This window comes from Adiantum capillus-veneris, chromosome 8, assembly GCF_014529385.1.
Source record: "Adiantum capillus-veneris isolate H3 chromosome 8, ASM1452938v2, whole genome shotgun sequence".
Classification (NCBI taxonomy): Eukaryota; Viridiplantae; Streptophyta; class Polypodiopsida; order Polypodiales; family Pteridaceae; genus Adiantum; species Adiantum capillus-veneris.
In genome coordinates, this window is record NC_140938.1 from 141889348 (window position 1) to 141961436 (window position 72089).

Genomic DNA, 72089 nt, shown 5'->3' on the forward strand with positions numbered 1-72089 from the left:
ATGACTTTTAGGGTCTCGGATACATGGAAACACTCTGGTTTTGTGAGGCCCCTAGACAGTCTTGCCTTCTCTAGATCGGACAGCAGAGTGGGAGGAGTGAATCTATCGCGGATAGATCGCTTCTACACTAGTGACCACTTCAGTGACCTCCTGGGCATCCTGGCAGGGATCTCCTTCTCGGACCATGCACCAGTGATCCTCACAGTGGCAGACAGGCAGAGGAGTGGGAGCATGATGCTTCGCATCCCAGAGAGGGTCTTGTTGGACTCAGCACTCAAAGAGAGGGTAGAGGCTCTCTGGACATAGAGTATGGACAGCCAGGATTCACCTGCAGACAGAGTGGCCTCAGGCCTAGCTCAGCTTAGCCACTTCTTTCTTCAGGAGTCCCTGGCTCGCCGGGCTGCAGCGAGAGAGGAGAAGCAACGTCTCGGACGAGGCATTGATTCACTACAGAGGATGCAGGAGCAACATCCAGACAGTCCATGGTTGGAGGAGCAGTTACATCAGGCTCGACAGGAGCTTGCTAGCACAGAGGAGAGGCGTCATGAGTTTTCCTTCCACCGACAGGCATCTCAATGGACTCAGGTGGGTGACAGAGTGACTGGTGCCTTTTTTGAGACAGTGGGACCTTGGCACTCGCATGCCAAGGTCAGTCAGTTGAGGAGGCCCGATGGGTCAGTTGCTTGTGGGCCCGAGGATATGCGTGCAGTTGCTACTAACCTTTATCGTGAGTTACTGTCGGGCTGAGCCCCAGTCAAAGCGGCAAGATGCATGCAGAGAGCAGGTTTGGGCATAGATGCCATGTCTTGGACTAAGGAGATGCACCAGAGGCTAGAGATGCCATTCCAGCTGGAGGAGCTGCACACGGCTCTTAGGGACCTCCCCCATGGTAGTTTTGCAGGTGAGGATGGGTTGACTCCTAGTTTTCTCTTAGAGTACCGGGACCTGCTTGGCCCAGATCTCTGTAGTGATTTTCAGTACATTTTACACACAGGAGTGATGCCTGACAGCATGAGTGAGGGCCTGATCTACCTCATTCCCAAGGAGGGTGGCTCCTTGGATGAGATTCAACAGTGGCGCCCCATCACCATCCTCAACTCAGCCTACAAAATTATTGCCAAGGCTCTGAGTTGAGGATTCAGCCACTTTTAGAGTGCTTTATACATGGGACTCAGACAGGTTTTGTGGGAGGCTTCTGCCCCGGCACGGCTCCATGGTGAGGACCTTGTGATTCTTCTTCTCGATTCTGAGAAGGCATATGACAGAGTTGACTGGGACTTTCTATACGGCATTTTGCGTAGGATGGGCTTCTCAGATGCTTGGATTAGAGGGGTGTCAGCCCTGTACAGACAGGCTCATAGTCAGGTGCTTTTGGCAAGAGGTAGAGGTGACCGCTTCATGCTTACTCGCTCAGTCAGACAGGGCTGTCCTCTTGCCCCCTTTCTCTTTCTGTTCTATGCGGAGGCGATGAGCAGATTTTTGGTGTCACAACAGGTTGGTCTACGGGGCTTAGCACTTCCTATTCGGGGAGATGAGCTACTGGACGCTGAGTTTGCCGATGACTCAGCCTTGTACTTGGATGGCCAGAAGGCCAATCTTCACGGTTGTGAGTAGGCTTTGGAGACTTTCTGTTGTGCATCGGGAGCACTGATCAACTAGAGAAAGACAGTGTCTTTCTCGGTTGGTAGATCTCTTGTGCCAGATTGGATGCCAGGAGAGGGTTTCAAGTGGATTCCCCCAAGGACTGCAGTACGGTACTTGGGTGGTCAGTTTAGTCTCGACTTGTCTCCCGAGCAGCAGATTGATCCTCTTCTCCTGTCCATCAGGAGAAAGTTGTTACACTGGATCTCAACACGACTTTCTTTGGCTGGTAGAGTAGTAGTTGCCAACCAGGTGTTGTTGGCGACTATGTGGTACATCACTTCCTGCTATATCTTCTCGAGTTCTTGTATCAGCCACGTAGAGAGGCTGATCAGGAACTTCCTTTGGTCAGGACATGACACTCAGATAGCCCGAGCCAAGGTAGCTTGGCAGGTCATCACGTTTCCTTGTTCTCAGGGAGGGATTGGGATCATTGATCCAGCACAGCAGAGCAGAGCCCTTCTTGGGAAGTTCATAGTTCAAGGACTTCTTCCAGGTGAGGAGCCCTTGAAGGAGTTCTTACTGCAGAGGGTTCGTGCTAGGGTGCCTCAGTCAGGAGGCCCTTGGCAACCTTCGACCAAATGGATCTTTACAGAGATGCGCAGAGTTGGTTTGAGCAGGAGACTGGAGGACCGCTTCGCTGTGAGTTTGCTTCGATCTTGGGAGCTCTTACGGCGAGGCCTGGGAGAGGCAGCCGACGTGCACGAAGGAGCGCCTACGGAAGCCCCTCGTCTGGAACCCCATGGTTAGCACTCAGAGAGGCCACTTGGTTGGTAGTTGGCCTCATGTTTCCTGGGGTCCCATGGCGACAGGTCCAGCGCGCTCTCTAGGTGACTGGCTAGAGTTCACAGAGTGGCTTACGCCTCTCGAGCAAGTAGCACCCTGGTGGATGGGACCTTCACACGAATGGAGGTTCTCATTTCAGTCAGGGCCTGATCAAAGACTGTCCCAGCCCTTTTCTTCGAGCTTCAGGGTGGGGGACGACTACAACGAGCTGCAGTAGAGGCCCCGCAGGTGGTAGAGTACTGTTTCAAGAGGATCCGAGTTGTGGGCATCTGTGGGGGGACTTGCGTCATAGACCCTGACCCAGTAGCTCTTGAGACTGGACATTGGAGACTTTGGGCTTGGGAGTGTTGTCTACTGGCACGAGTGTAGTGGGATCCTGGTGAGTGGCTATGGAGGGACCCCTTCGCTTCTACAGACCACCCAGGTGTCCCTTTCTTTCAGTACATTGTTCGGCTTGAACGTCATATACTTACATCACAGAGAGAGGCCTGCCTTGCTTTGCAGTATGTCATTGGCAGGAGGAGGGCCTCATAGTCGAGTTCTTGGCAGCCTTTTGGGAGAGGCTTTGGGACTCCAGACAGCCGAGGCACGTCATCTTGTTTCAGTGGCTGGTCGCACACAGAGCTACAACAGTAGGGAGCTGGCTAGTGCATAGTGGTCTCTTGCCCGCATATGCAGCCTGTGACCTCTTGGTGGAGAGTCAGCGTCACTGTCTTTGGGACTGTCCTTCGGCCCAGCAGGTGTGGCTACGAGTTCTTCGGCTGATGCATACTCTCTCCACGGCTAGACAATACACTTGGGAGGCAACAGCTTGGTCCACTCTCATGGGCTCGGCACTTCAGTTTGAGCTATCTGACACCATCAGGATGATAGTGATACAGGGGGGGCGACCTACACTCCAGCCTGCTACTACAGAGATTACTCCACAGGAGTGGTGCAGTGAGAGAGAGGAGTGTTGGGAGCTCATTAGTGGCTTGACACTCTGGTTCATCTGGCGGCCTTGTTGTTTCCGCATCTTTGAGGCTCGGCCTATGTGCCCGCCAGCAGAGACTCTTCGTGACTTTTGGCTAGAGCTGATCCATACTCTCAGGGGACAGCTTGAGGGACTACAGGGAAGCTCCGACCGCATGCGGGAGTGCCGCGAGGCCTTCCTTAGACTCTGGTTCCCTGGGCCTTTCTACACCATTGTCCAGGGTGTGCTCAGATGGCACTACCGTCCATCTGTGTGGCTCTTCCCTGCTCCCATCTCTTGATTTAGCCTCATTGTATATATGTTGTTCTTTCATTGGGATAGTCTCCCCATCATGTTTGTTGTAGCCCTCTCTTGTAGAGGTGGTTGTAGCCCTATGGGCAGTTTTCATTAACTAATAGAAGGATCTTTTTCTCGGGAAAAAAAAAAGTAATAATGATGCCAGAGAGGTTACTCGACATGCAAGCTAATTATAGAATAGGAGTGGATTACGTAGCATGAATACAGAATTAATTAGGGTAGGTGGTTTTAGGTGACAAAGCTACTCAACTAGAAGGTATTTAAAAAATACCCAATTTGGGCAGACCACTTGGGTAATATGGGGAGAGGGAAGCTTTGGTGCATGCATCAAGTGGACTCATAGTGGAATTGAGGGAAGGAAAGCTGCTAAGCACTGCTTACAACGTTTAGGTAGGACCTCAATATTAATATCCGAGTAAGTGTGCGTACATGCACATATCCATGTGGGGTTACTCGTCTAAATCACAAGACATTGTCCAAGGTCTTCATACACCTCGAATGATTTATGTTTGCTGAGGGAACGCAGCGACTTTTTATTGAGACAAGAAGAAGCTCGGTTTAGATACTACAAGATTAAATTAAGGCCCGTGTAGATGCGTGTGTAAGTTATGTGCTCATGAGAAATAGTACATTTCCTTGCTATACTAGAGTGTGTGTGTGTGTGCGTGTGTGCGCACGTGCACGTGCTTTGCCTGCTGCACGCTCAATTCTTTATTTGCCTTGCTAGTAGAAATCAACTCTCCCCCTTTGCTTTCCTTTTGCAAGATCCCCCAAGCAGTCCAATTTCTCACTACCTCATGACTTGCTCAACCTGCTAATTCTGGTTGGCTCGCTACCTATAGCTCACTACACATTGTGTGTGTGTGTGTGTGTGTGTGTTATACACCACACCAAAAAAACCAAGGCTCCAATTGCTCAAGACCTTCAGTTTTGCATTGGTTGGACCTACTTCCCGATTGACGTGCTCACGGCCCTTTGCTTTCCCTTTCTTTGCACTGTCTTCAAGCCTTCAAGGCTTTGGACTCTCCGATTCAAGCTCAACTTTGCACTGTCTTCAAGCCTTCAAGGCTTTCAACTTCCGATTCAAGCTCGACTATCCTTTTGACTTTCCCTCCTTGCTTGAGTTCATGTTGCCCGACTATGTGGCTATCTTTGATTGCTTGCACCTCCAAGCCTTTGCGCATGAGCTTGCTCTTGATTCTCAGCTTCAAGCTCGAATCTACTACACTATCAAGCTCTGTAGATCCTCTTTTCTTGTTTCTACAAAGATTCCCCTTGAGATTCCAAATGCCCAAGAGGGGCTACACATGCGAGAGAAGCCGAGATCCGTGATCTCATCCAGGTGCTCACCGAGGAGCTCCGATTCAACGCCACTGAGCCGGATCTGTTGCCACCAAGCTCAAGCCGCCATGACCAAAACTCCGTCTCTCCCATGGATGTTGTGGACCATTCAGATGGTAGTCTCTAGTAAAGTGGCCAAACCCATTGTACATAAAACATGCTCCAAAAAGCATACCAAATCTAAGAGGGATCACTTTCAACCATGCACCTACATTAATCACCATGCTCTCTAGAGGGGGTTTGTTAGGAAATATGTCATAGCTAAGTAGATAATTGAGTAGGTTACTTAATGGAGAGAGATAATTTTCATACGCAAGAGATTACAGAGTAGAGAGAGAGAGAGAATACACACGATATACGTGGTTCACTCAATGTGGGCTACGTCCATGGGAAAGCAGCCACTCAATGGCTTTAGTACTTCAAAACAAGAAGTAGGTTACAAAGGGATTATACCCTTTTGGAGCTCCCGCCTTGCTTCACTCTCACCACCTCACACCCACCTTGTTGCATCAACTTCACACTATAAAATGTGCGTAGAAATGGCCTCCTTTTATAGGGCAAAAGGGCTTCCCTCTCTCATGAGAGGGAGCCACGTGTAGCCGCCCTTGTGTAGATAAGTCCAAATCGGACCCTCCAATCTGCCCATGTGTAGTTGTCCTTGAGAAGAAAAGTCCGCTTTTGAACTCGGCCAACTGGCCATTGACTTCCGACCACCGGCCCAACCGGCCAACCAACCGGTCGTTTTCCAACCACTTTTCGGTTGCCGTCCGACCATAATCTTCCGACATATTGACCACCTTGTTGACCACCTTCGTCCGGCCATAATATATTCACCTTTGACCACCTTGTTGACCACCTTCGTCCTGTCCCTTGATATCTTCATACCAAGTATCCTCTTTGCAGCACCTACATCTTTCATTGAAAAAGTTTTAGACCGCTCCTCTTTTAGGTCTTTGATGTCGTGCATGTTAGCACTTGCAATCAGCATGTCATCAACATACAACATTAGGATGATGAACTTCCCATCTCCCAAATTCTTTGTGACGTAGTGATCCGAGTTGCATTTGTGAATCCATGATACAACATCCATCGATCAAAATTCAAGTACCATTGTCTTGATACTTGATTTAAACCATACAATCTCTTCTTTAATATGCAAACCATTTTCTCCTTACCTTTTACTTCATACCCCTTTGGTTGAAGCATGTACATTTCCTCCTCTAAGTCACCATGAGGGAATGTTGTATCCATTTGGTCAAGATTTAGATCATGAGAAGCCACAAGGCTTAAGACAAGCCTAATTGAGTTCATCTTTACAACATGAGAAAATATTTCATTGAAGTCAATACCTTTCTTTTGAGAAAACCCTTTTACCACAAGCCTAGACTTGTACCTTTTCTTCCCACCTTCTTCTTCCTTCAGCTTATACACATATTTGTTTTGAAGTGCTCGCTTACCTTTAGGAAACTCAACCAACTCCCATGTTTGGTTGTGATGTAATGAGTCTATCTCCACTTGCATGTTCTTCATCCATTCTTCTTTGGATTCATGTTGCATAGCTTCTTCATATGATTCCGACTCTCTAGAATCTGACATCAAGAGATGGTTGAAGGAAGGAACAAACCTTTCTGGAGGTCTACTTGCTCTTGTAGATCTTTGTGAAATAGGTTGAGGCTCCTCATTTGGTTGACGTTGTTGCACATCCTCACTGTTTGCAGTCCTTGAGTCTTCACCGTCCTCAAGCTCCATGTACTCATCACCTGTTTCTTTTGTTTGTTTTCTTTCCAAGTAGCCTTTGTACATATTTTGTTTGTTAAAAATTACATCCCTAATCCTTAATATTTTACCATCTTCAGGATTCCATAGGCGATACCCAAAGTCACTTTCTCTATAGCCAATGAAGAAACACTTTTTGGACTTTGCATCTAGCTTTGATCTCAGGCTTCTATCTATGTGTATGAAAGCCTCACACCCAAACACTTTGAGAAATGCATAATTCACCGGTTTACCTATCCATGCCTCATCTGGAACTCCCCCATCCAATGCCGTTGAGGGTGACCTTTTGATTAAGTACACAGACGTACTTACAGCTTCCTCCCAAAGCTCAAGCGGTAGACCTGTATGTAGCCGCATGCTTCGTGCTCGCTCCATGATTGTTATGTTCATCATTTCAAAAATGCCATTTTGTTGAGGTGTCATTGGGGTTGTTCTTTGCTTCGGAATGCCATTGTTAGCACAAAAGCTTTCAAAAGCTTGGCTGCAATATTCACCTCCATTGTCGGATCTGAGGCATTTAGCCTTGGTACCTGTTTCATTCTCCACAAAGGCTTTCCACCTTTGAAATATGGAAAACATATCGGATTTATTCTTCATTACATAAACCCATGTTTTCCTGGTCGCATCGTCCTGTGAATGTTATATACCTTAATGAGCCACCAAGTGATGGTGTACTTGCAGGACCCCAAACGTCAGAATGAACCAACTCAAGTTTTTTATTTTTTCTTTCATTCCCAGATTTTTGAAATTTTACCCTCTTTTGTTTACCATAAACACAATCTTCACAGAACTCTAAGTCCACTTCTTTCAAACCTGGTAGAAGCTTCTTTGTTTGAAGGATCTGCATTCCTTTGGCACTCATATGCCCAAGCCGATAGTGCCACACCACACTGTCGACTTCTGTAGTTGTTGCACAAGCTGAAGGTTGCGAGCTAACAATACACAAGTAAAGTGTACCAACCTTTTCTCCCTTGGCAACCACCAAAGATCCCTTTGAGATCTTCCACAGTTTGCTTCCGAATGCAATGTTGTGACTGTCATCGTCCAATTGTCCTCTAGAGATCAATTTTTTGCGAAGAGAAGGAACATGCCTAACATCTTTAAGCTTCCATTCATTTCCGTTAGCAGCTTTGACACAAATTTTACCTTTGCCGACAATTTCACAAGCTTCATAATCTCCCAAGTATACACACCCAAAATTACCTTTGGTGTAATCTTGGAAATGTTGCTTGTGTGGTGTCGCATGGAATGAAGCCCCGAAATCTACTATCCAGGAATTAGACACATTGTCTAGTAAGAGAATTAGAGTATCTTGCTCTACTTTACATGCCACATTGGCCTCCAATGTTGGCTTGTTGTCTTAAGACTCCGACTCCTTCTTCTTCTTGAACCAGCAATCCTTCTTGATGTGCCATTCTTGCCGCAGTTCCAACAGTCAAGAATTGAATTTGTGCGTGACTTTTCTCCATCTTGAGCGATCATGAACCTTTTGGTTTTTGAACCTCTCCTTAGGCCTTCCTCTTGTTTCCACTGACAGCACATCACTTGATGATTCTCATGTGCTTCTCCTTGGCATTTACTTGCTTAGGAGAACACCCACAACATCATCAAACTTAAGAGTATTTGTGCCAAAAATAGAATTACTTACAACCATCACAATGCTGTCCCAACTATCCGGTAGAGATGATAGTATAAGAAGAGCTCCCACTTCATCATCGAAATTGATTTTCATCGATCGAAGTTGACTTATGTTTGTGTTAAAGTCATTTAGGTGTTCTGCAACTGAACCATTTTCTACCATCTTTAGATTGAACAAACGCTTCATGAGAAATACCTTATTGGATGCCGATGGTTTCTCGTAGAAGTCGTCAAGTGACTTCATCAAGTCCTCTATGGTCTTCATCTCTAAATTGTTGAAGGCCACCGTTGACGCCAAACTTAGCCGGATTGTTCCCAGTGCCTTTCGATCAAGGACAATCCATGCTTCATCTGTCATTGTTGCAGGGGCTTCTTTACAAGACCACCTAGTGGCAAATAGAGGTCCTTTTGGTAGAGATAGTCTTCAATCTACATCTTCCAATGTTGGTAGTTTTTGCCGTTGAGCCTTTCGATCTTGAGCTTTCCTTCCTCCACCATTAATCCCACTCAATTCAAGGAATCCTTTCCTTGAGATAATTTAGCTACGAGCAAACCTTGCTTTCATACCAGTTGTTAGGAAATATGTCGTAGGTAAGTACATAATTGAGTAGGTTACTTAATGGAGAGATATAATTTTCACACACAAGAGATTATAGAGTAGAGAGAGAAAGAGAGTACACACGATATACGTGGTTTACCCAATGTGGGCTACCTCCATGGGAATGCAGCCACTCAATGGCTTTAGTACTTCAAAACAAGAACTAGGTTACAAAGGGATTATACCCTTTTGGAGCTCCTGTCTTGCTTCACTCTCACCACCTCATACCCACCTTGTTGCATCAACTTCACACTATGAAATGTGTGTAAAAATGTCCTCCTTTTATAGGCCAAAAGGGCTGCCCTCTCTCATGAGGGGCAGCCATGTGTAGCCGCCCTTGTGTAGATAAGTCCAAATTGGACCCTCCAATCCGCCCATGTGTGGCCGCCCTTGAGAAGAAAAGTTTGATTTTGAAGTCGGCCACCGGCCACACTAGACATTAACTTCCAACCACCGGCCACCGGCCATTCACTACCGGCCACCGGCCAACCGACTGATCATTATCCGACCACTTTCCGGCTGTCGTCCAGCCATAATATTTCGACAAAAAGGAATATCATGGGTGGAAAAATTTTGGTTTCCGGCGAGTGATTTTTCTTCACGCACGATGGCTTCTCCTCATAATGGGGGCCTTACAAACAGGGTTTACGTACATCCCAACAAACGCACACTCTGTTCGCCACGATCTCCACCTTCTTGTGCAATGGAACAAGCAATAAAATACCCAGGGTGCTTGAAAGGTCTCTGATGTTATCCCACAACCACATTGGTAAGTTGACGAAATCAACCCACACGCGGCACAACTCCTTGAAGGCCTCGGGGGATTCACGTCAGGTACATCGGGCTTTTTGTTAAGATCTTGCTAGTTAAAGCGGGCTCGTTGACCCTAAAGCCTAATGTAAGTCAAAGTGTTGAGTTGAGTAATGAACAAAGGTTAGGATGGCCTGGGGCTGCGAGGTAGTGTAGGCTATGAACTTGTTTGGTGGTGTGGTCGCATGCAACTCTGAGCAGCGGGAGTGGCGTGCATAGTTTGCTAGCTCCGAGGCTGTTTTTTGTTTAACAGCTTTTGGTCTACATCCGTGAGCCTTGGTGTGGGGTCGTCTACGTTGAGGTGGAGCTCGATCAGGGGTGAGCAGGCGAAGCGTCAAGTTCTCTCTCTCCCGCACGCGACCTGGGTCACATATTATGTTCGCCTATTATAGTATTTCCAACGCGTTAGCTATCTTCAGCGTCATTTTAATACACATCTTTAGAGTGACACATCTTCAGCGTTTTTGCTACTACTTCTGTTGGTAATTGATTTTGAGAACTTGGGTATCGTTCGCACATAGGGAATCCGCTATAAGGGCTAAACGACCATGCAATATCGGTTGAGTCGAATGATGAACTCACCTAAGACCTCGTATGCAGAGGCAGTGGCCGGGTGCATGGAACGTCCAAGGACCATCAACTGGAGGCCTAGTCGTCCAATCCCAAGGAAGGTGAGTAGGAAAGCGGCAAGACTCAGGAGGATGGCCACCTTAAGAGAACTGCTGAAGGGGCTAGGCGAGGCGAGTCACACCACGTCTAGTCGATTGGGGAGACGGATTTCTAGGCCTGGAAGAAAATTCTACCACAGGTGGTCGAAATGGAGAATGCGTGCTCGATGTCGGTCCCACCAACGCTGATTAAAAAGCAATTGGCTACAGTGGCCAATTCGTTGTTGGCATTTGGCTTTATGGGCAGAATCTTTTGACAATCTTAAAGGGACTCTTATCTCTCAACCAGTGTTAATATTATTGGACCTCTCAAAACCTTTTGAAGTCCAATGTGATGATTGTGGGCATTGCCTTGGGGTTGTGTTGCTTCAAAAAGGGAATGCCATAGCATTAAAAAGTAGGAGATTGAATGACCAAGAAAAGAATCTATGCATATATGAAATGGAGTTGCTAGCTATTTTATTTCACATGACATAGATGCATGGAATCATTATCTCCTAGCCACTCCATTTACTTTTCACACAGATCACCAAATTCTTAAGTAGTTTTTTTTTTTACACAAACTAAATTAAGTGATAAGCAAACGAGGTGGGCAAACACTCTTTCACAATTTAATTTTCATATTGCTCACATAGTTGGTAAGAACAACCAAGTGGCCGATGCTCTTTCACGACCAAAGGTAAATGTTGTATCATTATCTACTCACAATGATCTATCTTCTATGATAGATGAGTATGATATGGATCTAGATTTCAAAGATATAATGTCAGCTATTGCACTAGGGAAGAAAGAGAAACCATACAATGTGCACGATGGTTATCATCTCTATGGCAATAGATTATAATTACACATAGCTTACATGAAAATGTGAATCTTTTGTAGTGCAAATTTCTACAGAATAGGCACATTGTAGCCTTTTATGGGTTGTGCTATATAGCACACTTGACTCTGCATGTGTGTGTGTGTGTGTGTGCGCGCGCGCGCGTGCACACACACACATACCATCAATGTAGGTGGGGGAATGTGAGCGGACACCTACACTCATAGGAATTTGGGCACATATTTTTTACTCAAACAAAGACTTTCATGTGAGATTAGAGTTATTTGTACAAGCTCTTTGGTCATTTGAAAGCCACCAAGAACAAGGTTTGATGCCAAAACATCAAGTAAGGCATGTTCTGTAACTACGCTACATAAGCAAACTCCTCTCTCATCAAAAGAGTTGCCTATGATGTATCAAGGCAATGTTTTCTTATGGCTGAAATGTATCTAGGTGGGCATCCTTCATTGTGATCTAGGGGTGGAGTGTATGTTTGAAGGATTTAGTGCATTTATGGAGAGTGGTGGGATAAAATATTAATCTTCTTTGCCTCATCAAAATGGTGTTTATGAGAGGAAAATAAATCATTTTGTGAAGATGGCACGAAGGCATAGTGGTTAAGGTGAGGGGCTTCAAGCGCAACCACTAGTTCAACCCTTGAGACATGTGGGTGTGGGTGAGTGGGCGTAATCTTGGAAGCGAAGCTTTGAACGGCAAAAAAAAGAAACAAAAAAAAACATGGCACGAAGTATGGTCAAAAGCCAAGTATCATACAAAGTTCTTATTGTCGTTGCAATGAAGGCAAGGGCAACTTTATGAATAAAACAGCATATCTGTCTCGACCCAATTGTTGTTAACGACAAGTTGCTATTGGGTCGCATGAGAAATTAGCATTCTTATCGTGGTTGGTGTTACAACATGCTACTAGCGTAGATGGTCTTCTACACACTCACCAAGGCCTTGTGAAGCCGTGCAGTATGTACCTGCGTGCCATCATGGAGGCGAAACCCACCTTGACAGGATTTGTAATGGGCCATTGGTGGCCATCTAGCGGGGATAGCTCAGTTGGGAGAGCGTCAGACTGAAGATCTGAAGGCCGCGTGTTCGATCCACGCTCACCGCACTCTACTGGAAGTGAAGATTGAGTCTCAGCGGCTCTAGTGCGAGTTTTGAGTCCTTGGTGCGAAGGAGTTTTATTTTATTTTGCAAAAGTCACAATTCGTGTATTAAGCAACGAAGGAATTTTTTTTTAAACATTGAGAGAGAGAGAGAGCCGTACACTACGTAGCCTGCGCACTGGCGCAAGAGATACGCGCCTCCCACGTTGTAAGAGAGACAGAGCGTCCGTTGGCCCCCCACAACACTCAGTAACACGGTTGCGCACGTGGGGGTGGGTAAGGGGATCGACGGTGGAGGAGGGTGGCGGGCATCCCGAGGTGGGTGAGCCCCCTCAAAAAATGGTGTTATAAACACTAAACCTGGATTCCCCTAGAACTAAACCCGGACCGGCCCTGTGTCCGTGTTTAGTTCTTGGCTGGGTTTAGTTTTAATAGGAGATCTACGACGGACATCGCCTCGACAGCTGCGTGCGGACTTCCCGTTCATTCATCCCTTCACCTCCCCCTCTTAAATGCTCCGTGTCATTTAGTCCCGAGGGTTGGCCCCTCTTGCGATTGGCTTTCAACTCCATCAACAAACAAAAATACGGAGAGCGGGGAGGATCAACTTTATTCATACCGACCTCCAATTATACTAGAGATCTCTATTGGTAAGGCAATCATTCTGGCAGCCTCCTGTATGGTAGCAATGCTTTCAAGAGAAGAAGGGTTATCAAGTAAATAAAAAACGTCAACCGCCTTTCCCCTTTATCCACACCTCGAGATGGGGATGGTCTAGCCCCTTGAGAGCTCAAATTCATTTGTCTTCAAGGCTATTGCTTCTTACTGAGTTTGGAAATTGAGGATCTTGAAGTGAGGGCATAGGGGATGGACCGGCAAGTTTGGTTCATATTTTGAGTCTTCCGCGACTATGGTTTTAGTTGTATGTTCCCTGCCTATCGGGAGCTATCCCTTTCTTGTTTGTGTTTAACCCACCTCGGCAACGAATCTCTCACGATTCTCTCTAATGAAATTGAATCCAAAATCGTGCCACCCTACTAGCCATCTGAGATAAAGCATTACCCTTAGCCCATCAATGTCCACAGGCTTTATTTATATTGGGTTTATTAGTGTTGGCTTGCACAAGCCATGAGAGATGGAAAGGAGCAGAGCATGAGACACACACACACACACACACACACACACACACACACACACACACACACACACACACACACACACACACACACACACACACACACAAAAGTAGAGAACAACTCTCATACACAACCATGTCATAAAATCTAATATCTAACCAACCCAAATGATTTTCGCATATTAAACTGATCATTTAATGTGGGAGAATATACGGGAACAAGGGTTAGAATATAGACATGTGCTTACAGGTCTATCTCGACATGGGGCCAATGGTAAAGGGATCCAAATGAGCATAGCAAGAGTGCTTGGATGGAGAGAGCAAAAAAAAGCATAACACCTAGTTAGATAGGCATGAACAATACTTCAAAAAGAGAGAGAAATTAAGCTATTGACAACAGTTGAGGACGAGATTTACATGGAGCCGGTCCCCCCTCCAAAAGGCTTTGTATTATAGGTTTCTCCTTAGCTTTATTGTTGTTAGCGTTGCCTTTAGGAGACTTTTGGACATTGTCCTTCCCCTTGGGCTCGTTATTACGGTCCTTGTTCTCCGTGGGCTTAAGATTTCTCTTAGCCCCTTGTTGGAAATTGATTCGTGAATCCACCATGGTATGGTGTATGACCACAGATATGGTGCATGGCCTTTGGGAGTTGACATACTCCGCCATATCTTCAGTTAAACCCGCACAAAATTGTTGTTTTTGCTCTCCAAAACCCATCTTTTTGAAGATAGTGGCTTTGAGATGTAAGCCCCAAAACTTGTCTACATATTTGTGGATAGATTCGTAGGGAGAGAGCTTCAAGCTTCGCCATTCGGTGAGTACTTTGTCTTTGGCATCGGTAGCCAAAAACTGCTTCATGATGGAACTCTTAAAGCTTTCCATGTTTGTGGAGCTTCACCGTTTGCCCGTAGGCTAGACCACCATTGACTGGCGGACTTTTGAAAATGCATAGCTACATGGCATAACTTAGAGGACTTCGTGAAGCCCTCATCTCCAAACGCCGCATCGAATTGTTGGATGAAGGCCAAAAAAAAAAATTGTAGCATCAAAGGTGCCATCGTAGGTAAGGAAAGAAATTTTCTTTCCTCCCTCTTTGAACTTTTTGAGCTTGGACGACCTCTTCCACACGGCATAGGATTTCCTATGGCCTCTTGTTTTTGGTGGTTCGAAAGTTGTACCATCACTTTCTTCAGAAGAGGAAGAATTTGAGGAGGATGGAGAAGAGGGTGACCTCTTTCTCACTTTTTTCTTCCCTTGTTACTCCTTGTCTGCACCATCACTTTCTTCATAAGAGGAAGAGGATGAAGAAGATGGAGAACATGGAGAAGAGGATGACCTATTTCTCGCCTTTTTCTTCTCTTGTTTTCTGTCGTCCCTCTTTGAATTATGGTGTAGAGAAGTGTGTGATGTTCTTCTCCATTTAGGGGGTGTTGGAGAGTGTTTTGCCCGTGTCTTCGTAGAGCCATCTCCGTTCGAGGTGGCAGGAGACTCACTTCTTTCTCGTTCTTTTGGTGGGGGCTCTACCATTGAAACTTGACTTCTCCTTTGGGAAAGAGATGCATCGTCAAGTAGTAGATTTTTTAGCCCTTCGTACGGATCCTCTTCTTCTTCCCTTATCGAAGATAGGCCTCTTTTGGAAGTCTCACAAGGAGGCTTCCTAGGTAATCTCTCTTCTTGGTGGGGAGTTTGGAGAATCCCATGAGCATGTAGCTGCTGTTGCACTTCACTTTGGAGGGATGGATTGCCCATGCCTTGTTGAAGCCTAGTAACAAGGTAATTAACAAGCATACGGGCATCATTAGTAGCCTGTTCATTAGCAATCAACATTAATTTCACTCTCTTTACTATTGTCAGCCATTCTAGCAACTTTTAGGTGTAAAATTTTTAAGTGTACTTTGACACTTCATGCCCTAGTTTCTACTCCTCACATTAATTGCAAGGAATAGAAGAGAGGGTCTTTCACCACCAAAACAGTACCGGATCCTGTCAAGCTTCTAATAGCTCAATAGTGGTTAAGCCATAGGCAAGCCCCGTAGGACTTCACTATTTAAGACCATAGCTCTCGACCGTGATGCCCCATTATCTACACAAAGCAGGCGCACTGCAAGGCTGAAAAATCCCTATTCTACTTACTCATTAATAATACCAACCATTTATACTCAGCTTGAGGACCTCTCTTCTTGAGCAAGAAAAGAGAAACCTTGTGCTTTGATACCAATGTAACATTTAATGGTCTAGTAACTTGTGTGTAGCGGAAAATAACATAGGCATAGTGAGCATTTCATAAAGACTAGATTCCTAATGAGCATAGCAAGAGTGCTTGGACGGAGAGAGTAACAAAAGCATAACACCTAGTTAAATAGGCATAAACAATACTTCAAAAAAGAGAGAGAAATTAAGCTATTGACAACAGTTGAGGACCAGATTTACATGGAGCTGGTCCCCCCTCGGTCCCCCCTCCAAAAGGCTTTGTATTACAGGTTTCCCCATCAAGGGAGACATTTTACAATACATTACTTTGTGTTCCTTCAATAACTTGTTGGTGCAATGAAGATGGAAGCTTCAAGCATCAAGCTTACACTTGAAAACACAACATCAATTCCTCACGGTCTCAGACCCAAGACCTCACACACCTTTGAAGATGGTGAGAGCTAGCAGGGTATGAGAGTAGATCGAGGGGAAGAAGAAGTATTCTTACGAGAAAGAAGTATGTCTCCTCACATAATCACTCTTAATAGCTTAGCATAGCTTAGTAATTAGCATGGTAGAGGATATGAACATGCATTGGAGCTTGGATCTTGGTTGAATTTGCATCATAAAGCCAAGAGTTGTTGGTGTAGCCTTTTCACAAGCTTGGAGTAGATGATGAGCTTTCCATTAAATCTTGAGAAGGAGATAGTATTCTTTACTTCACACATGAGATTGTGTGAGTGTGTGTGTGATAATGCCTTGCAAAAATCACCCCCCTCTCTCTCTTGATCGACCCCTCTTGCTAGTTGCTCATGCTGGCATCCTATTGGCCCCTGCAAAGATTAGCCAATTATAATTAAGAAGTATAAGTGATAGCCTTGTGACATGTGTCCCCCTTTCCCCTTTTGTGAGAGCTTTAGGTATTTAAATAATGCAATTAAACTCTCATTGGACCTCTTAGTCTTCTAGCCAATAGGAATCAAGCAAGCCATTGGGCTCCTGAATGCTCATTGGATGCCTTGGGAGACTGTCCAATAGTTCTAGAGAGCGTAATTTCTATTGGTTCTTTTATCAAGTGTTTCTAAATGAATTAAACTAAATTTACTCTAGCCTAATTCTCATTTGTCCACCTCTATGGCCATCTAATAGGATTTGAATGCACCTTGGGGGCAACTGGGCTAGGAAGTTGACATGTGTCCACTATGCCCTTCTCTCTCATCCCCTACAAATATGGCTCGCCCCCTCCTTGATAGGGATGTGGGAAGACTTTTGAGTCCTCCCACAAGCATCCAAATTTTCCCTAAGGCTTGACCATTGAGTATTTGATTTAATTTTGGAACCTTAGCATTTTGGAAGTCTTAATGGGTTGAACCTTAGGGTCTTTGAAGCCCATTGATGCACATTGCTCATTTGCAGATGGCTCCCCTTTGGATCCCTATTTTCCCTCCTTTGGATCCCTACTGTGACCGGTCAGCTAGCCTAAGCAATATTCTAGCTTTTTCTCCCCTGGTACTTCCCCATATTAAATGATCAGTTTAACATGAGAAAATCATTTAGGAGAAATAGATATCAGTTATTATGACAATGTTTTTCTTGTATTTCCCCTGCCTATCTGTTTTTTAAAAATATGCTCCCTAAGAGCTACTTGGATATGAAGGAATGAGGGTTACATGAGAAAACTTAATACTAAGATCTTCGTTTCCATAATGGGAATAGATTGCCCATCTAAAATAAAGCATTACCCTCAGCCCATCAATGTTAATTTCAAGGTTATATGGAAAATTTCTATTCGCCATAACACATAGGATTTATTTCTCTCGGGGTTATTAGTTCAAAAGTATAATTGGTACAACAATCAATGCTCATAACCTATTTAAGGCATCTAGCAAGTAGAGTTCCAATAGATACACGATTTCCAATCTCGACCAGAATAGGATTAAATGGTCCTACTTATAGGTGCCCACATAAGGGATCGGGGAGGTCACCTAAGAAAAATGTAACCTATCACATGAGTTCAACAGAAGGGTATTTAAAGTTATTGAAACTTACTAGAATATATATACAGAAGGATATTATAAAGCATTACCCTCAGTCCATCAATGTTAACGTCAAGGTAATATGGAAAATTTATATTTCCCATAACACATAGGATTTATTTCTCTTGGTGTTATTAGTTCAAAAGTATAATTGGTACAACACTCACTACTCATAAGGTGTTTAAGGTGTCTAGCAAGTAGAGTTCCAATAGATACACGGTTTCCAATTTCCAAAATGGGATTAATGGGTCCTACTTATAGGTTCCCACACTAGGGCTCGGGGAGGTCACCTAAGAAAAATGTAACCTATCACGTGAGTTCAACAGAAGGGTATTTAAAGTTTTTGACACTTATCGAAATATATATACGAAAGGATATTATTTTTTCAGTTTTGAAATAAACTTACAAATTTTAAAACAAAAGGGTACATTATACTCCTAAAAAATTCGTAGATAATGGATTTTACAAACATGTCTTGAACGCACGTGATATGGTAGTTTTACACATAGTGAACTAACTGTAAAGAAAGAGGATGCAAGAGATCTACACAAGACAAGCACAAAGCACACAGAGATGGAAAGCTTCTTCTTCTTCTTACAGAAAAGAGAGTACAAAATGACTTAGTGCTAAAACTGGAAAGTAGCACATATGTACATGCGGTCACTAAGTGTGAACTCTCTAGAAGCGTACTAGGCTGGCACTATAAGTGTAGTCCAGCTGTAGAATCACTGGCAGAGATCCTCCGTGTCGGTCACCTAATGCGCCAGTGAGTAAATGTCGTAAGCGGCCAAGACCCGTAGTGGATGCCAGCTCAAGATGTAGAGCTCGACATCTCAACACTCCCCCTCGAGCTCTGCATGTCGCAGAGTCCAAGCATAGTCCGAAAACGTTGAAGCTTCTCAGCTCCGAGGGCCTTGCTAAAGATATCCGCTATCTGATCCTCTGTGCTGACGTAGACCAAGTCGATGTCGCCCGCCAACACTCTCTCTCGAACGTAGTGGTAATGGACCTCTATGTGCTTGGTCCTAGCATGGAACACTGGGTTCCTAGCCAACTGCATGCTGCTGAGGTTGTCACAATGGATGACAATCTGCTGGTCCACCTGCACTCCCAAGTCCTCAAGTAATGTGCGTAGCCAAGCTACCTCGCACGCCGCAACTGTTGCACCTTTGTACTCGGCCTCTGTGCTCGATAAAGCAACCGTAGGCTGCTTTTTGCTACTCCAAGTAACAACAACACTCCCAAAAGAGAACATGAAGCCACTCGTAGATCTCCTATCAACAATGCTACCTGCCCAATCTGCATCTGTATACCCATACAATGCTAATGGCGCATCTGCTGCATAGAACAATGCGTAGTCAAGAGTCCCTTGCACATACCGAAGTGTGCGTCGTACTCCATCCAAATGTGGCTTCCTCGGAAGCTGCATGAACTGACTCTCCAAGCCTACTGTGTAGCTCAAGTCTGGCCTCGTGATAGTCAAGTAGTTTAGACTGCCCACAATTTTCCCGTACATATTGACATCCTCAACAACATCACCCTTCTCTGCACTCAGCTTTGCATTCACATCCAAGGGAATAGAAATTGGCTTACAATCAGCCTTACCATACTTTGACAACATGTCCAAAGTATATTATCTCTGTAACAGCCATACACCCTCTGGAGTCGTGATCACCTCAATGCCAAGAAAGTAGCGCAACTCGCCCAAATCTTTCATTTCAAACTCCTGTTTGAGAAGACCCTTCACATGGTCAATCTCCATAGCATTGTCACCCACAATAATAAGGTCATCTACATATATGGTAATGACCACAATCCCCATATCACTCTCACGTACATAGAGTGAATGATCAGCATGAGCTCTCCTAAACCCAATACTGACAAGATACTTGGCAATCCTGTCATACCATGCTCTAGCGCCATGCTTCAAACCATACAAAGCTTTGAGAAGTCTGCATACATAATCTGGGTAACCTGGATTGACATAACCAGGTGGCTGATCCATATACACTTCCTCTTGCAACTCACCATTCAAGAAGGCATTCTTTACATCCATTTGATGCATAATCCATCCTCTAGATGCATCCACTGCTATGACAGCTCTCACAATTGTCATCTTTACCACTGGAGCAAAGGTCTCCTCATAGTCTATGCCATACGTCTGTGCATAACCCTTTGCGACCAGCTTGCCTTGTGACGCTCAATGTTACCATCAGCTTTATTCTTGGTTTTATACACCCATTTACAGCCAATAGCTTTCTTGCCACTTGGCAATGGCACCAACTCCCATGTGTCGTTTGATTCCAATGCAGCCATCTCTTCATTCATTGCATCATCGCAATGCACATTTCCAACTACATCCTCCAAACATGTGGGCTCCACATCCTGTATCACCTTAGCCATGTAGGCTTGGTGATGCGCTAGATACCCATCATAAGTCAATTTCTGAACTGGATTTCTGACTCTGTTAGATCTCCGCGGTCCTGGGTCACTCCTTTGCCCTCTAGCATCTTCTTGTACTTTCCTTACACTAGGTGTCCTGACAGCTGGAATTCCAAATTCCTCATCAAGACTTGTTCAGAACCATCTGAATCCATGTCTACATGTGAAAACCCTGATGATGCATCAGCCATAAAGGGAGGTTCATCTACCTTTTCCTTTTCTTTTCGTGATACATTCCCTGTACCTGCTGGTGGAGTAACCTGCGTACGTAATCTACCATTCCATGGCTTCTCAACAGAGCCATGAGAAGAGGACTCTTGTGGTCCACTCAAAACCTGTGATTGTGGCCTCACATTTTGGACAACCACATCATCTTTTACATCAGCCCCAATAGTGCCATGTGCATTACTGTACCAGCTGCTCATCTCATCAAAGACTACATCTCTGCTCACTCGTAATTCTCGTGTAGTAGGGATTGTAGCACCTGTACCCCTTTTGTTCAAGGGAATATCCCACAAGAATACATTTCTCTTCTTTAGGATCCAATTTCCTGCACAACTCATCTGATACATGCACGTAAGCTATGCAGCCAAACACTTTTAAGTGTGCCAAATCAGGCTTTGTATCTGTAAACTTTTCCTCAGGTGTTACATCATGCACCGCAATTGTAGGTGTCCTATTCATAATGTACACAGCTATATTTATAGCTTCAGCCCAGAAATGATGAGGCATGTTCTTCTCATTCATCAATGCACGTGCAACCTCTGCAATGTGCCTGTTTTTCCTTTTTGCGACCCCATTCTGTTGTGGAGTATATCTGCATGTAAACTGCCTGCGTATACCATGCATTCGCAGAAAATATGAAAAATCGTTGGAGAAGTACTCTCCCCCTCCATCTGACCTCAATTTCTTGATTTGCATATCTGTCTCCTTCTCAATCATGACTTTGAAGTCCTGAAAGTGACCAAACACTTCACTTTTGTTACGCATGAAGTAGACCCATACTTTCCTTGTATGGTCATCAATGAAAGAGACATAATACCTGCAACCATGTATACTTGTAGTATCGGTTGGACCCCAAACATCTGTGTGTACCACCTCAAGTGGCTTTTTACATACATTGCGCTCATGTGGAAATGAGCCCTTTGGCATGCTGCACACCACTTTATGCATACCATCCACCTTGAATTTGGGCAAACCTTTTACAATCTGTTTTGATTTCATACTGCGCAATCTCTGCTCATTGACATGGCCAATGCATTTGTGCCAAATGTCAACATCAGCCACAACACCTGTGTCCTGTGCAATAATGCAGCTTTTACCTCAGGCATGTCTACATTGAGCGTAAACATTCTGCCCTCACATTTGCCCTCTGTGATCAGCTTACAGCCATTCTGGAAATCTTCTACATAACAACCATTGGGATTGAAGCGAACCTGCAAACCCTGCTCAACCATTTGTCCAACAGAAACAAGATTCTTTGTAATGTTTGGGACATGAAGTACATCTGCTAAGTACTTTGATTTCCCACTCTTCGTATTTAGAGGTATACCCCCTACATGAGCAATTGGGTGAGCTGTGTCATCTCCTGTCTGCACATAGCCTGACACATCTGGTTTGCGCATATCTCTAAACCACTCTCCACGAAACGTCATGTGATTAGAGGCACCTAAATCCACATACCAAACATCATCTTGGGTGGAATTCTCTGCAGTCATTGTATTCATTACATGCTGCATAACAAACATGCGCTCGTTTTTGCTGTCATCTGCATCTCTGCTAGTAGATGCATAGTTGCCCTGTTCTCTCTTTCCACTTGCTTTTCCCTTTGGACAGTCACATGACGTGACCTCTTTCACCACAAGTCCAACATTCTCTGCTATCTGCAGTATGTTGCTGCCTGCTTGATCTTGCACCACGACCTCTTTGACTCCCCCTGCCTTGAGATTGGTTTCCCCTTCCACCTGTATTGTTTTGATTTGATTGACCTTCTTGAAATTGGCCCCTGCAACCCCTTGGGACTTGACCATGACCTCTACCTCTACCTCTGTTGGAGTTAGAATAGAAGGCCTGTTCAGAATTATTTCTGCCATGAGAAGAAGATGTGTCAAGGTTCTTGTCCTCAAGAATAAGCATAGAAATCAAATCTTGGAACACAGGGATGTCGTCTCTTGTATTCATGGAAGACCTGAAATGTACATACTCATCTCCTAGACCATCCAAGCATGCACGGACAATGTCATCGTCTTCCACTGAGACTTTAATAGATCCAAGAGCCTCAATGATACTCTTGATCTTCAAAGCATAATCATTGATGGAGAGGTTGTTCCTCTTAACCTGATTTAGCTCTGACTTTAGTTGAAGCGTCCTAGCCTTGGTGTTCACCTCGAACACTCTGTCTAAGTTTTTCCATGCAATGGCGGGGGTTTCAGCATCCTATAGATAGCCCATCATGCCATCTGTGATGCTCATAGAAAGCCAATACATCACTTTGCTCTGGCCTTGTTGCCAGTCCCTCAAAGCTTTTCTTTGTTCTGCTGTAGCATTTGCCTCGGGAATCTCTGGTTCCTTTTCATTGTCTCCTTCTACATAGTCCCAATAACCTTTTCCTTTTAGGAAATTTGTTATTCTGAACTTCCATGCAGGGTAGTTATTTTTCTCAAGCTTCTCAGTGACAATTTGACTGAAACCGTCAGACATCTTGAAGCACTAAGACAAAATAGCTACAATCTGCAAAAACCCGCAAATCTGCTGAACCTGCTATCGTGGTACCTGTAACGCTTTCTACACTCAACGAGTGTCCACAATCAAGCGTACATACAACCACTATACTTGTACAGTAAATCTCTGTGTATTGCACTTTGGAGACCTGTGTACTGCATCTGGTCGTGGATTGTGAACGAAGGGATTGTGATGCTCTTGCTCTCTTAGCCTCTCTTGCCTGCACCAGGCTCTGATACCATGTAAAGAAAGAGGATGCAAGAGAGCTACACAAGACAAGCACAAAGCACACAGAGATGGAAAGCTTCTTCTTCTTCTTACATAAAAGAGAGTACAAAATGACTTAGTGCTAAAACTGGAAAGTAGCACATATGTACATGCGGTCACTAAGTGTGAACTCGCTAGAAGCGTACTAGGCTGGCACTATAAGTGTAGTCCAACTGTAGAATCACTGGCAGAGATCCTCCGTGTCGGTCACCTAACGCGCCAGTGAGTAAATGTCGTAAGCGGCCAAGACCCGTAGTGGATGCCAGCTCAAGATGTAGAGCTCGACATCTCAACACTAACTGGCCGCACTAGGGTCTATCTGGTCACATAGTCATACAGGGTCTAGTAACCTTTTGTGCAATGTATCCCTAGAGTCGATTCCCACCTTCTATGTCCTCCTCTCCTTTCTTGAATTTTGTCCTACTCAAAATATTAGACATCTAGTATGGCTTCATCTCTTTCGCTTCGCTTTTCTCTTATGTAGAGCTTTCTCCCTTTCAAAGGCCTCTGCACTAGTTGAGAGTCGTGGTTTCACACCTCTGACCATCTCTTGTTGTAGACGAGTGCTGGAGGTAGAGTTCTCCCTGTGGATAATCCAGTAGATGGCCTCTTGTTCCAAGTGCTCCCTTCTTTCAGTGAGCATCTCCACCTCGTGGGGTGTTAGTGCATGCTAGGTTTTTGTGTTAGGGTCATATATAGTCTTCTTGCCTTTGGTTAACCTTGCGTGGATAGCTTATGATAGATGGACAATGTTTGTATCCATCTAGTTGGATCTAGTTGATTAGCTTTAATCCTTACTTCAGAAAGGACCTTATCCATTTTTCTAAATTGTGGTTCTGAGCTAGCTTTGTTGGCAAGCTCCTTTTCAAGGGTTTTTAAAGCTTCAACTGACAGTTGTAGCAACTCATTGGCGTATCGGAGGTTGATCTGAAATTTTCATTGCCCATCAAGCCTTTGAAATTGATCAGGTCATTCTTGAGCTCTACAATTGTACTTTTCTGTCCACTATCAGTAATGATGGATTTTTAGGCCACCCATAGGGTATTTCTTTGTTCGTACCACTCCCTATTTGGTCCATAGTTTGGATATATCTCATTATGATATGTAGATTCATCTTATAAAGCTAGATAGAACTTGGGCAGTTAAATCATCAACTTTCATTGGAAGTTCATACATGAGGATAGGAGATTTCGGCATTGCTTTAAAAAATTCAAAACTATCTGGTTTTCATGTTGCATCATTTTCTTGAAGACTCTAAGTAGATGGAATAAACTCTTCAGAGTTGTTCTTATTCTTTGATTGCCATTTTGGTGAGTTGCCCTCTGCTATTGGATGCATTTTTTTCTAAGACTGTAGCTACTTTGTGGTCTAGAATTCTTTTAGATATTTGTAACTTTCGTAGGACCCCTTTGAGCTATTATTGATGTCCTACATGCATCTATAGGCTCTATTGCCGAGCTATTTCCCGACAACATTTTCAATTGAATTCCTAGACTTCGTACATTAATAATTGTCAGCTTCACTATCTGAGGGTTTATTCTAATGTCATAATGTGCGAGGATTTACTCAGGTATGCGGTCAAGTACCTGGATGACATTTGGATGAGAGGGTAGTGTGCATGTCTATTGTTCATGAACGTTAATAGCTTTTCATTTCTTAATCATCCTTTTGGATCTGATATAAAGCATCTGAGATCGCTGCAAATCCTTATACACATCATGATTCACCCTGAAGATAGGTTCGGACCCAGACTTGCTTCTCTTTCCTGAACCTCGCGCTTAGACTCATACATTGATTGGAAAAGTCGGATGTGTGATCTGAGTCTGGATTCTCTTGGATTTCTTTGCCCTTTTTTCTTTGTGTAAAGACCATTTGTTGTTGTGTGACTTCAATATGCTGGTCTTAGGGTTGGTATGTCTGGCTTCCAGGTGTTTGATCCTATGTGTTGTCTGGGGTCTTCTGGGGTCTTATAAAGTGGATGATGTGATTACCCCCTAATTATGATTTGGAGCATTTGCAAGTTCTTTGTCATCGTCCTCATCATTCTTTGAGCTTGGTTCACCCTATTTTCGTGTTTGTCCTTCTTCTCATCATCCTTCTCATCTTCATATTGGCTTGCTTTGCTATGTTCCAATAGTGGTTGGTTGACTAAGGCATTGGTATATTTTGTGATTTTCTCTTCAGATATTCTTTGGTGTTCACTACTGACTTTACACCATAAAAACAAGTAATAAAGATTTTTTCGAACTCTATTATGGAGCCTATGACCGGAACCAATAGGGCAATCAATTATTGAAAGAAAATATCCTAGAGGGATTACTTAGACTCGTTACATTGAAGGAGAGGCATTGAGCAATTTCTTGAACTATTCAAGTGTCTGCAATGATATTTTCAATATGATTCATACTGACCTCCAAAATTATACCGAAGATCTATTAGTAAGGTAGGTGCCTCCATCGTTCTGGCAGCCTCCTCTATGGTAGCAATGCTTTCAATTGATGAAGGGTTATCACGCAAATAAAAAACAACGACTCATAAAATTAGAGGAGAATCCTTTTCCACGAAATATTTCTTAGTCAAAACTTGTTGAAACCCATTAATTGTCAACCGTCTTTCCCCTTTATCCACACCTCCCACACCTCGAGATAGGGATGGTCTAGCCTCGTTCATAAAGCACACGGGGTGCACTCGAGGGATCAACGGCCCGAGTGAATACCACCGTTGGATCTCATCTGACTGGAAAAAACAAAGCGCGCCGCATGTCCCACTCCCCCCTCGAGCTCGCACCCCTTCCCACACACTCGCAGACCTCAACCATCCCGCCTATCGCGCGTCCATGCAAGCAATGCACCTTTAAGTATATAAAAACCTGCCCCCTCTTGGCGCGTAGATCCAACGGCCTAAAGCCCCCCGCCTTGCCGATCGCGCTTCCCGCTGTTGATCCCTTGAGTGACACCCCGTGTCACTTATAAACGAGGATGGTCTAGCCCCTTGAGAGCTCGAATTCAATTGAGGGCTCTTGCGTCTTACTCGGTTTGGAAAGTGAGGATCAAGAAGCAAGGCTGTAGGCCCAAACAATTTTTGGTTTGGGACTCATTAGAGGGTATCTCACTAGATACCTCTATAAAAGGCAAAGGCTAATAGGAAGGAAAACATAGAAAGTACCTCAGTTTAGGTGTCACTGTCACGGCTAGGGACTTGCTACGCGCCGTGTGCGAGCCACAAAGGCTCCTAGCACACAGTCATACAACAGACAAGCTCACAAGGAAGAATGGTGTGTCACTCACCTTCCTGCGTAGTTGCAAATGAAGGATTCCCACGCCGCAAAGAAGAGGGAGACGCCGCTATGCCACGCTCAACCGCCTCGCCGCCGTCGTGCCGCCGCAACGCTCGATCACACACACACTCTCACACTCTCTCTCACACGTACACACACACACACACACACACACACGGAGATGGTGAAGGAGAAGGTGGAGATGGAGCAAGAGCGGCTTCTATTGCACAATGAGAGAATGAGTAAAAATTAGGTTTAGTGGATTTTATATGAGCTCACCCCATTCACACTTGGGCGCCCATACTTAGCCAACTAACTCCTTGAATATTCCAGTTAGAGTGTGCCTGTCATCGGCGATCACCCTTACCCTGTTCCTATTGGTCCGACAAGCCCGGTACCTGACTCTAAACAATACAACGCTTATAGATCATAGGGTGTCCGTGTGCCGTGAGGGTTAACATGCCCCCCTTCATGATGTAGATTCCGTCCTCGGAAGCTATCCAGTTGAAGCTCGTTCGTCGAGATGGAAGAGTCGACATGGATGTGCGTAGCCTTCTTCAATCACTGCAAAATCAAACAACATTGCCACAGTAATTGCATTCTCATATGCAATTTTAGACAGACAAATTGATTGGTAACAGAATTTTAGACAATTTGTCAGCAATAAACATTAAATTGCAATACAATCAAATGCATAAACAGATGTAAAGGTAAAAAATTAAACAAGTCCGGGATCGCTAATTTAACGGTCAAAAGGCACTAGAGCTCGACTATTAATACCATGGGTAACTTCTCAATTTTTTTCTGGTCAATTAAGTTGTTTAATCGCGAGAGCCAAGTATTTGATGTTCGAGGGCTGACTAGAGGCTATACCTAGAAGACCTTGTAGTTAAGCTACGATAAAAGAAATTTCTCATGAAATCATCGCCTGACTGATTACCTTTCTTTGACCCCCCAAAGTCTTTTCACATTGATTCAATTTTGATGTGTGTGCTTATTTTGTATGCCTTGGGTTTTTTGCTTTTCAAGGAAAAGCGCCCACACTGGAAACCTCTAGGGCTCTAGTACCATAGGCAATACATGTGAGTGAAGTACCAATTTAAGCAGGGATTTCTCTTCCAGCTCAAAATTTTACATTGTGGCACTTTGATTTTTTGTTTGTTCATTGTCAGCATTTTAATTTTGTAACTTTGGGGGGTCATATAACATTGTTACCCTCCCCAGGCTCATCACATTAGTAAACTCCCTTTATAATACTTAAGCTAAAGGTCAATAGGGTTAAGCCCACTAGAAAGCCCTAGTACATTTCACACAATGCTGCCTAAATCGGATTAAGAACCTAAGTAACCATTGCGTATTAGGAAGGCATTCCCCATGGTATTAAGAGAAGATTTCTAATACCTAGCTTTTTCAAACTAGCTTAGTCGGACTGCTTGATTTTTAAACCTAGACAAGTGATTATGACAAAACATTACATTCAATTAAATGTTTGATACTAAGCAAATGCGCTGAATATTATGCTACCAATCACAATCAAAGCATACAAACATGGATGCAAAAAGATAAGGGCAATGCTAATGGACATAAAACACCTGTTTGTGTTGATGGTCGCGCTTGATTTGAAGTGTGAACGAGAGAAAGGTTCCATGAAGGTCCAAATCCTATCAATAGCAACACGCTCCTGTACACACTAGGAAACAAAAGGAATACCTCCAGGAGGCACATTAGTGGGAAAAGGTACCAACACTTATTGAACACAACAAAAAACATAAGGAACCCTAACCTAATTATTTGCACTCCCCCTAAAGAGTCAAGGGAATAGGATATTGTAGAGGTTGGGGGGAAACCCTAAGGCTAAACCCCTATCCTCGTCATCGAGATAAACAAAGTCATCATCCATGAGACCATATGTGCCATCCGTGTAGTCATGTAAATTTTCTTCTTCATCATAGGTGCCCATGTTTACTAAGAAGGTCACTAGACGCCTATAGTCATCTTGGTCAAAAGGGTAGTCTTGTGTAATGGGAGAAACGCTCTCTACTAAGTATGGATCAGACGTGGTCAAGAGACGTATCAGCCATCTAACTCCTCAAAGTTCCTCTCACATGCTAGCGTACCTATCAAATCCCATTCACATGCAAGCACTGGAAAGACCATGTGAAACATTTGTGAAAAGTAACGAGGGTACCTCTCACCCAAGGCAGGAGTGGATGACTCTAGCGTACTAGCCATATCTGTACACGCAAATAGATGATGGTTAGAGTGCAAATATTACAAGGGTCGTGTTCTTGTGCATAATTTGTTTTTATGATTTGTGTGATGGCTCTTGCTCTTTTACTTTTTTATCTTGTTTTTGTGAGTATAAGGCTTTATATATACATTCCCTAAGATCGGAGATTGAGAGGTCAGGGAGGAAGGTTGAGAGGGAAGCAAGTGAATGACGGATGTCAACAAACACTCCCCACTTCCTTGGGTAGATCATACCTTTTGGAATGATGTCGTCACCTTTTGAAACCAATTGTTCCAAGTTGTTATGGGTAAAGGCTTTAACCAATAGTTTTCGATCACCCTATGTGTTTCATCTAGTTGCAAGGGTGGTAAGGTACTCTCCCATGATTTTATTTGCAACATTGTTGGAGGTGGTGAATCTACAACGAGAGGTGCAAACTCTTTCTTGCTTGTATGGATATGTACAATGGTAGGTGTAGGTTGTGTGGAAGCTTCTATTTCCATATAGGAACTACACGAAGAGCAAGAAGCTTCATTTGCTTTTCCTGTTCCTGAGCTAGGTGGAACAAATCGTTCTTTCTTTGGTACCCAAACTAGCTCTGGAGCAGGTGTGTCGCATTCCGTGATTTTTTCCTTTCCACGATTTTCAATTTGTTTTGGAGCCACAGGATTGGGTTTACATGGGTCAGGTGACAGGTAAGAGTACAATTTACGTTTGGGCACCCAGATTTGATCATTTCCTTTATAGTATCCTTGGGCTTTTAATAGTCGTTTAGGAATCCAGCGCCACGTTTTCTTACATTTCTTGGAGCGAGTGGGACGTTTCTTACGAGGCTTCCGTTTTTTAGCATCAGCCATGGTTACTAAAGAAGCTTTAGGGACCCACTTGTATGCTTTCTTTGTTAGCACGTACATTGGCTCGATATCGACACCTCTTAAAGTTTTTCTTTTTCTTATCTGAGACCTGCTTTTGATTTGCATTTAGATCTGGCTCACTAAAGGAGTCCTCGTTGGTGTCCTCTTCACTCTCGGAGGAGCTATCATCGGTTGATGTGCTCGGTCCTTCCGAATGTTTTGACTCTGAACTTGCTCCACTCTCTAATTCATGAGATTCAGAATCCGTTTCACTCTGGGAGTCCGTGTCTGAGTCGTGTTGGTCAAAGTCTTCTATTGAGCTATCGGTGTCACTGTCAGATTGGTCTACAATTGCCTTGCCCTTAGAAGATGCATGTATGGCACTTATCATGTTCAGAGGTGCAATTTGTGGTACCTCTTCCCCCTCTGGTGTGACCCAAGTGGTTCCTCTATTTCCCCAGGTATCTATGGTTGCAGCTAGGTGTACCCAGTCTACGTTGTCTGATTCCGTCATACCCGGTAACACATCCATGTAAGGAGAATCTTGGCCAATGTTTGTATCCTTCTTACAAGTGTAACAATATTGTAGTGGGGCCGAGTGAACTGTGGTGTCAGAGCGATGATCAATAATGGTTTTACTCCCTAAGGGGTGTACCTTACCAATCACCAAATCCACTCTAAGGACAGAGTCTTGGAATTGCAAATAGACATGATTTTTAGACCAATCATGAACCATTTGTGCTTCCCTCATGAATGGTCGTCCTAAAATCATTTCATATGACATAAGGTGTTTAGATAAATCCATTACAATGAACGTATGTCATACCTTGTGTCCTAGAACTTTGATCTTAAGATCCTTGAGCATCCCCATAGGTTTGACTATGGTACCATTTGCCATCTTTACCACAATGTTAGTAACACTGAGGCCGGGTTTTCCCATGGATTCCCAACAATCTTTTGTAATGATGCTAACTCCCGCACCACCATCAAGAATTCCCTTTATAGTTAATCCCTTGGTAGTGATGGGTAGGGTCGCATTAGACTCATCGCCTTCAAAATACTGCCCTAATTCGTTAATGGGTACCTCTATCACAGACTCGTGTCCATCTAAGTCAAGTGATTGCACATGATTTTCCTCATCAATCATAATCGAGTCAGGCCTATTTGGTTGCGCAGCCTGCGGTAATCCCGTTTGTAGCTCTCTGTTAAGGAATGCTCGAAGTGCAAAGAATAACTCAGGATCTCCATACAGCTTTGCTATGATCGTGGTTCGGACCTCAGACGACATGAAGTCCACTAGTTTGGCAACATTCATTGGCATTTTGCAGGGTGTAGGTCCTTGACTAGGAACTGGTGAGGATGGAATCTCATATTCCTCAATGGGATCAGGTATTCCTTCGTTAAACATCCTTTCCAACAAGAAAGGTGTATGCTCACTTTCTGATGTCCCGTCCTCACTCCCTTCTTGGATGATACTAGATATGGCTAACGGTCTATGGTTCATGTGGGGTGGATGAACTTGCGTGGGAAACACTGTGTCATAAATTTTGACATGCATGGGTTCTGGTTCTAGTTTCCTTTGAGTCTCCTCCACTAAACCTCTTAGATGTTTCACCTGCTCAATCTCGTCTACTGGGTTTGGGTACGTCCCAATCTTCTTTTTACGATTCTTCCCTTTTTGCCCCTGCGGTTTATCTTGGGGGTCTTGGATTGGATTTGGAAACACTTGTGGTGTTTTCAGAGGCTCTTTATGGTTTTCTCTTATTCGGTTTCATTTGGTTCCATGTTACGGTTTTCTTTGTCGGTCTTTCCCTTTGTGGTATTGGTTCTAGTCTCCATTGTCTCGATTGAATCTGAATCATCCTCGAGGTCATTCATGTACACGGGGTCATCTCCTGTTCCTATGTTTGTTTTGGAACTTGGCTTTGAATTTCCCGTATTCTGCGACCTCTTCCTTCGTGTCTTCATTTTCTTTGCTTGGATAACTGACGCGGTATCTCTCTCTTCGAGGATATGGCCTGGCCCTTGAAGCATGGACTGTGTAATCGCATAAGCGGGTGCGACGGGTGGTATTGGCGATGTCACACTAGCAATTTCGACCAAATTTAGGGGTGTGATTTTAGGCGCATTCGGGTTATAGGGGCATTGGGCAATCAAGTGATCTATGCCACAACGATTACATGTGAGTATTGGCATTGCAGACGTGCTTCCTTGATTCATTTGCATCTGTGCAGCATTCTTTTGCAGCCTAATAGGGCACTCCGCTGCCCGATGTGGTCCACCACACTCGTAGCATTGAAGAGGTGGCCTCCTAGCCTGGGTGTTGATATTTTGACCTCTGGATGCGAGAGCAGCAGCTTGATAAACCGGCTTGACTTGCCCCCAACAATCTTCCATGTAGTATATAGGACACTCTTCCAATGTATCAAGTCCGTAGGCAATACTAGTGTCTATTTCCTCGTCACAGCCATCTGCATAAGCATTAGATGGCTCGCAACCCACTTGGTTCATAGGGGCGACTCTTGGATGCGGGGGCTGCGGTCCTAGCACAGGAGGTGTAGCGGTGTAGCTTGTACAACATTTTGAGATCTAGGGACCATGTGTTGCGGTAGTTGCTCAATAGGTGGAGCAGGCATCAATACAGGAGCTCGAGGTGCATCCGTTCAGGCTACAGGTGGTCTATTTGCCATCATACGTTTGATCATTAAACAATCCTTAGCTTGGTGACCATACCTACCACATGCATTGCAAGTTCCATTAAATTTTACTCTAAACGTAGGGCACTCACTAGTGCTATGTGGACCTAAGCAAATGGAACACCATTGTTGCTCCCTTTTTGGATACATGTGACTATTTTGAGGGGGTCGATTATCCTTAAGAGACTCTTGGATTGCCTTGGTGAGGTCTGTCAAGAATGTCTCAAATACCTTTGGCTCATTGGCAATGGGCTTTACAGTCATGGGTTCACTCAATGGCTTGTGAGCTAGTGGATCTCGTGTCAGTAGACACCCTCATGCCTGCTATCATCAAGTTGTCCTCTAATTGGATTGCATTGGCAGTGACATCTTCCCAGGTTGTGATACCTCTAATCACTAGTCATTATAGATTCCTTCATTCCTCAACCCTCGAATGAATCGATCAAGCAGTTGGTTATTGTTGAAGCGCTCATTTACAGGGCAGCGAGAGTTTAAGTGCTTTAGACGACTAATGAAGTCTCTTACTGACTCTCCTTCCTTACGTTCGGCCTTCTGTAGCTGAGATGCTACACCCCAAAGCACACCTTCTCGTATGTACTCCTTTAGAAACAACCTTCGAAGGGTAGGGTAGATTGTTTTCTCGTCCACCCTTAGGGTTCTATACCAATCTCGAGCCTTCCCACTTAATGTCAGCTTAAGGCATTGCACTTATGTAGTTCGTTGCGTTCCCCTAAGGAATCACATACTTGTTCAAACACTTCAATGTGTTTTCTAGCATCTTCGTACCCATTGAATTTTTGCGTGAGTTTGGCAATTTGTACTGCCTTACTTCTAGGCTCTCTATCAGATGCATGATGCATATTTTCCACGATAGATCGACCTATGGTTTGAGCAAACGCTGCCAAGTCACCTATGTGAGGAGGCAGGGCCGGTGGAGGTACTCTTGGAATCATATGTGGGAGAGGGACGGGTACCGGTCTTGGCATATGTGTGGATGATGCAAGATATGGAACATAACCGGGCATAGGTCCACTCGGATAAGGGCTAGGGAGCGGCACTCGAGGAGCATAAACAAGTGGTACAATTGGAGGTGTGGGGGCCATGTGTGCATAAGGGGCTAGAGGCACATACGGTTGAGGCCCCATATTAGGTACTACGACACTAGGTAGTGGCACTGCGCTAACCGTAGATGTCATCGGTACATTCTCTTTCGGGTCTATCCCTGGAGTGAGCACTGTGTTTTCCTTAATAGAGGGTTGAGCCAAGTTAGGGAAGCTAAAGTTGTCGCTCGGAGGCTCAGATTGCATAGAGACCCCAGGTGAAATGACGTAAGATGGGTCCATGGGACTCATTAGAGGAGTCTCCATTTGTGATAGAGTAGGCTGTTGAGCCTTGCTCGTATCCAGAAATCTCATGGGGCCAGTTGAGAGTATATTTACCCCTCGATTTTGCCTTTCTGATTGAATAATGCCATGGATAACATTACAGATCATTTTTTGTTGACTTCGATGCTCGTGGCACTAGAGGTGGATTGTACAATCTCTATCCATCCTACATGGTAGGCGTGACCAGAGTGTAGATCCGTCAACACCTCAATGTGGAGGTCGTATGTCCAATGATCATTAATGAACAATCCTTCTAGAGTCGACGTGTTGACGGTTTCTTGTGAGGTAGAAGCAATGTTGCTCCCCGTGGTTTTACTTGTCACCAACGGTACTCTAGAGGGAACTTCTGAAGGAGGCAGCTCAACAGGGCCTTCTTGGTAAGAAGTTGGCAGGATATCCACATGGACACTCTTTGGGGGTGTGGGGTCCACGTGCTATGTGAAAGGAGAGTCCACTTCCCCACCCCCTTCGTGTGCTTCATTTGCATCAGGTTCCGAGCGAGTAGCTCTACCTAATGTTTCCATGAAACGGCTAAACATACTAGTACTAGGCTGTGGAGCTTCGGGAGGTGCATGGCCTTCTCTCTCAGTGTTTTGGGTAGGGTATGCTTCCATGATTTCTGAGTCGGAGGAGGAATCACTAGCGGCTATTTTAGGGTCTTGGGTGGTGCTACCTTGTGTCCCTGCTGAGGGTCTAGAGCCTATCGTGGATGGGTAATGGGTGTCCGTATGAACAGAGGCACCCTCAATATGCTCGTGTTCTAGCACCCGCCCAGAGCGTAAGTGCATGTGCTTTTGATACCCTAAGGTGTCAAAAAGCTGCTCTAGGAGGCCTTGTGACTAGTTTTTTGCGTGTTTTTTGTTTGTTTTTTTGCTAGATTTTTTAGAGCGTGTCGTGGAATGGGCCGTGTGATATCTCAAAACGACCGTATCGTTAGGAGGGACGCGCTGTGCTTTACAGCCCACCGTTTGGCTCTATTTTGCTCCAAAAAATCCCGAAACAGTCTTTTCCTAGCTGGGGAACTAGGCTCCAAATAGCAAGTCTAAGGGTGCAAGTGGGAAGAGAAGGGAGGAGAGTGGAGGACTTGCCCCACATGCTCTCATTCCCTCTTGAGGGGGTAGGGTATATATATACGAGTGAGTCTAGTATATATCATAAGACTGAGGACTAAGGCCTGGGCTTGGGCTTGGGCTTCCCAATCCCAATCAAAATTTTAGTGATCCCCCCAGTCACTCACGCTTAAATATTTTCGATTTTTTCCCATCCGTTTTTATAACCTCCCCCTCACTCACGTTTTTATTTTTCGATTTATTTATTTATTTATTTATTTATTTGGATATTATTTGGTACGCGTTTTGGTGCGCGTTGACGTCACCTAACTATTTACTGTCCCACCTACCTACTGACTTGCTAATCAGTGGTTCACCTAATTACTAACCTACTTAATTAACTAACTGTGCGCCTAACTGTGCACAAACCAGAAAACACCGAAAATGCAGAAAATTGAAACTTGACAAAACTGTGCAGTGCAAACCAGAAAATGCAGAAAACGCAGAAACGCAAGAAATGCTAACTGTGTAAGCTGAAATTTGAGCTTAATAGAACTAGCAAAACAAAGCTTAACAGAACACGGCGCCAAAAAATGTCACGGCTAGGGACTTGCTACGCGCCGTGTGCGAGCCACAAAGGCTCCTAGCACACAGTCATACAACAGACAAGCTCACAAGGAAGAATGGTGTGTCACTCACCTTCCTGCGTAGTTGCGAATGAAGGATTCCCGCGCCGCGAAGAAGAGGGAGACGCCGCTACGCCGCGCTCAACAGCCTCGCCGTCGTCGTGCCGCCGCAACGCTCGATCACACACACACAAGGAGATGGTGAAGGAGAAGGTGGAGATGAAGCAAGAGCGGCTTCTATTGCACAATGGGAGAATGAGTAAAAATTAGGTTTAGTGGCTTTTATATGAGCTCACCCCATTCACACTTGGGCGCCCATACTTAGCCAACTAACTCCTTGAATATTCCAGTTAGAGTGCGCCTGTCATCGGCGATCACCCTTACCCTGTTCCTATTGGTCCGACAAGCCCGGTACCTGACTCTAAACAATACAACGTTTATAGATCATAGGGTGTCCGTGTGCCGTGAGGGTTAACAGTCACATTTGGAGTTTAATAAAGGGAATCAGGGGGAGGGTCCGGACACGTGCTGGAGAGTGAGTGGGACAAAAAAAACCAAAATACCCTCTAATTTGTAGAAATTTCCAAAACACCCTTGTTTCTATTTTGGTTCGATTTTCTAATCTTTATTGCTTTTCGACAATTGAGATCCTTTGTTTAGTGCTTAGCATGTAATTTGTCACTAATTGCCTCGGAAAAAAAAGGCAATAATATCTAAATATAATGAAGCAATTCATCTTCGTAGCAAAAGAATTTATTTTTGGCTCTCACAACCAGGGCTATTTTGGGAATTCATGACAAAATATTGGGTCAGGTGTGAAAAGAGGGGTAGATGTAGCGTGGAGGAGAGGGAGAGATGATGGCCGTCGGACGTCAGGCGAAAGCAATTGGCATTACGAGGGACAGTCGGGCACAACGACCACAACTGATTGGTCTTTGAGCAGAGAAGGCGGAGAAGGAAATGCACTGTCTGAGGGCAAAGCCAGAGCGGGAGAGAGGTGCGATCTCTGAGGGAGGCGGAAAGAGAGATAGACGATCTCTGAGGATAGAGGGAAAGGAGGGGGACACTCGAGAGATGAAAGCGGGCAGAGAGAGAGAGAGAGAGAGAGAGAGAGAGAGAGAGAGAGAGAGAGAGAGAGAGAGAGAGAGAGAGAGTCTTGATTGGTTGTTGGGGGCAATGGCGATGCATGACAGAGAGACAAGATCGGGAAGCAAGACAGAGAGACAGAAAGGGGAGATGCAGAGGAGGCCATGGCGGACACATGCAAGTACAGAGGGAGCCATTGGACGTCTAAGTGCAAGTGCAAAGGGGGGTTTTTGCTTGGCAATCGCTTGGAGCAATCTGCCTTCTATGCTTATCAAGTGGTGAACTTTGTGCACCTCGCAGAGAGAGAGAGAGAGCCGGGGTGCAGGCGCAGATGTCTCGGGTGCAGACAGCTATGGCGAGCATGGCTTGCTGTGTGCAGCGCATTATGGCAACAGAGAGGGGTTTTTTTGCTTTAAGTTCCCCAAATTTTGGGAATCTGGCGAACTAATTAATGGTTTGCTAAGTTTTGACCGAGGAGTAGAACGATCCACCATTACATGAGAAAAATTAATACTAAGATCTTAGTTTCCATATTGGAGATAGACTTCCCATTTGATATTAAGTGTTACCCTCAGCCCATCAATGTCGATTTCATAACACACAGGCTTTATTTCTATTGGGATTCTTAGTCATGGGAGAAAAAAACCTTCCCAAGGGACACTGAGTTATCATTAATACAAGGCCACAATAAAGAAAGTAGGTTCATAAATTCAACCCATACACGATCGTTTAAGAGGACCGTGATTGTTAAGAGGACCATCACAATCACCATTACAATTATTTTACGATCCATTAAGAATATTATAAGACGAAAAAAAATCTCAAGTGATTAAGTGAGCAATATTGTATGGTATTATGTAGGGAAAATTACCAAAATACCCCTCTAATTTGAGGAAATTCCCTCAAATTTCAAAAATTCCCAAAATACCCTTGTATCTATTTTCGTTGGATTGTTCAAGAATTTTCTAATCTTCATTCATTTTTTACGATTGAGATTCGTTTTTGAGTGATCAACATGTAATTAGTCACCGTTACCATCGCAAAAAAGGCAATTATGTCTAAAAATAATGAAGCAATTCATCTCCAAAGCCTACATAACCAACTCAAATTGTAGTTTTAGCATCTTGTACAATAGACAATCACTCTTCTTGTGAAGAACTAAAAAATATATATATATATTTGGAGAAATTTACTCTCACAATAGGGGTATTTTGGGAATTTTGGAAAATTTGAAGGGCATTTTGGGAATTTATGGCAAAATATCAAGGGTATTTTGGGACTTTTCACAAATTAGAGGGGTATTTTGGTAATTTTCCCTATTATGTAAGTGCAAGGGAGCGGGTGAACCAACCTTGGAAAAAATCAACCAACTATCTCAATCACTAGGCCGTCAAAGTCGTGGGGAGGGGGGCTGGCAGTTTGGGCCGTTAATCTGTTGGCGATTATTTTGCAGAATTCAGCTTTGCGCCACTTGGATGTACGACACGTCAGCAGTGGTAATGTTAGCCATGGAAGCCAATCATTGCGTCCCAAATCAGCAAGGGGAATGGCACCTGCGATCGATGGACATCTCAGCAGCCGTAATCCAAAACCTGTCATTCACTCTACAACTGCCACATCAGCACGCAGATTTAAAATTGTCGCCCCTCTGCTTCGTGACTGTACCCAACACACAGATTTGAGACCTGCGCCCCTCTGCTTTGTGACTGTACACAACACGCAGATTTCAGATTGTCGCCCCTTTGCTTCGTGAGTGTACCCTATGCAGGTCAGTGTATTGGCCCCACTCTCCCACGACCATTGACGGCCGAGAATGGCCCTGCAATGGCCATTCCCTGAAATAATGCGCTCCCATCATGGCTCCCGGCCTCCGTCGATCGCCATGAGGTCGCCATTATTTCATGGAATGGCCTCTGCAAGGCCATTCCTTACACCATTAAATCATTGAGCCACAGAGACATGCATGCCTTTCAACAAGTTGAAGCCTCATGTAGCCACATGGATGTCTACTTCTCTTCACTCCTCATTTTTGTGCTTCAATTGTTACGTAGAGTCCTGACATAATGCCTTGTAGAAAACATCTGACATCCTAAAGAAAAAACATGCCAAGTGAGTGGGAGTTGCTCTTTGAACAACATAGTCAAAGTGAAGCTACCATGAAAACCACCAATCTTCAAACTATTGTATCATCAATCCATTAATCATAGAGCCAGAGACACCTACATGCTTCCAACAAGCTGAAGTCTCACATAGACATTCTAACATAAAATGTAAACGGTCAATGTGGACCTTTAATCAAGGGACCCAGTATGTGTCCCCAATTTTCAGAAGCAGGTGGATTAGGGAGAATCTCAGAAGATCCTTGCAAAGGTTAAGGGGAAAAGGTGAGGAAGAATCGAGGGAATTTGGCGCGTGGAGGAGAGAGAGAGGAAGGCAGAGAGAGAACATAGGCCATGCGTCAGCAGGAACGTGGAAACTGTGTCAGCAAGAGGGCGGGAACGTGTAGAGATCTTTGTGAGGGCTCGTCTGCAAGCAAGCCCCGGAATCGAGGAGATGGTGCGTAAGGGTGGAGGGACTGAGAGAGAAGGAGGTTCTCTCTGTCTCTCTCTCTCTGTGTTGGAGGAAGGCCTCGAGTGAGGGCAAACGGGAGTATGAGGCGCAGAGGAAAAAAAAAATCCAATAGAGCTCTGTCTTGCCGCGAGGTGCTCGCAGGAGTGTTTAAGACATTGCTCTCTCTCTGTCATCTCTGTGATGAGTGCCAACAGTCTCTGTGTATTGTTCATGTGATAACTACACTGCTCATACACTGCCTGCTTGGTCTACGGATGTGTGTCTGAGAGTGTTTTGCAGACTCTCGTCGAAGCCTCTGCCGTCCTTTCAACAGCCTCAGGACTCTGTTTGCGACGCCATGCAGGACGCACGAAGAATTTTTTTTTTTGTCGTGTGCGCAAAAAAAAAGTCCAGCTCAGCAACATCTCCGTTGATTCCTGTTAATGCGCACCTGGACCCAGTATGTGCCTTTATCTAGGGACCCATTTACTAGGGCATGTTCTAACATGAAAAAAATGGTAGGATCTATACAAACTCAACAGTATTATCCTTGAATATCAATTCCTTGCAGTAGCAACTCTATCACTTGGGACGAACGCTTACACTTATTAGATGAGGCTGGAAAACCTAGTAGGATTCATGCACAGTGGGTTCAATGCAAAGGATGTGCACATCTGTGTCATCCTTCCTACTACCTTTGAATGTTGGAAAAGCACATTCTTCCTACTACTTTTAAACGTTCGAAAAGCAATCTTCAAATCTCCAGATGTTTTCCCCATGCTTGGGCATATGATGATCCGATTCTTTCTCTCTGAGTCTTGGTTTCACTTTGTGATCGGATTTCTTTTCCCGGCCTCTTTGCTTGTTGTGATGATATCTATCAGCATCCCATCTATCATTATAATTGTCACCCATTTCAGTGACAATATTAGGCTCGTTCCTGTGATCTGATTTTGTGTGTGATGTTGTTCTTCAGGTATGCCTATTGGCATCATTGGCATCACTTTGCCCTTTAAATCCTAATTTCAAGATCCATGCAAATGAGAGTTCCGTTCACCTCTTTGAATGATTTCTCGTCAATTGAACGGAATGTTGAAAAGCCCTATGCCCCTCATTGCCTCTTATCCCCCGATTGACGTCAGCTTCCTCATTCTGAGACTAGGGTCCTTCATCAGAGCTCTACTTGATTCTTCAGCAACTGTGTTGATATGGTCCTAGTCCTCAAGAAACACTATATTAGGCCTTTTTCCTGTCATTGAACGTCTTGGAAATATTGCAAATATCTAGTTGACTCTAAATTCTAATTGGGAGACTATTGGACTTGTCTAGAGTCTCAGCTCCCCACCATCATTTCCATAATGGAATGAGTTGGTCACGTGACAGCTATTCAAGGTTTGAATTTTAGAGTCAAACGTTGGATCAGATCAGGCCATGTTGATTGAACAAAATCGAGGACTTTAGTTGGAAATCCAGATAGACAATTGGATTGAACTGAAAGAAGAGATACAGATGCTGGACAACAAGACAACTAGAACTGATATATTCGGATTTTTTAGTCAGAAGTACAAATGAGCTAGCAAAGAGTATTGAAGTACAAGAGTTTCCAGGCTTATATACAAAAGAGCTCTGTTCAAGCCTAGCCAATAGGAGACCAATATATCCCAAAATGAAAGTACCAAGTCCTATTTATAGGTGCTCGTACTAGATTTTGACTGATTTTTTGACTGTATAGGTACCAATCAATAATTACTACAGCTACTGGTAATTTTATTACATATTGACACTTTCATAGAGCCGATTCCCACTTTCTACAAGTGTGTTGCATTGAGTCCAATGCACATCCCATCTCCAATGATTGCACAAGGACATGACACACTAGTTGAGAGATAGGCATGCCAATAATTGGATGTGCCCACTTCATTGATTGTCACTACTCATAATGCTTGTCTGCACATCTCAAAGTTGCTTGCCCTCTTATTACAAATGGACTTTTCACTCATTTGGAACCCTCTCTCTCTCTCTCTCTCTCTCTCCACTTGTGCACATCTCTCTCTGTCTATATCATGCAGGTAGCTTCACTTACCTCTATCTATCTACTCTTACATCTATATCTATCTCTAGCTACCTCTACCTCTTATGAACTAGGCCTCCACACATATACATAATTCTCTCTCTTCTATGCCTACATGTATGGTTCTACCTTTATCTATAGTTTTACCAATGTATATCTATCTTTCTATGTCTATTTCTCACCAAATCTACCTTCAACTACCTAGCTACATCTACCTCTATCTATCTACCCTACATCTACATCCACCTCCACCTCTAATTAACTAGGTCTCTATCAACCCTAACCCTAATTGTAAACAAACCCATCCTAGAATCAAGCTAGACTAACCCTAATTCAAATGTAAACAAACCCACTCTTAGCCCTAAATTAAACCTAAATTATGGGTAAAATAACCATAAACACACCAACCCTAAACCCTAAACTAACCCTGAATTCAAACTAAACATACCCTTAACTATATAAACAAATGCACCCTAAGACATAAATTGTAGACAAACCCACCCTAGACTAATCCTTAACCCTAGACAAATCCACTCTAAACTAATCCTTAATCCTAAGCTCATTCGACAAAAAGCCCTCAGGCACAAATAGATCATTTGTGGAGATGGCACAAAGTATAGTCAACAACCATACTTTGTGGAGATGGCACAAAGTATGGTCAACAACCAAGTATCACTCTCTCTCAAACCTAGTACTGAGTTCCACAAATTCAATCATGGAATACTTCTATGTGTGTGTGCGCCACCAATGTAGGTAGGTGGGGAAATGTGAGCATGCAAACTCTTGTGTGTGTGTGTGTACGCGCGCGCGCCACCAATGTAGGTAGGTGTGGGAATGTGAGCAGGCAAACTCTTCTCTCATAAAAAGAGACCTCTTACGCATCACACCAAATCTCCATTGTCATTGCAATGAAGGCAGGGGCTACCCATGGAATCTCCATGAACAAATGGCATATCTATCACCGCTCAATTGTTGTTGCTACTTCATTGCATGATACGATATTGGTAAAATGAGTTAGCATTCTTATCTTGTTTGGTGTTACAACATGCTACTAGCCTGGTAGTTGATAAGCAAAGAAAAATCATTTTCCATTTTGGCAAGCTATTGACAGTCTTGGCCACGCTCGAGTATTTCGTGTGGTATGTACCAAGGCGATGATAGAAACTCTAATGGTGATAATTTAAAGTAGACTTGCGCTGTCCATGAGGTGGGGATAGCTCACCTCAGCACTAAAGGGCACGAACTAATTAATGAAGTAGGAGAGATGGGATCGACGATAGAGAACTCGGGGCACAAAAGCAGAGACACTATGGGACACACGGTTTCACTTATAAGCAAACTTGGACAGCCAGACCCACGTTTACTTATTTATGTATTTGTAAATTCGGGCATATTTCACAAACGTCACGCGGGTGAGGTGGATAGCACAGTTGCCCAACACGCATGAGGTCGCGGGGTCAAGTCCCGGAGCGAAGCCAGAGGGGGCTTGTGAGTCAACGTTTACTTTATATTTCCCCAAAACCAAGGTGCCCCAATGATCCTAAGTGTGTTCACACGCATCACTACCAAACCTCCTTTGAAAGTGAGACGGTGAACATGAGCTGGCCTTCTTGTATAAGGAAGTCTCGAAGCCTATGTGATCGGTCCACAAAGGGGAGTAAGCCCAAAGCTTTGTGAAAAGCTTCCAACTTCGGACAAGGTAAACCCTTTGTGAAAAGTTCAACAGGGCTTTTCCGCATAGGCACATAAGCCAAGCTTACGTCTCTTGCATAGAGCCTCTCCCTTGTTGTGCTTCATGGGAGCATGAAGCACTTTGTTTCTCGCCAATTTCCAAAGCACTCTGACTATTATTGACGACTGCGGTGGCAGACTATGGTCTAACACTTATGTTAGTCGAAAGGGATTTGAGCCAAATGCACTCGGCATTAGCTTTTAAAGCTTCCATGTACTCAGTCTCACAATTGTAAATGGCCATTATAGGCTACTTCTTGTACAACCACTAACACGGGGTTAGCCCCACCGCACTCTAGGTCACTCGGAGACTGATCATGGCTGGCTCTGAAGAGCTACAGCCGCGGGAACCAACCCCCACTCGAGAGGGGGGCGGGGGGGAGCTTACAAAAAAACAACAAAAAAAATGTTTTTTTTTCTTTTGCATGCTGTCACCGCCACCTCCCTCCTTGACTAATATGCCCACAGTGGGCCACCCCCTTGGCAGTAAGCTCTCCCTCTCCTCCATTATATTCCTCTCTCTCTCTTCCCCCACATGGTACACCACCTCCCTATCTCCCCTCCATTATCCGAGCAGACCAAGTCCCTCTCTCTCTCTCTCTCTCTCTCGTTACTTACACACACACACACTTACCTCTACACACACACACACACACACTTCCCCAAGCCCCGCTCTTTCCATCTCCCACTCTCACCCTCTCTCTTTCCCCTTTCCTGTGTCAACAAAAAACCATCAGAGAATCGCTCTCTCTCCCTCGTTATTTACACACACACACACACACACACACACACACACTCACCCTCAGCCTCTCTCTCCCCATCACCCGCTCTCTCTCCCCCCGTTCAGCCTCGCTCTCTCTGTCTCCTTTGCTGAGTCGGCCAAGTCAGCCATGTAAAAAAGTTTCTCTCTCTCTCATTCCCACACACACACACACACACACACACACACACACACTTATCAACATACCTACACACATACATACACCCACACACACACACACACTTATTGACATACCTACACACATACATACACCCACACACGCACATACACCCTAACGAGCACATGCACATACATGCACAAGTACATTGCACGCATGAGCACATGCACCCATATACACATACACACGGATACTTATATGAACGACCGCATATCATGCTAATTAAGCAGAAAAAACACATGCTAGACTACAACTACACCTAGTATAAACCACTTCTATGGCAAGAAGAACACAAGAAGTAAGAAAAAAAGCGAAACAAACGGGGAGTAGCCATAGGGCCTAGATCTCTTCATCCCGTGGCGTCTCGACATCAGCAAAACACCAGTGATGGCAGAAGCATACTCCATCCCCCTCTTCTACGACTTTCTCCCATCGGCAACACCCTTGTAAAAAGCCCTAAACTAAGTTACCCTAAGTCTAGCCATGGGTAGCACTTGTAAATTCACCTATCCCTACCCCACTCCTTCCTCTCTCTCTACTCTCTTCACCTTCTCTCTCCTACTCAATAGAATAAGAAGAGGCTCCATTGGAGCAGGTCCTGAAATCACGTGGCGCACTCACACTCTCTCTCACCCCACTAGTAAGAGAGGTCACCACTCCCAAAATCCTATATAATGAGGGTGAGCTCTCCACTCAAGGACAAAGAGGAGAACGCCAATGCAGAGAAGCACAACATCACCATAATCATAACAATATGCACACCCTACAAAAGCATGATAAAAAATTGGTAGTTCTTTTGGAAGGTTGGCACTCTAAGCGCATGGAATTAGGAGCACTTGATGCTAGCACCATGAAAATATGGGTTTAGACACACATCTAGCTCATAAGAAATCTTTCGGTTAGCCCAAGACCCATCTTGGAGCTTGAGTAGCTTGTAATCTTGTTGCGGAACTACATCAATAGAAATGACCTCTGCGCCATCAATACTTGTGTACTTGGGTTGTATCATGTGATAGAAGTCGAGTGTAAGCATCCACCGTCTGGGTGGCAGCTTCTCCTCTATGGAAGCTATCAAGCCTGGCTGTGTATCCATTTGTGATTTCTCATAGCACAGAATAATAAGAAAGGGGTAGTCTTCTCTCTCCCTCCCTCCCTCCCTCTCTCTCTCTCTCTCTCTCTCTCTCTCTCTCTCTCTCTCTCTCTCTCTCTCTCTCTCTCTCTCTCTCTCTCTCTCTCTCTCTCTCTCTCTCTCTCTCTCTCTCTCTCTCTCCCTCTCCCCACACACACACACGCTCTGTCATCAGGGTTCGGAAGAATGTGGTTTGGTTGTGTTGTGCTAGAGTGATAAGTCTGAGGCTATGATATGCGTCCTAGCTGCACTTATGCTAGGTGGTGCCCTTTTATAGTTATAGGATACCCCCCCCGAGACGATGCTTGGGGATTTCAGACTATGTGTGGTATAGAGGCCACCCCACCTGGCACGTCATTTTTTAACATCACCACGATATGCAACAAGAGCCCTTGAGCATGAAATAATAGACACACTAATGGACACTTGTGTGTCATAGCAACCAGGCCAACCACATGTTCAAAAAGCATGTAAATCTAGTGGTAATAATTCCCCTTAGGATAAACCACCCTAAGATGTATAGTGTCACTCAAGTAGCAAAAGATAAACTTACTTGTTCTCCAATGCGTAGACCCCGAGCTATGCACAAGGCCGCTAAACTGCGAGCAATGCTTATTGAACATATGGCCACACAATGTATATATAAATCAAGCAACCAACAACCTCATGGTAGAGAGTGGCTTAAAAGTAGTCTTGAACTTCATGTGCTTAAGCTTCAAGCATGGCTGCATAGGAGTAGCAATAGACTTACAATCTCCAAGGCTAACTCTGTGCACTAATGTCTTAATGTACTTTATCTTACACACAACAATATCTTCACAAACTTGCTTGAATTGTAAACCCACATGATGATGCAAAAACCCAAAATATTACATTTGAAAAGACTTGATTAACACAACGTTCAAATCAACAATATGTTCCTCACATAGTTCAGTGAGAAACATGTCATCAATGCATAACACAATTATTAGAAATACATCGCCTGCATGATTGACATACAAAGTGTTCTAAATTGGACTATTCTAAAAACCATGTGCAACCAAGGAAGCATGAATCTTTTCAAAGCAATCAAGTGGAGCTTGGTTCTTAAGCCCACACACCTTGTTTTCTTGTCCTTTTTGAATAGAATCCCGAGGCTACGCTACATACAATGCCTTACAACTGAATAGCAAGCAGCTTGATGTATCCCACAGCGAGCTAGGAAGAACCATGAACTCAACCCAGACGCGTATGTGGTTGAGGGCCTATTCTATGACAAGGTAAATGGCCGAGATGATACTTATGTCCTTTTGGACAACAAGCCCACTGCTCTAATCTACTCCCATCTGGTGTGATGCATCAGGTTTTCCATGTCCTCGAGGGAAGGTGAGAATAATGTATATGATATGTCAAATGACATATTCAAGCAAATCGATAACAACATGCCCCTAGAGGAGAACTTGTAAGATTTATCTCTGTAAATTTGATTTGAGGACTTGGCAAGCACTTTTAACAATAGCTAGCACTTTTTTTTTCCCCAAAAAGGATGCAGTGAACTATATTGAAGAGAGTCAGGAAGGATTACATCAAAGTTGGGGGGGGGAGGGGGATCTACTTCCCTCTAAAATTACAACTAGTCACCCCTGCTGAATAGCTAGCACTTTTCACAGTAGAGTAATAAAAGACTTCTTTTAAAACACTTGAAAGCACTTCTGAGCACTTGGCCAGTTGACCAACAATTTACCATCCCCCTGAACCACTTTAATAGCCCCCTAAAACACTTAAAAGCACTTTACCAACCCCTTGAACCACTTTACCAGCCACCTAAAACACTTAAAAGCACTTCTAAGCACTTTACCAGCCCTCTGTACCACTTGACCAGCTCTTTGGACCACTTATGACCACCTGACCAACAGTTTGGACCACCTGACCAGAACTTTTAAGCACTTTATACTCCTTGACACGCACTTTGAACCACCCGACCAACACTTTATACTCCTTGACAAGCTCTATGAACCACTTGACCACCACCTAAACCACTTGGCCAGCACTTTATACCACTTGACAAGCACTTTGAACCACGCGACCATCACTTTTAACCACTTGACCAACCCCTTGAACCACTTGGATAACACTTTGTTCCACTTAACCACCATTTACCAACCCCTTGAACCACTTGACCAGCTCTTTGGGCCACTTGACTAGCACTTTTAAGCACTTTATACCACTTGCTTGACAAGCCCCTTCAACCACTTGACCACCCTCCTGAACCGATTGGCCAACACTTTATACCACTTGACAAGCACTTTGAACCACCTGACCAACACTTTGAACCACTTGACCAACACCCTCAACCACTTGGACAACACTTTGTACTACTTGACCACCACTTAACAACCACCTGAACCACTTGACCAACTTTTTGGACCACTTTGGACCACCTGAACAGCTTTTAAGAACTTTGTACCACTTGGATAGCACTTTGAACCAATTGACCACTTAACCAACACTTAACACCCAATCGAGTTGACAGCAACAAAAATAGTTGACTTGCAAAATTCATAGTATATTCACGTTTAAATACAAGAACAGTTAGCTTACAGGGAGTTAAATTTTTCAAGGAGTAAATTTAGTTTGTTAGAAGATTGCTCTGGCCATTCTTGCCGAGGTGGCCGCTTATACTTGGTTGTTGGAGGTGGCAGTCTTGGTGCATGAATTTTCTGATGTGTCCATACTTTTCCATTTGCCAGATCCCAGTCCAATTGTGCAAGTTCATCCTTTGTGGCATCAAATGGACATTCCCTAACAGTCTTGGCTCTGCCAGGAGTCTCCGTCCACTATATTATAAATGAGGCAACATCCTCCTTGAGGATATTTTCCCACTACCTCTTATTTTTCTTTTCTCTCCCATGCAGAATGACAAAGTTACTGGGATCATTGAAGTACATCTTATAGAGGGAATCATCCAGCAGTAAAGTGTTAGACTTATTGAACTTAGGAAAGAGGTACCAAAAGGTTTCTAGTTTTTTGAAAAAAATTTGCTTTGGGGGGTTCCACATTCCCACCAGCTAACATGGCAGCAGTTCTGTGCCAGCCACCAACTCAGACAATGCTTGCCTGAGATAGGCACTTGTCCATACCCTTCTCAAGATTGTGGCAGGTGCGTGACGACCACAAAAAAGTCTTTGCTATTTGACTCAATCCAAGCAAGAATAATTATGCATCGTTATTTACATAGTAGGTGACGTTATCATCCCTCTTTACTTTGTCAAAGTACAGTGTGTTTAAATCTGGTAATCCTTTGTGCTTATCATGCACACAAGCAATCACATTGTTGAAGTCTAAAATTATTGCCAAATCTCTATGGAGTGGGAAGCAAGACATTGGTTCATAGCAAGGAAGCTGGCAATCAATGTGCTCGACCTCATCAAAGGGCGGTGGGGGTTTTGAGCCAACCACACAAATTTTAACTACAGAGCACAAATGGACATAAACTAAGAGAGAATACTTATATTTATATTTCCTAGAAAAAAGATACAAAGCTGCAATCTAAAAACGATAGCATGAAAAAAAAAGATACAGCCTGCAAGAAGCTAAAGCTTGTTGCATGCTCTGGTTTTTGGGGGGAGTATGCCAGTACTCTTTTTGGGGTCCTGGGACAGCTCGTCCTCCACCTGCTTCTTTCTCTTCTTCCGCATATCCACCGCTACAAATGGCAGGGTTGATTCCATTTCATGATCCGCTACCTCAGCTACACTGTCCTCCTTATAGGCATCAATACATGGGTAGCATACTATGACCACAATGAACACGACGACCATGATTTAAACATGGGAGGAGGCAAATATACAAAACTGACATTACCTTGGTTGCTTGCGGATGGAGTTGTCTCCTTCAGAATGTCTCCTTCACCACCCTCAATAGTTTTTCCACCCTCAAAGTTCTTATACTTCAGTAGCATGGTGTCAAGTTCAAAGACCTCGTCCACATCGTGCATGGATGATGTGGAAGCTTCTTTCTCAACCACTGGCTCAGCTGGACCAACACACACAATTAGTCTCCACAACATATTAGCATAAGTTCTGTTGTATAAAATGACCAACCTCCTCCTCATAAGAATTCCCAAGTGCCCAGCATCTTGCTATATGGGAATCTCCCATTTACAGTTTGGTACAACACACTTGGGAACAGTCGCGCTGACCACTGAAAAGCAGAACAAATGGTATGTATGGGCACACGACATAATTACAACTCCTCTTTTATACAATTCTTTCAAAGAAAATAGTGTGATCACAAAAAATAATGGCTTTGTGATGGTGTAGTCGACCAGGAATGCGCCCGTTGGGTAAGCCTACTAACACACACACACACACACACACACACACACACACACACACACACACACACACACACACACACACACACACACACACACACACACACACACACACACACACACACACATAGAGAGAGAGAGAGAGAGAGAGAGAGAGAGAGAGAGAGAGAGAGAGAGAGAGAGAGAGAGAGAGAGAGAGAGAGAGAGAGGATTGTATTCCCTTCCTCAACATTCAAATATGAATGATGGGATCAAGTAAAACATTTTGCACACTCTATCTTGAGCTATTCAATGACTAGTGATGCTTGTCAACTTTTTTGTATATAGGGGTTGCAATTGAGACCCAAAAAGTTGTTAGGAATTACTGAGTAGCTAAGTAGAATAAGAGTGGTATACTTGATGGAGATAGATAATTTTCATACAAAAGAGACATAATAGAGAAAAGAGAGCCTGAGATCACACACATGATATACTAGGTTCACCCAAGTGTGGGCTATGTCCACGGGAAAGCAGCCACTCAATGACTTTGCACTTCAAACTATAAGTAAGTTACAAAGGGATTAGAAACCTTTAATGGTCCTCCTACCTAATTCTATCATGGCCTTGCTTCACTCTTTTCACCACCTCACACACTCTACCACCATTTCTTGTGTAGAGGAGGTGTCCTTTTATAGGTCAAAGGAGCCTCTATGGACTACCCTCTCTCATGAGAGGTAGCCACCCATGTGTAGATGCACCTATGTGTAGCTGCCCTTTTGTAGACAATTGGTTACCTGTGGGTCAATAGCTTGACATAACTCAACAAAGCCTTATTTTCTTGCTATGGATTATGGTTTAAAAATCATTTGTAATGAGTAGCTAGTCTAGTTGCAGAAGTCGGGGTGCAATGAAACTTTCACATTGTACATACAAAGCCATTTTACCCCTTGAACTCTATTTAAGGTTTAACCTATGGTAGCCTTAGTATATAAGGTACCTAGGTCATTTTGTAAGAAGAACTTTTATCATAATCAAGTTTTAAGCTGTCATTGACTATGTGTTAGAGAGGAAGAGAGAGAGCTTGAGCTTCATCCTAGCGCTACTCCTTGCTCACTCATCACATTGGAGAGTTGACAACACCATTGTGCTAGGTTTGGTGAGAGCTACGCCACAATGCAAAGTATTCCTCGTGGAATGGAGCGAATGTGCTGATGCATCTACAAGCCATTTGTGGTCGTAAGTGTATCAAATGATGTCTGTTTTCTACCTGCAAGTATTTATTAGAATTGTCGCAACATGAGCTACACGTAGGTACTCATAGATTTCAGTTTTGGGCACTTTTGAAATCCAACTTTGTCTTCATACGCGTCTAGAGTGAGGGTTTTGAGTGTAGAGGCTTTGGGATAGATGTATCCTAGTGAGGGGATGGTGTTCCTTATGTTTTGTACGATTTTGGTATGGTTTAGTGAGTTTCCTTCCATTTGTGTGTATGTGGGTTGAGTGGTGTAGTTGAGAGCAGTGAGATTCTAGATTGTGGTTTAGTTAGCCTTCCAGAGTGTTGTATGCGTGGGATGGTCTCAATCTGACAACCTAAAGAGATTGCCTTTGTGCACCTATCGGGCCATGTGTGTCCTCGATTGACATTATGTTGATCTAGGTTTTGTTGCATGCATTTTATTACTGGTCTGATTCGCTCCTGCAACATTGGTGCCATTTGCCACGGACACAAGGATTTGAGTAGGTAATCCTACTAGCACTTGTGTGATGGTTTCTTGCTTTAGTTTTGGCTAAAGAAAGCATTTTTCTTAAGTGGATCCAGAAGAGGTTATTCTGAGATCAATTGGATAGCTAGGAAGTGTGTGTCTTGTCGAGGGTTTGCAGACTAGATAGATTTAGTTAGAATTTATAGTATTAGTAGTAGATTATAGTAGTTGTTGGTGATCGAGTGATCAGTGAAGTGATAAAAGCGTTTCCTAGTCCGTGTGTGGCAATTAAGCGTTTTTCTACTCATAGATGCAAAACCCCATAAGTGTGTAGGAGTAGCTTTAGGTAAATGATTTGAATCTGATCTAGAGCTATTCATCACTAATTTATTTGCTGGTGTGCTTGTTTGCATTTATAATCTTTGAAAAAGTATACTTTTGGGAAAAAAATGCAATAAACAAGTTTTTGCTAATATTTTTGCATGATTGATTGATGTTGAGCATATAAGAGGGCATGTGCAAGGGTTCTCTGTACAAAACTGAAATTCTGTAAACTTGAACATCATACGCGTATGATGTCTCAAGAGGCATCTGGAAAATTAATTGCACCAAAGTGTTCAAAAGGGGGGTTTTTACCCTAAGTATACACTGCAACTAGAGTTTTGACTAGCTCTTGATGCATAAAAGACAAAAGATAGAGTGTCAAAAACAAACAAGAAAAACTTGTGATTTTGAGCACATTTTTGCATAAAAATTAGTACAAGTGCTTAAAAAGCAATGCTAGAGACTTGGGAATGCCTGTGAATGAATTGTGTCCAAAAACTCATCAACAGACATCATACGCGTATGATGTCTAAAGGGTGACAGGCTATGCCGATCATGATGCTTTTTGGGGGGGCTAGAACTTGTCATTAGTTATCAATAGGCGTTTGCACTTCATTCTCAAGCATACACACACAGAAAAAGTGATAAGGTGATAGGCCCTGAGGGCGTAGGTCACGAGTTCAAAGGCTACACATCAAAAGTGCTTTCACAATTTTGGTCAGCTAGTTGCAGCAGGTTGCATTTTACTAAAACCTGACTATGGGTGCTTGGCCACGATAGCAAGCAAGCCAACATTTAACATAAACCAAAGAAAGTAGGCTTGCTCTCAAAGAGGCATCTTACAACAGGTTGAGGTAGTCATGGAGGAGTTGATGCCAATGATCAAGTGAGTATTGGGAAATTCATACTACAAACCCGGATCTATGTGCACTACATCCATGTCTGTGTATGACGTAGGTCTAAGAGCTCAAGTTCCAAATTTTTCATGAGAATTCAATAGTAGCCCCAAAAAAATGGTGCATGAGTTGAACATGCTCGATTTTGAGTTGTGAAGCTCTCCACACACACACACACGGGGGGGGGGGGGGGGGGGGGGGGGGGGGAGAGAGAGAGAGAGAGAGAGAGAGAGAGAGAGAGAGAGAGAGAGGCTTTGAGAAATGCATAGACATTGAAGACATCAATATGGTGGAGAAGAGAAAGGACTACACAAGGTCTTCTAGTATGCTAGTTGGATCCAAACAATCCAAATGGCTAAGCCTTTATGATAAGTGGGCATTTTTGGACATGTGGGAGATTGGTCCTTAGAACACCACGCCAGGCTTAACATATACCAGTATTCAATATGTCCAAGAAGCCTTAACATATACCAGTATTCAATATGTCCAAGAAGCCTCTTGGCTTGATAGGTCCTATTGCTCATATCAAGCAAACTAGATTCCATCACTCATAGATATGAAAGTGGTAACCTCACAAGACCTATCACATCACCTTCCCCTTCACATCAAATTAAGAAAAGCCAAAGGTGAAGGTCAACACCCTAGAGGGCCTAAGAAGTTGTTTCCTTCTAGAGTGCATCTATTCAAAGACCCTATTTTCAACTTCCTAACCCAAAAAGCTTTGCAAAAACTTGATAAATACATCTTCGCTTATAACACCAAATCTTGGGACTCATTCACTAGGAGCATGCAAAAAGTGATCAAAACCATAGGCCCCAAATTGAAGAAGACTCATGTGACGAGAACCTGAAGCATCTAGGAGATGAAGTCGAGCGGTTGTTGCTGACATGTAAAAAATGTGAAGGGATTGCATTTAAAGATGAGCAAAAAAGGTGTCTAGAAGCAAAAAGGTGTCAGAAAGTCCAGGTTGTCCACAAAATCCTACCTTTAGCCCGAGGCGGCCAATCAAGAGCACATTTTCAGAGCCTTAAACTTCAAGAGAGGTCAAGGCCTAATCCACTCTTTAAAAGATGCGGAGGGGAATGCGTGAAAGACCAAGATGAAATGACTAAGCTGATGCTTGATCTCCTTTGCCAGATCATAGGGTTGAGAGGAGCGACACTAAGGTGGGTGCCACACTGAGGAGCCATGGACTGGGTTGCATTTATATGCCTGTATCAAAAAAAATATACATATAAGACGTCATTATACGCCAAAATGTTGAATAATCACTGAATAGCCGTTTTATTTCTTTTCGATCAAAAGATATTTTGATAAAAAAAATATTTATATAAGGACCATCACTGGTTTTGATCGAAACCCGACTGCGGGAGAAGGGGCAACAGACAGCTGGAGCTTGAGGTATAATTTTGAAGTTGTTACCATTTTTTCTAACTTATTTTTGTGTGTTGTGCCAGACTCGTGTGATGCAATTGTTTTTCTCTCACCACCACAAAGTTGGCTTGCAGGTTATAGGCCACTTCGTGGTGTGTAGCCATCCGGATCACTCCATAAGTGGGTAGAAACTAGTCATTTTTTTTGTGTTGTGTAGCCACTTGGCTCACTGCAAAGAAGAGTTTTAGGACAGACATAGATTCTCACTTGTGTGGTGCAGTATTCTATCTCTCACCACGGGGCTGAGTTATAATTTAGTGGTCGACTCATGGAGTGCAATAGGTATGATGCTACACCTCTCATTTCAGAGGTTTCTCAATTTTAGATCAGCTCAAATCATCATTTGTATCACGTAGCAACGCAAGAGTTCCACTCGTCAAACAGAGAGTGGAGAGATGCATAGTTTATGCCCTCTTCATTTCTGTGTGATGCACTATTATACTCTTGTGTTTCAAACTCCAAAGACATGTCATTGTTCATCACTAGATGACTTGGTGTCGTCTTGGTGGATGTAGATACATACAATATTTGGCCTGCGCCTGAGATTGTTAAATTTTCCACTGATGTTTGTGTTGTGAGTTCCACACACTTCATCAGGGATTGGATTAAGTCATATCATCGTTCTTATTACATAGAAATATGAGAGATACATTTGTCTACCTAAGAGTGGAGAGATGCATACCTATGCCCTCTTCATCTTAGCATGACATGCCTTGCTCTTGTAGTTTTTGATCCGTAGATACGCCACTCATAGGTATGCATCTCTCCACTCATCAGTGGAGAGATGCATACCTATGCCCTCTTCATCTTAGCATGACATACCTTGCTCTTGTACTTTTTGATCCGTAGATACGCCACTCATCACTAGATAACTTGGTGTGAATATCTATGATGTTTGGCCACAATCTGAGATTCTTAAATTATCCATTGATGGTTGTGATGTGTGTTCCACACACTTTATCGCGGGTTAGATTGATTAAACTATCAATCAACATTACAAAAACGTCCAGGACTTGCGTTGAGCATACCGCACACATGCTGGGTTGTTCACATTCACACTCCGATCGTTTACGTATATTATGTAACACACATAATAGGGTCCAGTTCTTGTGATGAGTGTCCCTCACACTCCTGGCGTGTTCACCTCTCTCCATCTCTCTCTTTGTGTATTCTCCTCTCCATTGTACAATGTATGTATTGCAATCATAATTTATCATCGTTTTCTATGAATTATGTCCCTTGTGTATGGATTAGGATCATGACACAATTTTGAAAGTTTCCCCTCCCCTCTGACAACGTTTATGTTTTAAAATTATATCTTGCAGCTATGGCGGATATTAATTTGTCAAAACATCAACAAAAACTCGCCTTTGAAGTGATAGTATGTCACTTTCATCACATGCTAGAGCCTGAACTTTGTCGTTTCCTAAACCCCTGTGCTCCAAATTTACATTATTACCAGCTCACAGAGGCCTTAGCGAAGTCTGTATTTGAGCAGCTTCAGCACGCATTTACGCCCGCTGCTTTTGACAAATCTCTAATGACATTAGGTTCATTATTGAACATGGTCAAGCAGTCTATTGGACAAATTGCAAAGATTTTTTAGGATCATAAAATCATAAAATCATTACTTTGCCATGCATAGCTACTCGCATACAACTTGTGCAACAGTTGTATACTGAGTTCAAGAGCAAGGGAAAGCTGGAAAGAGCAGCAAAGCACACGAGACTGGAAGTCAACTCTTCCAATGCTACAAAAGAGCCAAAAAATATGATTAGAATAGAGTCTGCTACTAGTGCCACTCTCTCTCTCTCTCTCTCTCTCTCTCAATCACTCTCAGCTCCCCCCTGTATTACATCGTTTGCCAGAAACTACAATCTTTAGCATACAAGCTTCATTGCTGGGAGAAGGGAGATGGGCACAAGTGAAGCGTGTAGGTGCCAGATGTCCTGCATTCAAAGATCCATTGTATGCCGCAAAGATCTTCAAAGACCACTTGCATGGACCCACAGTGGATCAGTAGGTCATGGACGAAGCCACAGTTTTGGACATCACTCATCCTGGCATTATTTATCAACTTGCCATGGTCCGCCAAATAGAGCGTCCAATGCTCATTTCACAGCTTTGGAATGGCATCCATGTAGAAAAGTGGATAAGAGTAATGCAGATGGCAGTGAACTTGCCATTTGTGATTATGTAACCACTGAAGGAGCAATAGAGTTGTTCAAAAACAGCATTTTGCAGATAATAAACACTCTTCTTCAGACCCTAAAGTATCTACATGCGCACAACCATCTTCACAATGACTTTCACTCCCGCAACATGATGCTTCACTTTGGAAAGAAGGGGGTATTTGCAGGCATTGTGGATTGGGGGTCATGTACAAAGACCAAAACAATGACATTCTTTCCTCCTCTCTGCAACTTGCAAATAGAAACTAGAAAGCAGAGCGAGAGAGATTTTTCATGGGCTGCCTGTTAACCCTCATGGCTCACGGACGCCCTATCACCTACGACGGACGTTGTATTATTTACTTGGTAGAGTCAGGTACCGGGCTTGTCGGTCCAATAGGAAAAGGATAAGAGTGATCGCCGATGAGAGGCGCACTCTAACTAGAACATTCAAGGGATTATTTGGCTAAGCATGGGCGCCCAAGTGTGAATGGGGTGAGCTCATTTGTGCAATTGAAGAGTGCTCTTGCTCCATCTCCATCTTCTTCTTCTTCATCTCCTTGTGTGTGTATGTATGCGTGTGAGAGAGAGAGAGAGAGAGAGAGAGAGAGAGAGAGAGAGAGAGAGAGAGAGAGAGAGAGAGAGAGTGCGATCGAGCATTGCGGAGGCATGGTGGCGGCGAGGCGATTTAGCGCGGCGTAGCGGCATCTCCCTTTTCTTCGCGGCGAGGAATCCTCCATGACAAGAAGCGTAGAGCGGTGAGTGGCACACCAAAGCCATCTTTGAGCTTGCTAGGCTAGGCTTGTTGTGTGCTTGGAGCCATTTGTGGCTCGCACACTGTGTATTGGCAAGTTCCTTGCATTGACACGTGCAACATACGCGCACATTTTTGGCGCTGTTGCCGGGGAATGCCATACACTAAGCTTGAATGGCACTCCGTGCTTCTTTTGTGGTGCAATTTCTATTGTAGGAAAGGTAAGGGAGGAGGGTGTGTATGTTGAGAAGAAGGAATTGTGTTACTACTGTGTATTTTTTTTGTTAATGGAGTTTTCAAAGGTACTGTGTTTTTTTCTTTGTGTAAGGTGTTAGTATTAAGGTGGTTAGTTATGTGTAATGTAATGTACAGTAAGTAGGAAGTAGATCTGTGAGAGCTAATAGAGTGTGTTAGTGTGTAACAGTAGGTGAATTAGGTAGAAGTGGGTAGGTAGAGTGTGTGTGTGCTCTCGCGCAGGCCGTGGTGACCTTATCCTTTTATTAAAAAAAAAAATAAATTAAATTAAATAAAAATTTTAAAGGTAGGACCGGGATCGAGAATATCTCCCAGACCCAAGCCCAAGCTCACGCTCAAGCTTAAACATCTATCCCCCTTTAAAATTACAAATTTTAGCTTCACACGTAGCTAAAATCGATTTTGTGAGGACCAACGAAACTTCAATTGCCTGCAAATTGTGCTGTAAAGCACACCGCAACCCTATGAAAGATACGCTTGTTTTGAGCTATCATACACTTTAATTAAAAAAAGAAATCAGGTGACCGAACGTTGTGTTGTAAAGCACACCGCGACCCTCTGAGTGATACGCTCGTTTTGAGCTATCACACACTTTAATTTAAAAAAAATCAAACATTAAAAAACATTAAAATAACATTAAAAACATAAAAAAACACGAGTGAAAACGGACGCCTAAAAAAGTAAGCGGTTAACCTTCGAGGTTATTCGCCGACGCTTCTAGGGTGTCAAAGGCACATGCATCTGCGCTCTGGTCGTGTGCTAGAGACGGAGCAACTAGAGAGAATTTCGACTTACGCGAGTTCTCAATATCCACCTACTTTAGGTTTCGGGCCCTCGGCGGGGACCCAAGGTAGTACAAACCAAGACCCGAACATAGCGGCTAGTGACTCTTCCTCTGACTACGACGTCATGGACGGTTTCCCAATGCCTAATCCCGATAGCTCAAGCCAAGACATGCATGCCATGGGCCCGTGGTCCGGGTAGAGCATACTTAGCTGCTTGAAGGAAACCTTTAGTAGAGCCACTCGCTCCGAACATGGAGCTAATGATGTAAATGAGGGGGGTGGGGAAGTAAATTCTCCATTCATGAACAACGTAGACCCTATACCCTTAGAGAATGTGCACGTGAATACTTTAGTCACTGCACCTCTTGACTCTTTAGAGTTATTTCCCTCCGAGGTCATATTACCCGATGGTAGAAGCCTTGCCGAAGTGCAAGAGGTTGAGCGATATATCCTTGCAGTAAGGGAAAACGAAATTGAGAGCTTACGTAAGGCGGAGCAACGAAGAGAGTTAAAAGCGAAAGCGCCTATGTCAATATCCTTTCTAAGAGAGCAATCGAGTGCTGGTGACTTAGCAACCACTAAGGGACAACTCCTAGAAAGAAACATTGTATCTAGCTCAAAGGGTATCCCTAGCACCTCAATCCTAGATGGAGTGTTCTTAAATGAGAACTGCGAGTACGAACTACAAATGAAAACTCTGACCGACCTATACATAGTTCACACCTATCACGTGGGTTGGTTAGATGTCCTACAATCCACAATGGGTGCTATTAGTGTGGAGGATCAACAACAAAGAGTTTGTGAGGTCATCCATAGGGTCATTGAGTTAGAGAGACAGAACAAGGGGATCAACATGCCTTCAACGGGTCTCATGAGAGTCCTAGATACAGGAAAGGCTAAACAACCGACCTTATCGCAAATGGAGACTCCCTTGGTAAGTCCGATGGATCCTCCATATGTTGTTTCTCCAGGGGTCTCAGTGCAATCTGATCCCACAAGTGATAGCTTCACCTTTCCAAGTCTAGCTCATCTTTCCGTTGATGACACCACGGCTACCATGCCTACCCCAATGATGGACATGCCAAGAAACATGCCATGGACCTCATTTGTTAGTAAAGCACTGATACATGGTAGCTCAATGCCTGTAACAGTATCTACAAGTGTGTACCAATCGTATACACCCATGGGTCCTCGTACTCATGTAGTCTCTACTCCTCCCATTGTTTCAACAACCTATGCTCCACAACCACAATACCCAAGTTCTTATTTCCATGGGACTATACCGGCTAGCATTAGCATGTCACATCCGATGTCTGCTATGCCTAGGGCCACACATATGAACTTTGGGCCACCACATGGCACAACATCGTACCCAACGTGGAATCTAAGGGTTCCTATGCGCCAAGCCCAATTCCAATACCTACTCCACATGTAGTCTCTCGAGCACCTTCACCCATGGTGCCTGCTCACTTAGGTGACTTGGCAACATTTGCTCAAGCTATTGGTCAATATATTGCTGAGAATATGCGTAACATGCCTGATAGAGAGCGTAGAAGTAAGGCAGTACAAATAGCCAAGCTCACACAAAAACTTAGTGGAGACGGGGATGTGAGAAATCATATTGAAGTGTTTGAACAAATATGCGATTCTCTAGGAGAACACAATGACCTGCATAAGAGTAATGCTTTAAGCCTAACCTTAAGTGGAAAGGCAGGGGATTGGTATAGAACCCTAAGGGTGGAAGAAAAAATGATTTACCCTACTCTTAGGAGACTGTTCTTGAAAGAATACATACAAGAGGGAGTGCTTTGGGGTGTAGCCTCTCAGCTCCAGAAAGCCCAATGAGAGGAAGGAGAGTCGGTGAGAGACTTTATTAGTTGCTTGAAGCATTTGAATTCTTGTTGTAATCCAAATGAACGCTTCAACAATAACCAATTCCTCGATAGATTCATTTGGGGATTACGACATGAGGATATCTACAATGGCCTAGTCATTAGAGGTATCACCACTTAGGAAGCAGTCACCACCAATGCGATCCAATTGGAGGATAATTTAATGATTCAAGGAGAAAGAGTGTCTGTTGAGTCTAAATCTATTAGCTCACAAGCATCAGGGCATCACCCAATGACCTTAAGCCTATTGCTAAGGAGCCAAAGATATCTGAGATGACTTTAGCAGATCTCACCAAGGCTATTCAAGAGAGTCTTAGAGACAATAGTGCTCCGCAAAACAATCATATGTATCCAAGAAGGGAGCACCAATGGTGCTCGGTATGCTATGGACCACATAGTACCAGTGAATGCCCTACTTGTAGAGTAAAATTCAATGGAAATTGCAATGCATGTGGGAGGTATGGTCATCAAGCTAAGGATTGAATAGTATTTAAGCGCGCGATGGACAATATACCAACCTTAGCATGGACAGACACACCTCTAGTGCCTGCATTGATGCCGGCCCCACCTCTTGAACAAACATCACAAACACATGGTCCCTAGGGCCCAAAATGTTGTTCAAACAACACCTTTACCACCTCCAGTGCTAGGACCGCAACCACCATATCCGAGAATCACTTGAGTGAATCAAGTGGGTTGTGAGTCATCTATTGCTTGTTTGGAAGGCTGTGAGGAAGATATAGATCCTAATATTGCCTATGGGATGGATGTGCTTGAAGAAAGTCCACAATACTACATGGAGGACTATTGGGGACAAGTCAAACCTGTATATCAAGTAGCTGCTCTTGCGGCAAGAGGCCAAAATATCAATTACACTGCTAAGAGACCAACTCTTCAATGCTATGAGTGTGGAGGTCCACATCGTGTAGCCTAGTGTCCTATTAGGCTACAAAAGAACGCCACACTAATGCAAACCAATCAAGCGAGCACGTCTACAATTCCAATACTCATGTTTAATCGATGTGGCATAGATCATTTGATTTCCCAATGTCCAAATAATCCAAATGCATCAAAGATCACGCCATTAAACTTGATTGAAGTTACCGAGGAGCCATCACAAAGTACACCTGTGGTCCCAGTAAACGTACTCACACGATCGATGCTCCAAAAACAAAATTATATCCTTGAAGAAAGAGACACGGCATCGATTTCCCAATCTCAGAAAAAGAAGAAAACACGAAGAAAGAGATCTCAAAAAGCAGCGAAGTCAGACCCCAGTTCAAAGACCAACATAGGGACTGGTGACGACCCCGTATATATGAAGGACGATGAAGAGGATTCTGATTCAGGAGAAACCGTGGAGACCAAAACAACCACTAAGATAGAAACCAACAAGGAAGATCTTCATGAGCCACAATGGCAAGGATCCAAGAAGAATATAGGAACTTATCCAAACCCTACAGAGGATATTGAGCGAGTCAAGCAATTAAGGAGTTTTTTAGAAGATACCCAAAGGGATCTAGAACCAACACCTAGGCAGATCCAAATTACAGACACCGTGTTCCCTACGCAACATCAACCTCACCAACTCCATAGACCCTTAGCCATACCTAGTGTCATCCAAGAAGAAAGTGACTTAAAGTCATGGGAAAGTGGGCGTACTCACTTCTTGATGGAAAGAATGTTTACAGAGGGGCTACTTGATCCTATCGAAGAAATGGATATCCCATCTTTCCCACGTCAAGGGACTGAAGTCCAAAAGGTGCCGTTAAACATTGCCAAATTGAAGGATTTCATGTCTTCTGAAGTTAGAACCACCATCATGTCCAAACTATATAAAGATCCTGAGCTAGTCTCAGCTCTTCGAGCCTTCCTCAATGGAGAATTGAAGTTTGGGCTACCACAATTTTCCCAGATGGATGGAGCTGGGGAGATGCCAACAGAGGAGGAACACTTAGATCCACAACCCAACCTAGATGAGAACCTTGTTATAGAAATACCTGTTAACAAGTTGGGACAATACTTTGAGGGTGATGAATCCAATGCGACCATACCAATCACTACTAAGGGATTAACTGTGAAGGGAATCCTTGATGGTGGCGCTGGGGTTAGCATTGTGACTAAAAATTGCTGGGAAACTATGGGAAGACCTCCCCTTGCGACCACAACCATAGTAGTGAAGATGGCCAATGGGTCTATTGTTAAACCTATTGGGATGCTAGAAGATCTCAAGATCAAGGTCTTTGGACATAAAATAAGGATTACCTTCATTGTTATGGATTTCTCGAAACACAATATGGCATCGGAGATGATCTTAGGACGTCCTTTCATGAGGGAAAAAAAAATGGTGCATGACTGGTCTAAAACCTATGTCTACTTGCAGTTCCAAGATTCTGTCATTCGAGTGGATCTTGTTACTGGTCGAGCACATCCTCTAGGAAAAAGGTTTATAATTGATCATAGATCTGACACCACAGTTCACTCGGCCCCATTGCAGTATTGTTACACGTGTAAAGCGAACACTGATGTTGGGGAAGATTCTCCTTATATGGATGTACTACCTGGGATGGATGAGTCGGACAATGTGGATTGGGTCCACCTAGCAGCAGCCATGGACAATGGGGGAAATAGGGGGACGACTTGGGTAACACCTGAGGGGGATGAAATACCACCACTTGTACCCTTAAATATGCTAGAAGCAATGCATATAGCTTCTGATGATCTACAAGATGAAAGATTGACTGTCATTGGAACTAGTAGCGCCTCACAAGACTATAGTCCACACGATTTGGGGTTAGAATCATCAGTTGAAATTGACTCTGAGGATGAAGAATCTGAGTTAAATCTTAGTGCAAATATGGGGACAAACCATTCAGGGCCCAGTGGTAACCTAGATGACAATCTATCTGTAACATTTAATGGCCTAATAACTTATGTGTAGCGGAAATTAGCATGAACATAGTGGGCATTTCATTAGAGTAGATTCCTAATGAGAATTACAAGAGTGCTTGGGTGGAGAGAGCAACAAAAAACATAACACCTAGTTAGATAGCATCGACAATACTTTCAAAAGAGAGAGAAATTAAGCTATTGACAACAGTTGAGGACCGGATTTGCATGGAGCCGGTCCCCCCTCCAAAAGGCTTTGTATTATGGTTTCTCCCATCAAGAGAGACATTGTACAATACAATTCTTTGTGTTCCTTCAAGACTAGCTAGTGCAACAATGAAGATGGAAGCTTCATACACCAAGCAAAACACTTAATCAAACACAACTTGAATTATCCCCGTTCTCAGACCCAAGACCTCACACACCTTCGAAGATGGTGAGAGCTAGCAGGGTATGAGAGTAGATTGAGAGGAAAAAGAAGTATCTTACGAGAAAGACGTACATCTCCTCACATAATCACTCATATTAGCATAGCTTAGCTTAGTAATTAGCTTGGTAGAGAAGATGAGAATGCATTGAAGCTTGGCTCTTGGTTGGATTTGCATCCACATGCCAAGAGAGTGTTGATGTAGGCTTCTATCTCACAAGCTTGGAGTAGGTGATGATCTCTCCATTAAAGCTTGGGAGGAGATAGAGTATTCTTTCTTCACACATGAGCTTGTGTGTGTGTGTGTGTTAATACCCAGCAAAAATCAGCTCCCTCTCTCTCTTGGGCGAGCCCTTGTTGCTATTTTGGTCTGGCTTTTGCCTCATTGGCCCTCCCCAAGTCAAGCCAATGGGTGTTAAGCAGCATAAGTGATAGCCTTCTGACATGTGTCCCCCTTTTCCTTTTGTGAGAGCTTTAGGTAATTAAATAATTAAACTAAACTCTCATTGGACCCCGTTGCCTCCTGGCCAATAGGAATCACGCAAGCCATTGGGCTCCTGAATGCTCATTGGACCCCTTGGGAGACTGCCCAATAGTCTTCTAGGAGACTTAATTCTCATTGGTTTCTTTTATTGAATGTTTTTAAATTAATTAAACTAGGTTTACTCTAGCTTAATTCTCATTGGTCCACTTCAAGGGTCTTCCGATAGGAATTGGGCACACCTTGTGGGCATCTGGGCTAGGGAGCTGACATGTGTCCCTCATTCCCTTTGTGTAAAGGGAGCCTGCGTGTGTGTGTGTGTGTGGCTTTCTCTCTCATCCCCTACCTTTGGGGCTCGCCCCCTCCCATGTAGGGATGTGTAAAGACTTTTAGGGCACACACAAAGCATCCAATTTTCCCTAGGGTTGACCTTTGGACACAACCTTTGAATTTTGGAACCTTAGCATTTTGGAAGTCTTAATGGGCTAAACCTTAGGGTCTTTTTAGCCCATTGTTGCACATGGCTCTTTTGCAGATGGCCCCCCCTTTGGATCCCTATTTTCCCTCCTTTGGATCCCTACTGTGGCCGGTCTGCTAGCTTAACCAATATTCTAGCTTTTTCTCCCATGGCACTTCCCCACATTAAATGATCAGTTTAATATGAGAAAATCATTTAGGAGAATTAGATATTGATTATTATGACATTACCTCTCTCTTGAAATCATAGTCGTCCTCGACTATGGTGTAGAGAAGATAAAGCATGTTCATGAGTCCTTTTCTTAGCGGGTAGAGGATCCCTATGTTACCCTACGACATCATTCCACAATGGATGACTAGTCCATTTGGCGCTTGAGAGCCTGAGGCTGCCGCAAGCATGTATGCACATTAGTCCTATCAGTCTTCCATACTAGAGTGACAAGCTCTACTTGGTGTTTGGGAGACGTCGTCTCCGCAAACTTGATCTAAGCATGCATACTACTTCATTTTTGTGCACAAATAAAGAAAAAGAGAGTCTTATAAGACAAAAATTTTGTTCATTTTTAACATTTTGTACATTTTCTTACTCTTGGGAAGCATTGTAAGCATTGACAAGGTTTAGGTTATCCTTTAATTGTATGGCTTGCATCCATCTAGCATCTTCAAAAGGATAATTCTTAAATTTAATAAGCTATCGTCGGATAGTCTTACCGCCTCTTAATACCTTGTCTTCATGTCGGAGAATGGACTTGGGCTACAACACCTCCTCTTGGTCCTCTATCTCCGGTGGGTCTTCAATAGTTGGTTCTTGAGGTGGCTCTCCTTTATAAGGCTTTAATAGGCTCACATGAAAAGCATTGTGTATGAGCCAATGATTGGGCAACTTAAGTTGATAGGCCATGTCATTGATTGGCCTAAGAATCTGGAAGGGACCATAGTACCTTTTTGCTAGTTTAGCATAGTACTTTTGGTGGCCCGTAGGATTCTTGCCCGTCGTGTGCCTTAATCGAGCCTTGGGAAACTTTAACAAGACCCAATCGTTTTCTTTAAAGGCTTGGGCTTTTCTGTGTTTGTCAGCAGTAGCCTTTTGGCTTTGCTGTGAGATAGAGATAGCATCCTTAATCTTTTGGAAAGATTCTTGTAGGTCTCGGCTATACTCATCTGCAACGAAGATCTTCCCATGTACCTTAAGTAGCAACGGACTTTTTGGTCTTCCCTCAATTACCTCGAAAGGTGCTTTTCCCGTGGAAGTATGTACAATGTTATTGTAAGCATACTCCACTAAGGGTAAGTACTTCTCCCATTGGGATCTTTGATCTACTTCCGTTACATAGGCTTTTAGTAGATCGAGAATGGTTAGGTTAGCTATTTCACTTTGGCCATCAGTTTGTGGATGATAGGCCGAAGAGAAGTTTAGCCTTGTTCCTAAATTCTCAAAGAGACCCTTCCAAAAATTACTGGTCATTCTAGGATCTCTATCCGACACTATGGACATTGGCAAGCCATGGTATTTGAAAATTTGTGAAATGAAGAGGGTTGCCATTTGATGGGCTTTGATAGTCTTTTTGACAGGTATAAAATGAGCTTGTTTACTGAACCTGTCTACTATCGTCCATATTCCCGTATTCCCATGGATAGACTTAGGAAATCCAAAGATAAAATCCATGGATATGCTCTCCCATGGTGAATTAGGGATTGGCAAGGGTTGAAGCAATCCAGGTTGCTTCCCTCTATCAAATTTTGTCTTTTGGCAAACCACACATTTGGAAACATACTCTTGTATGCTCACTTTCATGGTAGGCCAATAGAAATATGTTTCAATTCCTTTTAAGGTAGACTGAATCCCTCTATGCCCCGCATATGGTGGAGCATGAGATTCATACATTACTTTCTCACGTAGTGAGTTAGTAACTCATAGTCTATTGCCATAGAGAAGATAACCATCTTGTAAAGTAAATGGTTCTTCTTTCTTCCCTAATGCAAGGGCTGAAATCACATCTCTAAAATCGGGATCAATAGCATACTCATCTATCATTGAAGATAGATCATTGTGAGTTGCTATGGAAACCGCATTCACTCTCGGCCGTCTTGAGAGTGCATCAGCTACTTGATTATGCTTGCCAGCAATGTGAGCAATATGAAAATGAAATTGCGAAAGGAAATTTGCCCACCTCATTTGTTTGTCGGAGAGCTTGGTCTGCGTCATGAAGTACTTAAGACTTTGGTGATCCGTTCGCAGAATGAAAGGAGTCCCCAATAAATAGTGCTTCCATGAGTCTAAGGCATGTAGAACTACAAGGAGTTCCTTTTCGTATATGCCTAGAGCTTGCTCAACAGGGTCGAGCCTTCGACTCTCATAGCCTATGGTGTGCCCTTCTTGGAGCAAAACAGCTCCAAGGAAATCACCACAAGCATCGCATTGGACCTCAAATGGTTTTGAGAGAGCCGGTAGTGTAAGCACAGGTTGAGAGATAAGCTTTTCTTTAAGCTTTTCGAAAGCATTGTTCTCCTTAGCAGACCATGTATACCTAACGCTTTTCTTTGTTAGGTCATGTAATGGTCCCGCAATTTGTGAGAACTTTTCTATGAAGCGTCTATAGTATGCACACATACCTATGAAGCTTCTTAATTCATGAAGATTCCTTGGTTTAGGCCATCCTTTTATTACCTCTAACTTGGATGGATCCATTTGGATGCCATCTTGAGAGATAATGTGACCTAAATACTGAATCTCTTGCAAGAAAAATTCACTTTTCTTTCGATTAACATAAAGTTTATTCTCTCTTAAAACTTGAAATATTACCTGGAGGTGTTGCTTGTGTTCCTCCAATGAATTAGAGTAGATGATAATATCATCAAAGAGCACTCCAGTGAAGGTTCGATGAGGCCTGAACACCTTCTCCATCAAGCGGTTGAATGTGGCTGGTGCATTGGTCAAGCCAAAAGGCATGACAATGTATTCGTAAAGACCAAATGTAGTACGAAATGCGGTCTTTACAATGTCTTGATCAACTATCCTTATTTGATGATAGCCACTTTTTAGGTCAACCCTACTGAAGTAGGTCGATCCTTGTAGCTTATCAAATAGGTCTTCTACCCGTGGAACGGGAAACCTATTCTTGATAGTGATCCTATTTAGTGCTCTATAGTCGACACACATACGATATGTGCCGTCTTTCTTTTGCAGTAATAGCACAGGTGAGCAAAATGGAGATGAGCGTGTCCTAACCATACCCTTCTCAACTAACTCATGCACTTGCCGCATAATCTCCTCTTGTTGAGCTTGAGAAACTCTATAAGGAGGTTTATTGGGCGGTGAACTTCCTGGAAGAAGTTCAATTGCATGGTTATCATTACCTCGTTTAGGAGGTAGCTCACAAGGGATGTCGTCAATAAAAACATCTTGAAACCCCTTGAGAAAATTGGATAACTCTAATTCCTTTTGGTTGCTTTTATTTTCTTTTGCTAAAGCATTACGTTCATTTTGAGAGTCTTTAACAAAAATCATGTACACAGAAATAGAGCTCTTTATTGACTTGTTGAAAGCTGGTGTATGTACAATAGGGATGGTGTTATCCATTTCCTTAGCATCTATATACATGTCTTTTTCCCTGAACTTAAAGGAGATTCTCCTTTCAGGAAATTTAACATCGGCAGCCAGGCGGTCAAACCATGGTGCCCCTAGGATTACATCCTCATGCTTGAGAGGAGAGATAAAGAAGTCCTCTTTGTCCACATAGCCTTGGACATGAAGCCTCAATTTCCCAATTAAGGGAGTGACTGAAGCTTCTTGCCCCTTGAAGGCACTGTCTGCGGGTAGGACATCTCCCATCTCGTAGGATTGTATGCCTAGCTTGGTGGCTAACTCCATAGATATAAAATTGTGAGTAGAACTAGGGTCAAAGAGAATAAAAGCATCATGTTCTCTTACCTTTCCCCAAGCATGGCATAGAGGAGATCCTTTGTGGTGAGTTTGGTGAGTCTCCTCCTCTTGGATTTCAACCAAGGAAGCTCTAGGAGGATCTTGGCAGTTGTTCTTTTGGGGACAAGCGCGGTACGCATGCCCTTGTTTGCCGCACTTGAAACACTGGTTATCCTTACGATAATGCTCAAGCTCTTCAGGAGAGAGTTTATTCTTACCTTTGTAAACTCCCTTCTCTTCAGCTTTGTTGGAGTTGCCCTTAGGAGACTTTTTCTTCCCCTTAGGCTCATTGGAACCTTTGTTTTCCGGAGGCTTATTATTTCTTTTTGCCCCCGTTTGGAAATTGATTCGAGAGGCAACCATAGTGTGGTGTATTACCGCCGATATGGTACGGGGTCTTTGGGAGTTGACATACTCCGCCATTTCTTCGGTTAAGCCCGCACAAAATTGTTGCTTTTGCTCTCCAAAATCCAACTTTTTGAAGACAGTGGCTTTGAGTTGTAGGTCCCAAAACTTGTCTACATATTTGTGGATAGATTCATTGGGAGAGAGCTTTAAGCTTCGCCATTCGGTGAGTACTTTGTCTTTGGCATCGGTGGCCAAAAACTGCTTCATAATGGAAGCTCTTAAAGCTTTCCATGTTCGTGGAGCTTCACCGTTGGCTCGTAGGCTAGACCACCATTGTCTAGCGGACTTTTGAAAGTGCATAGCTACATGGCGTAGCTTAGAGGACTCCGTGAAGCCCTCATCTCCAAACGCCGCATCGAATTGCTGGATAAAGGCTAAGAATTTGTCCGTAGCACCAAAGGTACCATCATAGGTAAGGAAAGAGATGCTCTTCCCTCCTTCTTTGAATTTCTTCAACTTGGACGACCTCTTCCATGCGGCATAGGATTTCCTATGGCCTCTTCTTTTTGATGGTTCAAAGGTTGCACCATCACTTTCTTCAGAGGGTGAAGAATTTGAAGAAGGTGGAGAAGAGGGTGACCTCTTTCTCGCCTTTTTCTTGTTCTGATCTTTGTCATCTTCACCATAGTTTTCATAAGAGGAAGAGGATGAAGAAGATGGAGAAGAGGGTGTCCTCTTTCTCACCTTTTTCTTCTCTTGATTTTTATCATCCCTCTTTGAATTGTGGTGGGGACAAGAATATGATGGTCTTCTCCGCTTTGGTGGTGATGGAGAGCGTTTAGCCAGCTCAACAACAAAAGGAATTGGAAGTGAAATCACAGTCCACAGAACAACAGGACTCCATAGACTTACACCCTGCACCTGAACATTTCAAATCCTATACCATAGAGGAACGTAAGGTTGTGTATACAAAGGCTCAAAGAAAACCTATCGATGGGAGCAATGGAGTCTACGACGGTCTAACGATAGTTAAGGAAATAGAGTTAGCAGACCCAAGAGAAGAGTCTAAACCTGTTTTCATTGCCCAAGATCTGACCGAGACTGAGGAGTGTGTACTTACAGAACTTCTCAAGTAATTCAAGGATATATTTGCCTGGACATATCATGATATGAAAGGTGTTCCACCTTCCGTGGTGCAACACACAATCCCCATGAATAGCATGGCTAAACCAGTTCAACAACGACCCTACCCAATGAATCCTAAATATGCAAAAATCATTCAAGAAGAGATTGAAAAGCTTGTGGAATGCGGATTCATATACCCTATTGAGCACTCAGAATGGGTGTCTCCAATAGTGATTGTGCCAAAAAATAATGCGAAACTCAGAGTGTGCGTGGATCTCAAGAAGGTCAATGCCACCACTAGGAGGGACCATTACCCCTTGCCATATTTAGAACATGTTCTTGAAAGAGTTGCAGGGAAGGAATCTTATAGCTTTTTGGTTGGGTACTCTGGCTACAATAAAATCACAATTGCGCTGGAGGACCAAGCTAAAATAGCCTTTATAACCGAATTTGGAGTGTTTGCATTTCGTGTTATGGATTTCGGCTTAACCAATGCCACGGCTACCTTTCAAAGATTAATAAACACTGCTTTTAGAGAATATTTGAGGGAGTTTTGTGAAGCTTTCTTACATGAACTTTGTGTTTATTCCTCTTGGAAAGAACATCTATCATGCTTACGAAAAGTGTTTGAGAAGTGTAGATTGTATCGCATATCCTTAAACCCTTTCAAATGCCAATTTTGGGTTAAACATGGAGTCATTTTAGGGCATATAGTGTCCAAAAATGGGATTTCCACAGAGAAGAGAAAAATTAAAGCCATTGCAGAATTGCCACCACCTACAAACTATAAAGGAGTTCAAAGGTTCATGGGCCATGTTGGTTATTACCGACGGTTTATTTTAAACTTTGCCAAGATAGCCCGTCCTTTGTACAAGCTTCTTATCAAGTTCCAATGGACTGCGGAGTGTGACCATGCTTATGAGTCATTGAAAACGACCTTGACTAGTGCTCCTATTCTACGAGTGCCCGATTGGAATGTAATTTTCCATGTGCATATTGATGCATCAAACTTTGCTATTGGGTGTGTTCTAGCTCAACCAGGAGAACATAAACTAGACTACCCCATTAGCTTTGCAAGTCGTCAATTGAATGATGCCGAGAGAAACTACACCACTACAGAGTGAGAAGGTTTAGGTATGATTTATGCATTGAAGAAATTTCGCTACTACCTTCTGGCCAACAAGTTTGTGTTCTATGTTGATCATCAAGCCTTGTTGTATCTAGTAAATAAACCTTGTTCCACGGGAAGAATTACACGATGGTTGTTAATTCTCTTTGAGTTTGATTTTACCGTTGTTGTGAGACCTGGTAGAAGACATGTCATGGCTGATCATTTGTCTCGCATACCCAATGGTGAAGCCCCTACTGGATTCGATGATGAGTTGCCCGATACTTCTCTATTCCTAGTCGAAACCATACCTGAATGGAGTGAGAAGATTGTGAACTTTCTAGCTAATGGTTTTCAACCCAAAGAGCTTCGTAAAGACAACTCAAAAACTGTTAAAAGAATGCGAACCCTACTCTCTCATTGAAGGAACTCTCTACAGGCTAGGGAAGGATAATATTCTTAGACGTTGTGCCCGTGAGGATGAGTATTTATACATACTGCAAGAAGCCCACATGGGTATAGCCGGAGGGCATTTCTCACGGGAACTAACAGCTAGAAAGGTGTTGCAATCAGGTTATTGGTGGCCAACCTTATTTAAGGATACGTCACTTTTTGCAAAAGGATGAATGCCAACGTTACAAAATCACACAACGAAAGGATAGGATGCCCTTACATCCTGTTAAAGTGACTCAACCATTTGAAAAATGGGGTTTGGGCTTTGTAGGCCCAATTAGTCCGGCAGCTCGTAGCACTCAATCTCAATATATTATCATTGCCCCACTGGCTATGTGACAAAGTGGGCGGAAGCCATGGCGACACGCAAGGCCGATGCGAGGTCAACTGCCAAGTTTCTCTTTGAGAACATTATTACAAGATTTGGTTGTCCCTTTGAGATTGTGAGTGACAATGGTACTCATTTTATAAATGGAGTAATAAAAGAACTCACTACCAACTTTATGATAGATCACCATAAGTCCACACCTTATTATCCACAAGCAAATGGCCAAGCTGAGAGAACCAACAAGACCTTAATCTCTATCTTAACCAAAACGATGGAAGCTCATCACACAGATTGGGATTTAAAGCTTACATCAGCTCTATGGGCTTATCGTACCGTGTACAAAGTTGCAATTAACTGCACACCATTCAAGATGGTGTATGGACAAGAAGCAGTTATGCCATGGGAGTTTGTCGTTCCTAGTCTTCGAGTAGCTTCTCAAGAAGGTTGGGATGGTAACCCCTTAGTTGAGCGATTATATATCCTTGAAAGGCTAGATGAAGAGAGGCAATTAGCTGTGCAAAATGCACTTGTGGAGAAAGATAGGAGGAATAAATGGTTTGACCATCATCTAAAGAACAAAGATATCAATGTTGGTGATAAAGTCCTTATGTATGGAGTGCGTAACGAAAAGAAAAAGTTGAAATATGCGGGAAAAGGACCATATAGAGTATGTGCGATCACCCCACAAGAAACTGTTCATGTGGAGACTCTTGATGGAGTTGAAAGCATTGGATTCCTCAATGGGAGAAAATTTAAAAGCTACTATGATCCTTTAAGCCAAGAGGAGCTACGTGCCATCCATACAAAAAAGGCAGCCAAGGCACAAATAGAATTGAAGAAGATACAAGCTCAAGCTGAGGCTAAGGAGCGACAACAACGCATAAGAGAAAAACGAGAGGCTAACCTTGGAGTCACACATGCATTCCACTTTGAAACCGACGAGGATTGGTTGGACTCTAACACACCTCTACGATACCCTATTGAGCTAAACAGCACCTATGGAAAAGTGCTATATAACGCCTTATTGGACACGGGCGCTAAATATAATCTGCTATCATATGGGGTGTGGTGTCAGTTAGGGAAGCCACCTCTATCTGAGAGTATTATCCAAGTCAAGGGTGTCAACAAGAAAAAAACGTCAAT

General features: G+C 43.6%; 1 non-coding gene across 1 annotated transcript; it reads left to right on the top strand.

Moving 5' to 3' along the window:
• The first annotated feature begins 12398 nt into the window (after nucleotides 1-12398).
• On the top strand, nucleotides 12399-12471 carry TRNAF-GAA (transfer RNA phenylalanine (anticodon GAA)). The gene has a single exon. It is a non-coding gene; the product is annotated as a tRNA-Phe (tRNA).
• The last annotated feature ends 59618 nt before the right edge of the window (nucleotides 12472-72089 follow it).